Source organism: Podarcis raffonei, chromosome 13 (assembly GCF_027172205.1).
Source record: "Podarcis raffonei isolate rPodRaf1 chromosome 13, rPodRaf1.pri, whole genome shotgun sequence".
Lineage (NCBI taxonomy): Eukaryota > Metazoa > Chordata > Lepidosauria > Squamata > Lacertidae > Podarcis > Podarcis raffonei.
The window spans coordinates 9,142,120-9,213,687 of NC_070614.1; the positions used below are offsets into that span (position 1 = coordinate 9,142,120).

A 71,568-nucleotide genomic window follows, 5' to 3' on the forward strand; every position below is an offset into this window, starting at 1 on the left:
GCTTCAGGTTACAGACTCCTGTACCTCGGGTTAAGTACTTTGCTTCAGGATGAGAACAGAAATCGTGATCTGGCAGCGCGGCAGCAGCAGGAGGCCCCATTAGCTAAAGTGGTGCTTCCGGTTAAGAACAGTTTCAGGTTAAGAACGGACCTCCGGAACGAATTAAGTACTTAACCCGAGGTACCACTGTAGTTTGAAAACCGGAACACCTACTTCTGGTTTTGCAGCGTTCAGGTTCCAAGTTGTTTGTGAACTAAGCTGTTTGAAAACCAAGGCACCACTGTATTTGGGAGAAGAAAAGGCTCAGGAGTAAAGCCTACACAAATCCGGAGGGGAGTCCCTAGGACAGTTCGATGGTTCCTTATTTGCCTCCTTATGGCAACTCTTGCAGCCAAGCTGATGCCAAACATATTGCTCTGCTTTCCTCTGGACCCCATCAGTAAGGCCGAGAGGGGGATCTTGTTGTTTGGGCAGCCCAGAACCTCCACACCCACTGCCCAAGCTTGCACCCTGGGGAAGTCACTTTGGTGCTGCTAACACAGCAGTTTGACTTCACCCCTGAAGGCGCACTCCATTGTCTCTTGCGACAGACGGATGCCGACAACAAATATGCTAGCAATTAAATATGCCTTTCTGCATCTGTGTAGTCAGCCTTAGCCAATTTATTTATATACCGCATATTCCACAAATAAATCAGTGCTCAAAGGGAGTGGCTTTGATTTTGCTCTGAGGGAGAGGTGCTCTTCAATTCCTCGTCCCACCTTTGGGTGAAGCTGCTTCTGTCTGATACTTAAAGGTAAAGGGACCCCTGACCTTTAGGTCCAGTCGTGGCTGACTTTGGGGTTGCGGCGCTCATCTCGCTCTATGGGCCGAGGGAGCCGGCATTTGTCTGCAGACAGCTTCTGGGTCATGTGGCCAGCATGACTAAGCCACTTCTGGCGAACCAGAGCAGCGCACGGAAACGCCGTTTACCTTCCCGCTGGAGTGGTACCTATTTGTCTACTTGCACTTTGATGTGCTTTTGAACTGCTAGGTGGGCAGGAGCAGGGACCGAGCAACGGGAGCTCACCCCATCGCGGGGATTCGAACCGCCGACCTTCTGATTGGCAAGTCCTAGGCTCTGTGGTTTAACCCACAGCGCCACCCGCGTCCCTGATACTTATCAACATATTAAAATGTAAACCACACACAGCTGTCACTTCAAAATCATTTAATTCTTGCCTGGCCCTTTTACAGCAAAGTTGAAGAAAACTTGAATGTTGCTGGTCTCTTAACGCCCCTCAGCCCTCACTGGTTTGGCAGTGTGTCTGCTGCTCTATAACAAGTCCACTCATTCCAGGCTCCAATGGGATGGGCTGTTTTATTCTTCAGGGTATTCTAAAGCACTATGATAGCCTTTACATTGCAAATACGTCTGTCAAAAGATAAACCACTACCAGAATGTTGGTCATATATATCTGGCTCCCAGTACATTTCCAAGCACAATTCAAAGTGTTGGTGCTGACCTTTAAAGCCCTAAACAGCCTTGGTCCAGTATATTTGAAGGCGCGTATCCACCCCCATTGTTCTACCCGGACACTGAGGTCCAGCTCCAAGGGCCTTCTGGCGGTTCCCTCACTGCGGGAATCCAAGTTACAGGGAACCAGGCAGAGGGCCTTCTCGGTAGTGGCACCCGCCCTGTGGAACTCCCACCAGATGTCAAAGAGAACAACAACTACCAGACTTTATTATTATTATTATTATTATTATTATTATTATTATTATTATTGGCAAATATATCACCTAAAGTATGTTAAAAGCAGGCAAATGCTGCTTTTCGCTGAACAGCAATAATTAAAATAAGCTTTTAAAAAGTAGGAAAAGCCCAGCCTGTTTCACCGTTGCTGTTTTCAGAGCTTGTTGTTGGAGTCGCTATCTTGACCCATTCTTGTTTTTAGATTGATGGCAGTTGAACTGTAAATTCCTGAAATGCTCTGCACAGTTTGGCAGCTGTACAAACTGAAAATATCCTTACAGTGCAACCTTATGCACGTCTACTCGGAAGTAAATCTTGTCAAGTTCAATGGGCCTTACTCACTGGAAGTGAGTGTAGAATTGCAGCCTAGAATGTGCCTGGATAACTTTAACACCACCCATGCACAAAAGCAATGTATCCGTTGGCTTAAAGGTAAAGGTACCCCTGCCGGTACGGGCCATTCTTGCCAGACTCTAGGGTTGTGCGCCCATCTCACTTAAGAGGCCAGGGGCCAGCGCTGTCCGGAGACACTTCCGGGTCACGTGGCCAGCGTGACAAAGCTGCATCTGGCGAGCCAGCGCAGCACACGGAAACGCCGTTTACCTTCCCGCTGGTAAGCGGTCCCTATTTATCTACTTGCACTGGTGTGCTTTCGAACTGCAAGGTTGGCAGGCGCTGGGACCGAGCAACGGGAGCGCACCCCGCTGCGGGGATTCGAACCGCCGACCTTTCGATCGGCAAGCCCTAGGCGCTGAGGCTTTTGCCCACAGCGCCACCCGCGTCCCATCTGTTGGCTTAGGGCAGTTCAAAAGAGACAATAAAATACATTAGAAGGGGAAAAAACCCTAAGTGGGCAAAACCCTAAAACAGCCCAATGAGACATAATATGCTGCATGACCTGTGTGTGTGTGTGTGTGTGTGTGTGTGTGTGTGTGTGTGTGTGTGTGTCTTGGATTGAAGACTGGAGGTGGAGCTGGAATTCTGAACAGAAGGACTCCATATTGCAAGTCTCACTCCTAAGGCTCAATAACAGCCTCTATGGATTTGATGAAAAAAGCAGGACATAAATTTTAAAAATAAATTTCACTAAAGTATTTTTGTCAGAAGAAGGAAAATCATGCTGCTTTGCAAATATGGAGCACCAAGGGAAATAGCCCTTCTTCCTAAACCTGCAGCACCTGCCCCATGTTGAATCCAGACCCCTTTTTGCATTGGTGATGTAAGCAACAAATAGACATGGGTCAACTCATAGGATTCCTCTAAGCAACACAGTATAGCCCAGATGCTTCATAAGGTGAAACAGTTTTGCTGGTCCCAGGTGCTCTGTCCTTCTCATCCGGATCTGGGCCTGAAAGACCAAGTAAAAATATGGGTGTATAGAGGGTAGGTTATACGCAGATTGCTTTGGGCAGGTGGAGGTTGTCAGCATTACTTTTTCCAATAGCAACAGTGATTAAGTGATTAAGCTTCCTTAGCAATGGTACTGTTGTCTTTGTCCATGGAGTTTTCTTGGCAAGGATACTGGAGTGGCTTGCCGGTTCCTCCTCCAGGTGGATCACGTTTGGTCAAAACTCTCCACTATGACCTATTCATCTTGTGTGCCCTGCTCGGCGTAGTTCATAGCTTCTCTGAGTTCTTCAAGCCCCTTCGCCACGGCAAGGCAGTGATCCATGCAGATGGTGACAGCAGCCACGAAATTAAAAGACGCCTGCTTCTTGGGAGAAGGGCAATGACAGGCCTAGATAGCATCTTGAGAAGTAGAGACGTCACCTTGACAACAAAGGTCCGTATAGTTAAAGCCATGGTTTTCCCAGTAGTGATGTATGGAAGTGAGAGCTGGACCATAAAGAGGGCTGATCGCCGAAGAATTGATGCTTTTGAATTATGGTGCTGGAGGAGACTCTTGAGAGTCCCATGGACTGCAAGAAGATCAAACGCATCCATTCTTAAGGAAATCAGCCCTGGGTGCTCACTGGAGGGACAGATCGTGAAGCTGAGGCTCCAGTACTTTGGCCACCTCATGAGAAGAGAAGACTCCCTGGAGAAGACACTGATGCTGGGAAAGATGGAGGGCACAAGGAGAAGGGGGCGACAGAGGACGAGATGGTTGGATAGTGTTTTCGAGGTTACCAGCATGAGTTTGACCAAACTGCGGGAGGTAGTGGAGGACAGAGGTGCCTGGCGTGCTCTGGTCCATGGGGTCACGAAGAGTCGGACACGACTAAACGACTAAACAACAACAACAACAAAAGCAATGGTACTGCCTGTCCAGTGCTGAAGCCTTAGATTTGTCTCCACAGTTTGTTTTATAACTTTCCTTAGAAATATTTGATTGAGTTACTTAAAAAAAATAAAATTAAAGCTTAGAGTTTGGAGATATTCTGGTTTGGGGCCTCGTATATGTGTACCTCCATTGGTGATCCTGCAAAAAAAAAAGTTCCTTTTGAAGAGCTTCTTGCCCATTTGACTAGCAACTGGCACCTTCTCGCCAATTATATTGTGGGCATGTTTATCAGAGAGTCTGTAAACACTTTTTTTGGAGTGGAATGGGAGGGCTGACACTTTTTACAATCTGGGGAAGTGGCTTGGTAAAGGGACCCCAGACCATTAGGTCCAGTTGCGGATGACTCTGGGGTTTCAGTGCTCATCTCACTTTACTGGCTTAGGGAGCCGGCGTACAGCTTCCGGGTCATGTGGCCAGCATGACTAAGCCGCTTCTGGCGAACCAGAGCAGCACACAGAAATGCCGTTTACCTTCCCGCTGGAGCGGTACCTATTTATCTACTTGCACTTTGATGTGCTTCCAAAGTGCTAGGTTGACAGGAGCAGGGACTGAGCAACGGGAGCTCACCCTGTTGTGGGGATTCGAACCGCCAACCTTCTGATCAGCAAGCCTTAGGCTCTGTGGTTTAGATCCCCAGGATTGCTTGTTTGCTGCCAGACAGAACCTATCCTGTGCATTTTGGGAACTTGGTGAGAAGGACTTGCCTGTTTGGCTCAGGAGAAATGGAGGACAAGAGATGAGTGTCTTTTTTACTATAGATTGTACCCTTGCGGCATGACCCTTGTCTGAGATTGTTCCTGCTTCAAGTCAAATTCCTTTCTCCCTTCACATAGAGTCAATTAGCACTTTCCACATCTGGGAATGGGAAGCTAAGGCTCTTCTGGGGGAGGGGGACCAGGTAGAGAATCATCTCCACAATAAGGAAAGGTACTAGGCCATTTTACCAGACCATCAAGGTAATCGCCATGAGTTCCAGTGGTTTTCTTAACTCTTTGCTGCCAAAAACTATTACTACTACTACTACTACTATATTTATGGGACACGGGTGGAGCTGTGGTCTAAACCACTAAGCCTAGGGCTTGCCGATCAGAAGGTCAGCGGGTCAAATCCCCGCGACGGCTGCCCATCTGGCTGGGTTTCCCCAGCCACCCTGGGCGGCTCCCAAGAGAATATTAAAAACACAATAAAACATCAAACATTAAAAATTTCCCTAAACAGGGCTGTCTTCAGATATCTTCTGAAAGTCAGATAGTTGTTTATTTCCTTGACATCTGGTAGGAGGGCGTTCCACAGGGTGGGCGCTACTACCGAGAAGGCCCTCTGCCCTGTTCACTGTAGCTTCACTTCTTGCAGAGAGGGAACTGCCAGAAGGCCCTCGGAGCTGGACTTCAAGTGTCCGGGCTGGACGATGGGGGTGGAGACGCTTCTTCAGGTCTAGTGGGCCGAGGCCGTTTAGGGCTTTAAAGGTCAGCCCCAACACTTTGAATTGTGCTGGGAAACATGCCTTTAACAATCAGTCAATGGGTTGAAGGTGATGCAAAGAGCGTCTTCCAGCTCAAGCCCTACTAACCACTGTCATACAGAAAGGAGAACTGAATATACCACCCCTCTCCTCCGACACTAGTAATTTAATTCATGAAAGTGTGTTGTGCTGCGATTGCGCAAATCCTGAGTACGGCAACTAAAAACTGAACACCAGTCTGCTCCCAAGTGTCAGAGGGCTCATTTCTCCTTCGGTTCAGGCTGATTCTAGAGGCACCAACTCTCTTGGCTGTGCTACACACAAGTCACAATAGTCTCTCTACTCTCATTTTTAAGAGCAGGGGACCAGCTGGACTTGCCCTTAAAAGGTACTATGTTGGTGTGATATTTTTAGATACTGAATTAGCTTTCAGATAGGAGCTGCAGAGAGGGAGTGACGTGACCCAGCTAAGATTCTAAATCTATTGCCTCTGTCCCCATGGTTACAGTTTCCTCTTCTTGACTGGGATCAAGCATAACAAGACACCACAAACATAATCTTGGCAAGAATGTGGACTGCCTTGCTTAGCATAAAAGGAAGATGAGCAACAGAGAGAATAAAGTGGGAAATGATGTAATGTGAGATAAATAATTGCTAGGAAGTGCGCGTGCATGCACGTGTATGTGCATTTTAAGATGGAAGCAAACTATTTGCTATGCAAAAAATAAAAATCCAATCCCCAAGGGGTTAGTTCACAGCCTGTCATAATTAACTGTACAGTGGTACCTCGGGTTACATACGCTTCAGCTGACAGACGCTTTAGGTTACAGACTCCGCTAACCCAGAAATAGTACCTCGGGTTAAGAACTTTGCTTCAGGATGAGAACAGAAACTGTGTGGCAGCAGCAGGAGGCCCCATTAGCTAAAGTGGTGCTTCAGGTTAAGAACAGTTTCAGGTTAAGAACGGACCTCCGGAACGAATTAAGTACTTAACTCGAGGTACCACTGTACTGTAATACATATTGGTGTATATAGGAACTTACACCAATACTGCTTGCAACCACAAAGTCCTGGACCTCATCAATTTTGGAAGTATCACCTCTTAGAAGGAATATCTTTCCCCAGTTTTCTTACCCATTTACCCAATTTTGAAGGAATCTTTTTGCAGCTTTTCACAGTTCACTTGGGCTTTCGCCACCCTAGATCATTGGCTGCCAACGTTCACACTTGGTGTACTTCGCTGCTGATTTCTGATCATTTATGAAAAAGTTGAATGGCTAGGAGAGCCTTTTAGCAGCTATGTCTAGTTTGCCAGCTATGGCCGTTCCTGGAGCGGAAGAGTCTGACCACTGTAGTGCCTGCATTGGCAATATTGAGGCTGGATTGCTGCAACATGCTTGATGTGGGGCTGCGCTTGGTTCTGGTTTGGAACCTCCAGCTGGTGCAGAATGCTGCAACCAGACTAGTGATGGGGGCATATGGATGAGAACATGTGACACCATTCTAAAGACATATGCACTAGGCGCCCTTCTATTACGGAGCAAGGTTTAAGGTCCTTGTATTCATTTTGCTGTGGGTTAAACCACAGAGCCTAGGACTTGCAGATCAGAAGGTCGGCGGTTCGAATCCCCACAACGGGGTTAGCTCCCGTCGCTCGGTCCCAGCTCCTGCCAACCTAGCAGTTCGAAAGCACGTCAAAGTGCAAATAGATAAATAGGTACCGCTCTGGCGGGAAAGTGTTTCCGTGCGCTGCTCTGGTTCGCCAGAAGCGGCTTAGTCGTGCTGGCCACATGACCTGGAAGCTGTACGCCGGCTCCCTCGGCCAATAAAGTGAGATGAGCGCCACAACCCCAGAGTCAGCCATGACTGGACTTAATGGTCTGGGGTCCCTTTACCTTTACCTAGAATTAGGAAAGGGCAAGTGTCCTGCAGTTACAGTGGCGCCTCGCAAGATGAAATGAATCCGTTCCGTGAGTCTCTTCGTCTTGCGGTTTTTTCGTCTTGCGAAGCACGGCTATTAGCGGCTTAGCGGCTATTAACGGCTTAGCGGCTATTAACGGCTTAGCGGCTTTAAGGAAAAGGAAACAAACTCGCAAGAACTCGCAAGACGTTTCGTCTTGCGTAGCAAGCCCATAGGGAAATTCGTCTTGCGGAACGACTCAAAAAACAGAAAACCCTTTCATCTAGCGAGTTTTTCGTCTTGCGAGGCATTCGTCTTGCGGGGCACCACTGTACATCCGATGAACTACTTCGGGATTACTGTTGGGTGTTAAAATATTTTTCAAATGCTTGTTTTTTGATTTGTTGACGTTAACACAATGAATGCTGTTCATATCTGAACTGATTGGGTGAGAGGCGATTCATACTTTACTTAGATTAACAAAAGACCCTGAGGTTAGGTGGCAAAACACATGGTATTGATTGTGAATGGCAGAAGCACAGTTAATGGCTGGGTTCCCCTCCAGCAAGCATGGAAGCAAAAGACAGTATAGAACACTTAGTAAATGCCCAGTGCTAGTTCCCAGGTTTCCCTCTTCCTGCTTTTAGCCATGTGCTCTCTAGCTCCCCCCCCAAAACATTCCCATAGTTCCTGCGGGCAGTATTTCTTTTTGAAGAAGAAGAAGAGTTTGGATTTGATACCCCGCCTTTCACTCCCTTTAAGGAGTCTCAAAGCGGCTAACATTCTCCTTTCCCTTCCTCCCCCACAACAAACACTCTGTGAGGTGAGTGAGGCTGAGAGACTTCAGAGAAGTGTGACTGGCCCAAGGTCACCCAGCAGCTGCATGTGGAGGAGCGGGGAAGCAAACCTGGTTCACCAGATTACGAGTCCACTGCTTTTAACCACTACACCACACTGCCTCTCGAATAATTTGACTATTCTGTGACTCAGGAATGATATCCAACATCACTTATTTTACTAACCACAATGATCTGTAGACCAAGGTCAAGATTAACACTCAGGGCCATCTCTGAGCTGCTACATAGCTGGGAGGGGTGGCTAACACCCCAGAGGACAGGATCACACTTCAAAACGACCTTGACAGATTAGAGAACTGGGCCAAAACAAACAAGATGAATTTTAACAGGGAGAAATGTAAAGTATTGCAAAAAAAATGAGAGGCACAAATACAAGATGGGTGACACCTGGCTTGAGAGCACTACATGTGAAAAGGATCTAGGAGTCTTGGTTGACCACAAACTTGACATGAGCCAACAGTGTGACGCGGCAGCTAAAAAAGCCAATGCAATTCTGGGCTGCATCAATAGGAGTATAGCATCTAGATCAAGGGAAGTAATAGTACCACTGTATTCTGCTCTGGTCAGACCTCACCTGGAGTACTGTGTCCAGTTCTGGGCACCACAGTTCAAGAAGGACACTGACAAACTGGAACGTGTCCAGAGGAGGGCAACCAAAATGGTCAAAGGCCTGGAAACGATGCCTTATGAGGAACAGCTAAGGGAGCTGGGCATGTTTAGCCTGGAGAAGAGGAGGTTAAGGGGTGATATGATAGCCATGTTCAAATATATAAAAGGATGTCACATAGAGGAGGGAGAAAGGTTGTTTTCTGCTGCTCCAGAGAAGCGGACACGGAGCAATGGATCCAAACTACAAGAAAGAAGATTCCACCTAAACATTAGGAAGAACTTCCTGACAGTAAGAGCTGTTGGACAGTGGAATTTGCTGCCAAGGAGTGTGGTGGAGTCTCCTTCTTTGGAGGTCTTTAAGCAGAGGCTTGACAACCATATGTCAGGAGTGCTCTGATGGTGTTTCCTGCTTGGCAGGGGGTTGGACTCGATGGCCCTTGTGGTCTCTTCCAACTCTATGATTCTATGATTCTAAGATTCTAAGATCTAGCAGCTGTCATGGAGTGGTAAGACCAGACATCAGTGTACATATAGTATTAATACAAAACATACTCATGAGCTAAGGTGTGAAAGAGCAGGTCAGGCTGCTTAAACCCCATGCTAAGATGAGGGGGATCATGGCTAAGGTAAGCTCAGCAAGTTTGTTTAGTCTTCCCTCACATGTTACGAGAGGACATAGTTCATTACTGGGCAGCACAGAATCCAGTTCCTTCAGTCAAAGCTTTCTTTTTTACGTGCAAGGATATCTAAAGGATATTTTGAGGTTTCCCATCCCCTCCTAATTATTTTATTCAGGCTTGCTTTCTTGGATGTGCTTAAGACTGTGCCCTCCATACTCTGCGGATGATGACAGCAGCACTTGAAATTCCACAGGTGCTTTTTGCACCAGGCTACTGGCCACTTATGGGACACGGGTGGTGCTGTGGGTTAAACCGCTGAGCCTAGGGCTTGCCAATCAGAAGGTCGGTGGTTCAAATCCCCGCGACGGGGTGAGCTCCCGTTGCTCGGTCCCTGCTTTTTATTGGCCACTTGCGATCAAATGAAGATGCCAGGACGTCTTCATCATCTGGGGATCACTGGATCCTGGCTGTTTTCACACACTAACAACACATCCTTTCGAATTCTATCAGTGATATTTTATCTGCACAATCAGAATGAATTTCAGGAACCAAAAAGCCATATTGAAAATTTAGAGCCGTCTGGTCCTCAAATGGCAAACTAGACATTTGGGCGACTGTAACCCTGGTTTAAGGAGTTATATATCTGAGTTTCTAACGCTGGCATGGCATTACTCTGAAGCTTCTGTTACAGAAGAGAGCTAAAATGGGGGAGAGACCAGCTCCTAGCCCCCAAAGGCCTTGCACCTAGACGGGACCAACAGCTTTGCAAACCAAAATGGGGAAGCACTTTTTTTAAAGGTTAGTAAGAAAGCAAGGAAGGGACGCGGGTGGCACTGTGGGTAAAAGCCTCAGCGCCTAGGGCTTGCCGATCGCCAAGGCCGGTGGTTCGAATCCCCGCGGCAGAGAGCGCTCCTGTTGCTCGGTCCCAGCACCTGCCAACCTAGCAGTTCGAAAGCACCCCCAAGTGCAAGTAGATAAATAGGGACCGCTTACCGGCGGGAAGGTAACCGGTGTTTCCGTGTGCTGCGCTGGCTCGCCAGATGCAGCTTTGTCACGCTGGCCACGTGACCCGGAAGTGTCTCCGGACAGCGCTGGCCCCTGGCCTCTTGAGTGAGATGGGCGCACAACCCCAGAGTCTGGCAAGACTGGCCCGTACGGGCAGGGGTACCTTTACCTTTAAGAAAGCAAGGGACGCGGGTGGTGCTGTGGGTTAAACCACAGAGCCTAGGACTTGCCGATCAGAAGGTCGGCGGTTCGAATCCTCGCGACAGGGTGAGCTCCCGTTGCTCAGTCCCTGCTCCTGCCAGCCCAGCAGTTCGAAAGCACGTCAAAGTGAAAGTAGATAAATAGGTACCGCTCTGGCGGGAAGGTAAACGGCGTTTCCGTGCGCTGCTCTGGTTCGCCAGAAGCGGCTTAGTCATGCTGGCCACATGACCCGGAAAGCTGTACGCCGGCTCCCTCGGCCAATAAAGCGAGATGAGTGCCGCAACCCCAGAGTCAGCCACGACTGGACCTAATGGTCAGGGGTCCCTTTACCTTTAAGAAAGCAAGGCTGTGCACACAATCCCATTATTCTGCATTCAATGCGCTCCCAAACTGGTTTGGGAAGTGGCACACGGCATTGGCCACAATCCATCCTTATTCCGTTCTTTCTTTTGAAAGACTGTGTTTTGATGCATTTCCCCCCAAAACCAGCTTCAAGCCAGCCTGAGAAAAGCAATGGCCTAGCTGTGCTTCAAGCTGGCAATGTGTTCGCACCCCCATACTTTGTGCTAACTTCGGTTTAACAGGTTTACTTCTATAGAAAAAAGCATGAAAGAGAGATCTTTATTATTGTCAAAGTTTATTTGTAGTGCAAACAAGTAGCTGTTTAGCCTCTGGGAGAGGGGAATCAATTCCCCCTGCCTTACACTGTGCACTAAAGAGTTTAGCACAAGAATCTTCCTCCATCCAGCTTTTAATGCAATAAAGTTGCAGAGACAAGAGTGCTACGAAACAGAAAAACGAAAAAACAGAGAAATACAGGTGTTTTGCTGGAGGTTCATACGGTGTCTCTGCCATCCAGCACAGCAGCAACTTCTTAAATGTGCGAGAATCTTTCCCTCCTTCCTCACTTGCCCTAGCATCTAGCCACACACATGCTGCCCTATCTTTTGGGGGGTTGATATAGAAATAAAAGGAGGGTACCCCCCCAACTCTGGATAATATGTTGTTCAAACCTCATTGTGACAGCAGACTTGCTTGCAAAATCAATTCAATGTACCAATGTGACTTTGTGCCCTTAAAAATGGAAGGGAAGGAGATAAAAAAAAAAACTGGTAGACTTTGCATACTGAGAAGGCAGAAAGCAACACTGCAGTACTGAAAATGTCTTTTCTGAAATGGAATCCTTCTTTCTATAATGGAAAATACATCAAAGGATTGTGTCTAGGGTTCAGCTTAACATTAGCCACCATCGGCTGGAACTCAATAATGCAGAATGAGGTGTTTTATTTCTATTTGGCTTGAGAAGTTTTGATTCATAATGCAAATTATCCGCTGGCCTTCGCTACCTTTGCATTACAAACCTGCCTTTTCTGCTTTTTCCTAAGCTATATGCACAGAGAGGCTCAAAAGGCGAGGACCCCCTTATCTAACACACTTCTGAAAACATGTCTGAACTGACAAAGAACAAACTTGGGGTGTGGAAAAATAGCCCTTGAGAGTTTGCTTTTCCAAATGGTCCCCACAAAACAAACTTTATTGGAGACAATTCCGTGGAGAGCCTCTGTATTTGGGAAGTAACAATAACTTTACCATGAGCTGGTGGGCTCATGACTTAACACTGGGCTTCAATAAATTACCCAAAACAATTGCCCAAACTGTGAAAGGAGGCCCCAGTGAACTGGACACTATAGAAGGCTGGGCAGGGGAGAGGACACCAGACTGCCATTTGTGGCTCTAGCCCCTATTACTGTTAGCGTTACATTCTGCCTTTCTCTAGCGAAACTTCAGTGCTGAATCAGGTCGCTCCAACCTTCAGCTGAATTCTAATCAGAACACTTTCTGAAGGAGACAAGCTGGAAAAGGCAATTAAAGCAAGAATCAAGACCTGCCGTTTAATTCTGGGAGACCCCTGAGCAACTTCTACCACGAATTTCTGCTATCTGACAACTCTAAAAGGTCACATTCTTCATTGCAGGTTTCCTGTTACAACCGAGTTGCTGGGAGCCCAAACGGCCACAGCAGCACTGGTGGCGAAACTTTCCACCGACTTCGTTCCTTCTTGCAGGAATCCTAATCACTTTGGAGAACAGTAGGGTTTGGAGACAACGGCACCCGCGAGCAAGTAGCTACGGATTCCAACTCTTGCCCGATTTGTTGCTCAACGCTCCACTCTGGTTGGCTCGTTTCCGTTTGGGGCCTGCGTTGCGAAAAGGCATGGTGACAACGCATCAGCAGAAACAGCAGGAGGAGCAACAACACGGACATTGTACGCAGAAGGATTATCGGACCATGGCGCTTTTAGTGAAATAAGTGCTTCATAAATACACGAGCAGTTTTTGGCTTTGATGGATTCTCCTCCATTTAAGAGTCGTCATAGAGAGGGTTGTTGTAGTTTCCCCAGGATCCATAGTCATGGTCATCCAAGAGTCTTCCATACGAAGAATGCCTGAGGGTGAAACAGAAACAGAACCGTACTCCGGTCAGCCTATGCTTATTACAGAAATGTAAGGTTCTGGAGTAAAAATTATAACAATAACAATCCCTCTTTCACCTGCCTCCTCCCTCTGTCCTTTTGGGGATTGTACTTCCATTACTTAAAACATCCAGGCTGATCAGACATTTAAGAGTGCTTGTGAAAGGACTGCTATCTTAGAAGATCAAGTTGTGATTACAGTGGTACCTCGGGTTACAGACGCTTCAGGTTACAGACTCTGCTAACCCAGAAATAGTACCTTGGGTTAAGAACTTTGTTTCAGAACAAAAATTGTGCAGCGGTGGTGCAGCAGCAGCAGCAGGCCCCATTAGCTAAAGTGGTGCTTCAGGTTATGAATAGTTTCAGGTCAAGAACGGACCTCCAGAACAAATTAAGTTCTTAATCCGAGGTACCACTGTACAGTGGTACCTCGGTTTACGAACTTAATCTGTTTCGGAAGTCTGTTCTTAAAACAAAACCATTATTATGCAAATGCTGTTCCAAATTGTAAAATTTCCCCACCATTTCTCATGAACACATTTTGGAAAGATTGCTTTCTGTACAAGACTCAACAAGGAGCTGAGTCACATCTTATAAGGGAGTGGGTATTGAAACTAGTTGCAGAAAAACAGATATTTTATTATAAATTGACATGGATATTTGCACGCACAGAGAAAAGAGTTTTGTGTTTTCTCCAATATTCTAAAGGCCAGTTCACAATATTGCATTGTCAACAGATGTTCCCTATATGTATGTATGTATGTATGTATGGGTATCTATGAAACTTCATCTGTGGATGTTTTATCATACGAAGCTCATGGAAATGTGCCTGAATGTAACCCAAAACCCCTTCTGACCAATCATGGATTTGCATCAATGTTACATATGCACATTCACCAAGCAGCAGATACGAACAGTTAATCAAAACAAGTCAACCCAAGTTTTAAGCACATTTCAATCACATTTATTGTAATAAGAAACTTACAGACATTTGTAAGTAGATTCCAACTTACATAAAATTATTGTTGTTTGAATCGGAATAATCTTACTGCTTGATGGAAAGCATTCTAATGTATCTGGTAAAAACTTTTCTGGTGGAAGTGGATGTGGTTATGCTTTTAACAAGTAGGATCACATATTACTCTGCAATATTTAAATCTCACTGGATGGAGGTCACACAAATGCAAAATGGAGACCACTCAGGTGTGACCAATATTCAAATGCTACTATCCTTTTACTGTGGAAGTTATATTTCTTCCTATGGGCTCCAGAGATGCATTCTAGTTAGAATGTTTTATTATTCTAATTATAACTATAATTGTTATTTAAAAGTAGCACTATATTTCTTCTAATACTTGAAATACAGTGTTTGTTCCTGATGAAAAAAAAAAATTAAAGAGAGGTGCGTTTTCCCTAATGAGGCCTCCCACCGCCAGTGCCTTTCCACCGTTCAGATTCTGTTCTTAGACTGAGGTAAAGTTCTCAAACCGGGACACTACTTCTGGTTTTGCAGAGTCCGTAAACCAAATAGTTCGTAAACAGGACTGTTCTTAAACTGAGGTACCGCTATAATTTAAAAAGTAGATCTAAGGATCTTAGTAGACCTTAACATGAGTCAACGGTGTGATGCAACAGCTGTTCAAGGGTGTATCAACAGGAGTCTAGTGTCCACATCAAGGGAAGTAATAGTCCAACTCTATTCTGCTTTGGTCAGACCCCATTTGGAGCACCGTGTCCAGTTCTGGGCAGCACTACTTAAGAAGAATACAGTGGTACCTCGGTTACATACGCTTCAGGTTACATACGCTTCAGGTTACACACTCCGCTAACCCAGAAACAGTGCTTCAGCTTAAGAACTTTGCTTCAGGATAAGAACAGAAATCAGGCTCCGGCGGCGCGGCAGCAGAAGGAGGCCCCATTAGCTAAAGTGGTCTTCGGGTTAAGAACAGTTTCAGGTTAAGAACGGACCTCCGGAACAAATTAAGTACTTAACCCGAGGTACCACTGTATTGACAAACTGGAGCGTGTGCAGAGGAAGGTGACCAAGATGACCCGGGGTCTGGAAACCAAGCCAAGGAATGCTTGAGGGAGTTTATATGTTCAGCCTGAGGTAGTTAATATGTTCAGCCTGGATAAGAGGAGACCAAGTGGAGGTATGATAAAAAGGTAAAGGACCTCTGACAGTTAAGTCCAATCACGAACAACTCTGGGGTTGCGCCGCTCTTCTCGCTTTACTGGCCATGGGAGCCGACATTTGTCCGCAGACAAGTTTTCCTGGGTCGTGTGGCCAGCATGACTAAGCCGCTTCTGGCAAACCAGAGCAGCGCACGTAAACGCCGTTTACCTTCCCGCTGGAGAGGTACCTATTTATCTACTTGCACTTTGACGTGCATTCGAACTGCTAGGTGGGCAGGAGCAGGGACCGAGCAACGGGAGCTCACCCCGTCGCAGGGATTTGAACCGCCGACCTTCTGATCGGCAAGCCCAAGGCTCTGTGGTTTAACTCACAGCGCCACCTGCATCCCTTATTAAGGTATGATAGCCATCTTCAAATATCTAAAGCAAGCTTGTTTTCTCCTGCTCCAGAGGGTGGGTCTCAAACCTATGGCTTCAAGTTATAAGAAAGGAAATATTGACTAAAGATCAGGGAAGGACTTTCTGACAGTAAGAGCTGTTCAGCAATGGAGCTGATGGACTCTCCTTGCTTGGAGTTTTTAAAGCAGAGGTTGAGTGGCCATCTCTCATGGATGCTGTAGTTGAGATTCCTGCATTGTAGGAGGTTGAAGACCCTCAAGTTCCCTTCCAATTCTAGGATTCTAAGTTTCTCATCTGTGGTAGCCTGTTGTCAGTTTGCGTTTGGTTATCAGTTGACACTCCTATTATTGTTGGGTTTTGGCACAGCTTCTATATGCCTCCCTGGGAATAATTTGGGATTGGGTACTCCTCATCAGGTGTCTATATGCTATCTGGATAAGAAGTGAATTTTATAGGGGCTCTTCCCACTTTCAGCTGTGGAGGAGTGACTGTAAGAACCATAGTTAAGAAGCCAGCCTTTCCCCAAGGAATAATAATAATAATAATAATAATAATAATAATCTATTATTTATACCCCGCCCATCTGGCTGAGTTTCCCCAGCCACTCTGGGTGGCTCCCAATCGAGTGTTAAAAACAATACAGCATTAAATATTAAAAACTTCCCTAAACTATTGCCTCTCCTCTAAATAAGGGCACCAATTCTTACCTGATCTTCAGGAATGCGGCTATGCCGAACACCAACAGAACCACTGCAATCACTGCGATGGTAATAGCTGCGATGCTGCCTGCACAGCAAAAGAGATGTATCAGAGATCACAGTTTCACCTTCAACCATCCAGATTATTTTTCATCCTACGATTCAGTCCACAGACACACTGCCCTCTAATGTAGAAAATGTGGCAAACCAAGGAAGCTTGTAGCACGGAGTGCTCAAAGCATATTAAGCGCCGACTCCAAATCCTGCGATTTGAAAATCTGCACGCACGCAGACAGAGTTTGAGATTTAAACAGTGTGGCGTAATTATAATAGCCACTAGCGCCTTTCTTCTCTGAGGTCAGTCCTATCATCCTCCGATTTAAGCAGCAGAGGTGAGGGGGAGAGAAAATGGTTGCTTGCTTAAGGCCATCAAGTGACGTGATGGCTATGAGATTTAATCTCTGGGGCTTTGAACGTCTGCGTTCAAAGCTTGTGCGCTCTTATTAAGTGGCTAATTGCTATTCCAGCTTTTTTTATACTAGCTTGTAAAAGCAAGGAGACAAGAAGCTACAGTTAGAACTGGATATGGAACAACTGATTGGTTCAAAATTGGGAAAGGAGTACGACAAGGCTGTATTTTATCTCCCTGCTTATTTAATTTATATGCAGAATACATCATGTGAAAGGCTGGGCTGGATGAATCCCAAGCTGGAATTAAGATTCCCGGAAGAAATATCAACAACCTCAGATATGCAGATGACACAAGCTTGATGGCAGAAAGTGAGGAGGAATTAAAGAACCTTTTAATGAGGGTGAAAGAGGAGAGTGCAAAATATGGTCTGAAGCTCAACATCAAAAAAACGAAGATCATGGCCACTGGTCCCATCACCTCCTGGCAAATAGAAGGGGAAGAAATGGAGGCAGTGAGAGATTTTACTTTCTTGGGCTCCATGATCACTGCAGATGGTGACAGCAGCCACGAAATTAAAAGACGCCTGCTTCTTGGGAGAAGGGCAATGACAGGCCTAGATAGCATCTTGAGAAGTAGAGACGTCACCTTGACAACAAAGGTCCGTATAGTTAAAGCCATGGTTTTCCCAGTAGTGATGTATGGAAGTGAGAGCTGGACCATATAGAAGGCTGATCGCCGAAGAATTGATGCTTTTGAATTATGGTGCTGGAGAAGACTCTTGAGAGTCCCATGGACTGCAAGAAGATCAAACGCATCCATTCTTAAGGAAATCAGCCCTGAGTGCTCACTGGAAGGACAGATCGTGAAGCTGAGGCTCCAGTACTTTGGCCACCTCATGAGAAGAGAAGACTCCCTGGAAAAGACCCTGAAGTTGGGAAAGATGGAGGGCACAAGGAGAAGGGGACGACAGAGGACGAGATGGTTGGATAGTGTTTTCGAGGTTACCAGCATGAGTTTGACCAAACTGCAGGAGGTAGTGGAGGACAGAGGTGCCTGGCGTTCTCTGGTCCATGGGGTCACAAAGAGTCGGACACGACTAAACAACAACAACAACAAAAGCAAGGAGAGGGATTGGGGGGACGACATTAATCTTTGTAGTGGGGGAAAACAGCCAATGACTGCCTGAGTATTAGAGGCCCTCTATCTGCTCTTTCTCTCGTCTCATTCACTAAAGGCAGCCTAGTAGGTTCCATGTCTTCAAGGCACTTTCAAAGTCAAGACTGGAGAACCTGTGGCTCTCAAGTTGCTGGGGCTCCAATTCCCATCAACTCCAGTCAGTGGTCAAAGAGGATGGGAGTTGCAGTCCAACAATATCTGAACTGAGGGTCCTGGCTGGTAGCCAGATTCTGCGCCCAGATTTGTAGGCACAGATCATCCTGTAGAATAACATAGCTTACTAAAGGTAAAGGGACCCCTGACCATTAGGTCCAGTCGTGGCTGACTCTGGGGTTGCGGCGCTCATCTCGCTTTATTGGCCAAGAGAGCCGGGGTACAGCTTCCGGGTCATGTGGCCAGCATGACTAAGCCGCTTCTGGCGAACCAGAGCAGCGCACGGAAACACCGTTTACCTTCCCGCTGGAGCGGTACCAATTTATCTACTTGCACTTTGACGTGCTTTCGAACTGCTAGGTTGGTAGGAGCAGGGACCGAGCAACGGGAGCTCACCCCGTTGCGGGGATTCGAACCGCTGACCTTCTGATCGGCAAGTCCTAGGCTCTGTGGTTTAACCCACAGCGCCACCCGCGTCCCACATAGCTTACTAGGGAAATGCTGAAGTCGCCCTCAGGGTCAATTTTTATGGTAGCCCAAATCTCAGTTGTACAGGTGTATGTATATATCTACCCCTGAGCTATTGCTGCAATCTGCTCTGATTGTATATTTTATCTTTATGAACTCTGTTTTTATTGTGTTATGCAAACTGGTCTTTGACCGTAATAAATTATCTATCTATCTGTGAACTGAGGGTCACAGGTCCTATTCCGGTCCAATAAACATGGAAGCCCACCATCTTAAAGACCTGCTAGATTTTTTCCACCTAGAGTGAGAGGGCAGGGCCCTGACTGAGTGACAAAAACTGAAGCTGCTGAACAGATGCTTGGGCTGGGGTATTGTTCGGGTTTCTTTTTCTTGCTGTTATTGAGATTAATTTGGCGGATCTTTATTTTTCGATCTTATGGTTTATGTGGAAACTGTTCAGTTTGGTAGTGTACTTTTTGATGTGTTTTATTTATTGCTCATGACTATTTTGTTATACTTGTAATTGTGTAAATCTTTTCACGTAATAAGTTGCCTCGAGTGTGCTTTTAACTATGGAAAGGTGGCATACAAATGAAATTATAATGATATTAAGGATTTATTTACAGCTTTCAAGAATGATCTCTGCAACTTCCACGATTATGATTTAAACTCTACAGATGAATTCAGACATCACTCTAAACCATGGTTAAGTTTAATTTTGCTCTGGCCTGTTGTGTGAATTGACAAGACATGGTTTGCAATTGGGTGGCAAACCAGAATTGGGAACTACAGGGAGAAGCCGTCTCTCTCCTTAGAATCTGTTAATAATTTATATTTTATTCTTGGCTTCTTTAGAGATAAATTTTTGCAGTGACTGAGGGCCAGACAGAAGCATTATAACCCTGGTTTATTCTAATTATGATCTGGCATGATGCATCCATGGAGTGATGGGAGAAACACAATAGTTGTGGCCATCGCTCTACAAGTTGCTGCATCACATACAAAAAGTAAGGGACAGGAATGCAACTTCAAAGTTGAGGGCTGAGAGGACGGCTAAAGAAAGACGACGAAACAGCTCTAAACCACGGCTTGCCTATTATATATTGTAGTCTGGGTTCTATGCTATGGTGAATAACAAACCATGGGTTAGTACAAGGCCTGCACTGAGTCCATTTTTCAGAAGATAAGCGAGAACGGTAAAATGTATCAGGGTGGACAGAAATTTTTTAGTAGGTGTGTTCTGTTCTGTATTATTATTAATTAAATTTACTGATTGCTTTTGCTTACCAAAGGCAACTCAAAGTGACTTACAAACAAAACAAACAAACAAACAAACGAAAACCCACATAGATATATTAACAAACCCAATTAAAACAATACATTAAAAATTCCCCATCCACAGGCCTGGTTAAAGACGAAAATGGATGCATTCTTTTCTATTTTGACATTTATTTATTTTTTAGGGTGGAAATAATCTGTCTTGAGTCCTTCCAATTATTTTTTAATAATAATAATAATAATAATAATAATAATAATAATAATAATAATAATAATAATTTAAAACAATAATTTAGGGAGCCTTATGAACTCCCTAAAACAGACAACAACAAGCCGCAAGGTCGACAAAACCATTGCCGTGCAAAGCGCGGAAACAGACCAACTCACCCGAACTCAAGGCCCGTTGAACTTCTTGTATGGTTACCCCCACAGAGAACGTGGTACTGCCAGTAGGGGAGGTCGCTGGAGTAGCCTTACTTGACATAGCCGCTTGCGAAGAAATAGTAGCCCCTTGCATGGAGCCCGGGGAGGATGCTGCCACAGATGTTTCTCCAGATGTTGCCTCTCCAGTAGGGAGTTTGCTGGAGGACACAGCTGCTGGAGATGTTCCTGCACTCGGCACTTGGGTGGTGCTTAGATAGGTGGCGTTAGTAGGAAAAGGGTTGGTGGACGATCCATTTAGAGTAGGCGAAGAACTGACTGGTGTGGTTCCCGAGTGAGGAGTGGCGCCTGTGACCAGGCCGGCAACTGATGTCGCAGGGGCTGATGTGTTTTCCGTGGTTTGTAATCCAGTGTTTGGCTGCGGTGATGAATGGGTTGCTGCTGAGCTATCCGGGGCCGTTGCTCTTGACAGGGGCGTTACAGCTGAAACGGGGTTTGCAGTCAAAGCTTCCACTGTGGTGTTAGGAGCAGTGATGCTATCCTGAGTTGAAAATCTCCATGGGAGCGAAACTGTCATGGCGGCTCCCTTCTGGGTGCTCAAAGGAGTGCCAACACTGGTTGTAGCAGCGGAATCATTAAATTCTGTTGTTCCTGAGGGAACCGTGCTTGAGGGAGGAGGTGGACCAGGTGAAGAGGCACAGGAGACATTTAAGCCTGCACAGGTGAAGCATACGCACAATTATTACCTTCTGGATTTATAACCAGTTGGCCGTATTATTAGTGTGACTGGGAAACAGAATCTGGAGGAGATGGGTGGACGATGCAGGTGGATTGGAAGGGCCGTGAAGGAAGGAAGGAGGCTGGATTCTCGATGACCAAAGCAGGGATATTGCAGGTTGAGTTCCCCAACCCAACAGTGCCTCTGAATCACCCCTATATTTTCTCCCGTCTAAATGAATGGTTTACCTGAGACCCTTCACCAGGTGTTGCCAGGTATCAGAAGGTGACATATCTGAACTACCGGAGAGAAGACCTTTTCTGTGGCGGCACCTCAGTTGTGAAGTTGCTTCTCCAGGCAAATTCACTTGGCACTATCAATGCATTTTGAGTGTCAGGCAAAATTTGCCTGGTTAATAAAAACAGGATTCTTTTATTGATGTTTGTAGAGAATCCCACCGCCGTATCCCAACTGTGGCAGATCCCACCTATGTACACACTCTGTAGTAACTGTCACAGGTTATCTTTTGGGTTTTGTGTGAGGAAATACTTACTCAGACAAAAGCTGGACGAATAAGAAATATTTATTATATAGAACAAAGTGGATAAAACAAAGGATGTTATCAGGAGATAATGTCCTTTCAGGAAACAGTTAACCTATTAATAATTATACTAAATCTAACGGATGTTAAAGTAAAGGTAAAGGTAAAGGACCTCTGACAGTTAAGTCCAGTCGCGACCAATATATGTTATATTGTTTGCTAAGAAAATTATGTGTCTGTAGTTATTCCTGTGTGTTATTTGGTATTTGTGTTTTTTTCTTTTTTCTTGTTGTATCAATAAAAAAATCTTTTTTTTTTTTTTAAAAAAAGGCCAGTCGCGAATGACTCTTGGGTTGCGGCGCTCATCTTGCTTTACTGGCCAACGTTTGTTCGCAGACAGTTTTTCTGGGTCATGTGGCCAGCATGACTAAGCCGTTTCTGGCGAAACCAGAGCAGCGCATGGAAACGCCGTTTACCTTCCCGCCGCAGCTGGTACCTATTTATCTACTTGCACTTTGACGTGCTTTTGAACTGCTGGGTTGGCAGGAGCAGGGACCGAGCAACGGGAGCTCACCCCGTTGCGGGGATTCGAACCGCCAACCTTCCAATCAGCAAGCCCTAGGCTCAGTGGTTTAGACCACAGCGCCACAGGCTTCTAATCTAGCACAGCTTCTTTTAAACTTCAGTTGCTTAAGTTTAGTTATTACGCTTCAGGTAGATCTTACAGGTTTCTAGACTAGAAGGTAAATGCTCAGCTTACTCCCAGTTATTCCACTTCTGTTCCATAACTCAGTTGTTGCAACACATCTCACTACTTTGGTTCTTAAACAAGGTGGCCCAACTTTATCAACCACACTCCTGAGGTGCTTCCAGCAGTATAATGGACACAGTGGGTCACCACACCCCTCTTAACTGGTTTGGGGCTCTTCTCCATCTAGGAAGAACACTCCCCTCGTGCCTGGGTTGAGACCCAAGTAGGCTTTATCCTCACAACTTCTAGTTCTCTTGGCTCTAACTCAGCCCTCTGTGGATCAAGGATTCAGTTGTCAGGGGCTAGACGGAGCCTCCATAATTCCTAGCTTCTCCCCACGCTCCACGCCGACTTGCATTAGCAGAGTCAACTGTGAAAAAATAAGGGACACAGGCAAATCTAATCAGCCCATCCAGGCTGCAAAATCCAGCTGGTGGAAAATTTAAGACTCCCGGCTTCCTTTTTGTTTGGCAAAGCACTCACTGAACCCTGCTTGCCCAAACGTCGCATTTGTCCCGTCGAGCTGAACCTTAGCTCATTCATTCTGGAGCGAGCGGAGCCTGCGTCGCTAAATCAAGCCCAATTAACTTCCTGTTTTCAAAGGGTGAAGACAGGCGTAACATTGCAACGGGGACCACAGCGCGTTTTCCGCCCACAGGGCAAGAACAGAGCTTAGTATGACTTTGCAATTTGTGCCCCCCCCCCGCAGTTGCACGCCAGCAAGGTGAATGCCGCCTCCTCCCTCGATCTTGGCCTCTCCCTTCAGGCCTCAAGGCAGGCTATCTTTAAATAAAACTAAAGCGAAAGCAGCCCACCCATTCTGGCTTTATTTGCTCGCCCTTCGTTAGATGAAAAAGTGAAAACTTTCCGAACCGGCCAAACTACTCCAGCGATTGACAGGGAAGTTGTGCCAGCCAACTGGTGTCAGCCACAGCTGTGGTTTCCCTCAGTTGAGTGGAGCAGATTCTAAAAAGCCGCAGGACGCTTTTATCGTTCATCTTGAAAAAATTATAGCGAATGCAATTCCAGCTCCCCTTTGCCTATTGCTCTACGAATGGGAAATCTGCTTTCATCCAAGATTTTCATTTTCCCAGCAAGCAGGGGCAGCACAAGACATTTTGGCACCTGAGGTAAAATGGTACTTCTCTCTCCCACCCCCCAGTGTACCCCTAGCCAGGAAAGAAAAAGTGAAGATCTACATCAGGACGCGGGTGGCACTATGGGTTAAACCAGAGAGCCTGGGACTTGCCGATCAGAAGGTCAGCGGTTCGAATCCCTGCGACGGGGTGAGCTCCCGTTGCTCGGTCCCTGCTCCTGCCAACCTAGCAGTTCGAAAGCAGGTCAAAGTGCAAGTAGATAAATAGGTACCACTCCAGCGGGAAGGTAAATGGTGTTTCCGTGCGATGCTCTGGTTCGCCAGAAGCGGCTTAGTCATGCTGGCCACATGACCCAGAAGCTGTATGCCAGCTCCCTCGGCCTGTAAAGTGAGATGAGCACCGCAACCCCAGAGTCGGTCACGACTGGACCTAATGGTCAGGGGTCCCTTTACCTTTACATCAGGAACAAGGGGAGAAAAGGATGTACATCAGCAGTGCTCAGTGTTAGAAACTCAGATATAGAGGCTAGGTGCCAAACGGAACCTTAAACCAGGGTTGCAGTCTCCAAAACGGAACGTCTAGTTCCTGTTTGGGGGCAAGACGGCTCTAGACTCTTATTTTTCAAATGAAGGACTGATTGTATTGATTATTAGTTAAGCATACGGCTAATTTAAAAGACAACCTTGAACTAGGTTGAGAACTGTGAGAACTTAAGGAAGAAGTCACTTGATTCAGGGACATATATTACCCCTACCTCTTTTTCTTAACGGTCCATTCATAACGTAAGAATATTATTCACAACTGTGGGGAGGGCACTGGGGGGGTAAAAATAAGCTACAACAACTGTTTGCCGCTCCTGCTCAGGCTGCACAGAGGCAGCATTTTGCTTCATGAAATTCACTCCGATTGTGCAGATAAAACACAACTGCTAGAATTTTACAGGGTGGGGTATTAGTGTGTGGAAGCAGTGCCGATCCGATGATCCATCTTCACTTGGTCGCAAGTGGCTGATAGCCTGGTCCAAAATGTGCCAGGCGCCTGGCTAATATCAAACACTGGCAGTGACACCTATTTGCCAAGAGATGGCTGTACAGGTGGCACTGTGGGGTCAGCCGAGAAGCTGACCGATTCAGCAGCAAGAGGCGATGCGTTCCTTGAAGGCCAGCTGCCTCTGTGGATCCTGAGGCCTGAGGATCCCCTCACTTTTCCTCATGGGTGCACCAGAAAGCCTCTCTCCTCACCCACTGTTACACCGATTTCCATCGTGGAAAATGAAACCCAACGTAACAGTATGGTTAAAGGTAAAGGGACCCCTGACCGTTAGGTCCAGTCGTGACCGACTCTGGGGTTGCGGCGCTCATCTCGCTTTATTGGCCAAGAGAGCCGGCGTACAGCTTCTGGGTCATGCGGCTAACATGACTAAGCCGCTTCTGGCAAACCAGAGCAGCGCACAGAAACGCCGTTTACCTTCCCGCCGGAGTGGTACCTATTTATCTACTTGCACTTATGTGCTTTCAAACTGCTAGGTTGACAGGAGCAGGGACCGAGCAACGGGAGCTCACCCCGTCGTGGGGATTCGAACCACCAACCTTCTGATCAGCAAGTCCTAGGCTCTGTGGTTTAACCCACAGCGCCATCTGCGTCCCAACAGTACAGTTAGGCAATAATAATAATAATAATAATAATAATAATAATAATAATAATTTATTATTTATACCCTGCCCAGGGCTTCCCCAGCCACTCTGGGCGGCTTCCAACAAAATATTAAAATACCATAATACATCAAACATTAAAAGCTTCCCTAAACAGGGCTGCCTTCAGATGTCTTCTAAAAGTCTGGTAGTTATTTTTCTCTTTGACAGCTGGTGGGAGGGTGTTCCACAGGGCGGGCGCCACTACCGAGAAGGCCCTCTGCCTGGTTCCCTGTAGCTTTGCTTCTTGCAGTGAGGGAACTGCCAGAAGGCCATCAGAGCTGGACCTCAGTGTCCGGGCAGAACGATGGGGGTGGAGACGCTCCTTCAGGTATACTGGACCGAGGCAGTTTAGGGCTTTAAAGGTCAGCACCAACACTTTCAATTGTGCTCGGAAACGTACTGGGGGCCAATGTAGGTCTTTCAAGACTGGTGTTGTGTGGTCCTGGCGGCCACTCCCAGTCACCAGTCTAGCTGCCGCATTCTGGATTAGTTGTAGTTTCCGGGTCTCCTTCAAAGGTAGCCCCACGTAGAACGTATTGCACTAGTCCAAGCGGGAGATAACCAGAGCAACCCACTCATAACATCAAACAACGTAATTATTATTTATTTGGACCTGGGTGGTATTCAAGCATGTCACATGTGCCTGTCTTTGGACAGAACTAGATCCTGAAATTATGCCAATTGTTTCTTTGTCCACTTGCTTGACAGGAATTGTACTGTCAAGAACTGTCGCTGAAAAATGCAGAACTGCCTTGTGGGGTTAATAATATACGCACTCAAGAACAATTTCTTTTGTCCCTGTGGAAGTGTATCTATTAAAAGTCATTATCGCTTTTGTGCTAGGAGGACTACATGTTCATGAATGAAATTCCTGAACCTTCTGTACTTCTCTTTGGTGGCAGTGAAAAATAGCTAGTATCAAAACTTTCCCGTCCTTCTGAGATGGTTAATACGTCTGTTTGCTCCCTCACACTTAACCATTCGGGGACCAGAAGATACTGATCTGAGCATTTCAGATAATCCACAAATTTCTCCCACCCCCAAGATTTCAAAGAAGTTATTTTTAAGCTTCAAGTGAATTGGTCACGGCAGGTGTTTTCCATTTAAGAGTGAATATAGATGCAATATTTAACAAGGGAGCACAGCAGCTTCATCATCCATGGTGTTAATTCTGGCTTTGCAACTTGCAGAAAGTCAAACACAGGCTCAGCTGCCACTCACTGCCTCCCCCATCAGTCATGTATTAGATAGCCAGTCCTGCTTCTATTCCAAAGTGCCATATTTACCAATAACTGTATAAATACATCCACACCCAATCTTACTTTAAAAGGTCCACAGATACGGTTGCAAAATTCCTGTGAGAATTGAGGTGGCTTCCTCTTGAGTCAGCCATACTGCAAAAACCACCCCTCAAAAACATGATCCCAAGGCAGAGGAACATACGATTGCACTGATAGTGACGAGGGTATTTTGACAAGCAAGACTTCCCTCACTTTTGTTTGAGCAAGGTGTCATTACAGTGGTACCTTGGGTTAAGAACTTAATTTGTTCTGGAGGTCCGTTCTTAACCTGAAACTGTTCTTAACCTGAAGCACCACTTTAGCTAATGGGGCCTCCTGCTGCTGCCGCGCCGCCGGAGCACGATTTCTGTTCTCATCCTGAAGCAAAGTTCTTAACCCGAGGTACTATTTCTGGGTTAGCGGAGCCTGTAACCTGAAGCGTATGTAACCTGAAGCGTATGTAGCCTGAGGTATCACTGTATTTTGATACCAGTAAAAAGGTAAAGGTAAAGGGACCCCTGACAGTTAAGTCCAGCCATGAACGACTCTAGGGTTGCGGCACTCATCTCCCTTTACAGGCCAAGGGAGCTGGGGTTTGTCCTCTCCACAGACAGTTTTTCTGGGTCATGTGGCCAGCATGACTAAGCCGCTTCTGGCGAAACGAGAGCAGCGCATGGAAACGCCGTTTACCTTCCCGCCAGAGCGGTACCTATTTATCTACTTGCACTGGCGTGCTTTCGAACTGCTAGGTTGGCAGGAGCAAGGACCGAGCAACGGGAGCTCACTCCGTTGCAGGGATTCGAACCGCCGACCTTTTGATTGGCAAGTCCCGGGCTCAGTGGTTTAGACTACAACACCCCTCGTGTCCCTTTGATACCAGTACAGTATATTAAAAATGTTTGGGGACGTGGCTGGAGTATAGTGGTAAGACATCTCCGGGTAGCGCTGAGACCAATTGCAGCGCTTGCTTGCCAGTCCAAGTAGGGAAAACTGGGTCCAGCGTCCAACTCTGTAGAAAGTACCTTCCTATGTTCCTACAGCATAAAACCTAGACAGCATCTTAAAAAGCAGAGACACCTTGCCAACAAAGGTCCGTATAGTTAAAGCCATGGTTTTCCCAGTAGTGATGGATGGAAGTGAGAGCTGGACCATAAAGAAGGCTGATCGCCGAAGAATTGATGCTTTTGAATTATGGTGCTGGAGGAGACTCTTGAGAGTCCCATGGACTGCAAGAAGATCAAACCTCTCGATTCTGAAGGAAATCAGCCCTGAGTGCTCACTGGAAGGATAGATTGTGAAGCTGAGGCTCCAAGACTTTGGCCACCTCATGAGAAGAGAAGACTCCCTGGAAAAGACCCTGATGTTGGGAAAGATGGAGGGCACAAGGAGAAGGGGATGGCAGAGGACGAGATGGTGGGACAGTGTTCTCGAAGCTACCAGCATGAGTTTGACTAAACTGCGGGAGGCCGTGGAAGACAGGAGTGCCTGGTGTGCTCTGGTCCAGGGGGTCACGAAGAGTTGGACACAACTAAACAACAACAACAATGTTCCTACAGTCTGATTAATGCATTGCCTTGGTTTAATTATTTTCAAATGCAAACACAATAATTAAAAAAAAGGCCCTGGCTAACTCCAGCCAGTGACCAGCATCCAACAACGAAATAAGTAGCCGATGGAAAATAACCCAGCCTGACTTTTTAAAAAGCATGTGTAATGGTCTATATATAAACAGACAGCATGTGCAATTAACCTGTCTTCTAGGTTGCCTCCAGCAGATAAACAGCTTGGCTTAAAAAATTCTACAACAGGATACATTTGCCCTGAGAACTGGGAAGTCTAAGGTTTAGCCTTTTGGTTTTAGCATTTACTATAATCTTCAGGTCAAGTTACTGAAACTGCATTTGGGAGTTGGGTGTGGGATAACTTTTGACACACTATAGTGGCGTCTGAAGCCTGTCAGCTTTCTTACTCCCAACCTGCAGAAGGCTGACTAGTTGTTTTAATTGAAACATCAGCTGCTTTTTAATGTTTGTTACTGCCGATCAAAATTTAACTAGGTTTTGGGGCTACTTGTTATTACATTTCTTATCACTGGTTTAGGTTTTTGGGCTGTCTGGTGGACAGGAATATGGCAAAGAAGTAGAACGGAGTAATTTTCTTTTCTTTTCAAACTGCCCTTCAAGAAATAATAAATTTCGGATCTCTCTGGCTGGTGAAAGGCCTGTTTGCTCCATCTGTCTCCCAGCATTAGCTGGTTGGCACTTGATAAGGGTTTGGGGTTGCCAAAGATTCTCTGGAAAAGCAGCAACAGCAACAGAGGAGGAGTTTTGAGGGCCACTCCAAACTGTGACAATGAACAGATAAAAGACGTTGACTTCTCCACCCTACCGGTCCTTATCCGGTCCCCTTCAGAGAAATAAAGAAGCAGCCCTAGTAGCTTTAGCAATGCAAGAGTCTGGTAGCAAATTGCTTTGTATAATCATATTCATTATCTGGTCGCCAGATTCTGTGTGCAAATCTGTAGGCGCAGACCATCGCCCAACTCAAAATAGTCCGGCATGAAAATCCCCAAACTCGGTTCCATGGGTGACTCTGAGTCAACTCCCTGGGATAGTTTATTGTTGTACATTGTTTCTAAGTTTATTGTTGCACATTGTTTTAATTGTCTGTTTTAACCATATTTGCACATCAGTTTCTAATGTTGTGAGTGTCCTCTATTTCAGAGGCTTCTAGTCTGCAGCCTCTTATACTTGTTTTAACTGCAAGTCTTTTAGTTCTTAGGCCCTTACAGTTGATTTAACTGCGCGCTTTTATTTGTTTTTAGCTCTTATCTGTTTTAATTATCAGTTTTTATCCATCCATTATCCGTGTTTAATCTTGTATTTTCCCCCAACGTTTTATCCTATGCTTGTTTCTTTGTCCTTATTTGCTCTAACAATTATTGGTTAAAAAAATAAATCCTAACTGCTATTTTATTTATATTTTGTTTGTTTGTTTGTTTTATTTGTTTTTTATCCTGGTCTGTGACCGTAATAAAGTTCATTCATATTCATTTTATATTGGTCATTCCGTTTGCTGTAATTCCACCAGGGTGCTACTGATGGGAGGGTCAAAACACATGTTTTGCATGCAAAATGTCCTCTCCCCAGTCCCCAGTGGCTGCATGCAGGGCTGGAAAAGATGCCAGTCTGACTGGCAATATGGAGCTGGATGAGGCAATGGTCTCACTTGGTACAAGGCCCTATGATGGCGGGATTATACTATTCCTCATGTCTGCAATGGAATTTTTTCTCCAGTGAAAAATCTCTCCTTTCCCCGCTCTGCAGAGCTAGCAGGTGAGTTTAGGGCAGGCGTAGGCAAACTTGGCCCTCCAGATGTTTTGGGACTACAACTCCCATCATCCCTCGCTAACAGGACCAGTGGTCAGGGATGATGGGAACTGTAGTCTCAAGACATCTGGAGGGCCGAGTTTGCCTAGGCCTGGTTTAGGGGTTTGGTGGGATGAATCACAGAAGGAAGAGAGTCAAAACCATATCCCAGACCTTCACCTCTCTGATCTGCAGGGCAGAGCATCCCTACAGGGTTGCGAATGAGCAAAAAAACCCAAATAGCCAGATATCCTTATCAAGCCTATAATGTTTCTGTCTGGAACTCAGCCTAAGTGGGACTGAATTCAGAAACAGAATGCTGGTAGAGCCATTATACTCTGAATGATTTCCTGAAGCAATTAAGGTTTGATGTAGGGACAAAATGGGGGGGGGGAGGAGAGAGAGAGGGAGGGAAGCACATTGTTGTGCTTCAAGCCACAGAAATACAGTAGCCGCTGTAATTTTCTGTGAAGTCTGTAACTTGAGACGTTGCCTTGCTGCTGCGACGAGCTGCGATAGCAGATCCACAGGGATGTCTGAACTGGTTTTCAAACCTAGGCATTGCCAAAATACAATCAAGATTTGCTTGATGACAAGCCTGTAACATTCTGTAATTGGCAGAACGCATGCAAAGGGCAAGAAAACAGAGTCAAGGCAGATATGTCTGCTTCGAGGGTGGAAAGACCTTGGAAGAAGCTGTCACGAACTGGCCGTTACTAAAACGCGCTGTAGCTTATTGTTATCGGGACACTTAATTTCACATCTTCATTTCTGTACAGTAAAATGTCAAGATGACTTTCCTTTCCTCTTACTTACTTTCCGTACCCCACCCCCCAAAAACCACTTTCTTTTAACTCTCTGCTTAATAAGGTCTTTGCTGGGAAATTTAACCTGTGCTGACGTCGCACGGTTGAGTGTTGTGTTTGCTGAAGGCAGGGTGAAACTGTGTGTGACACAGCTATTTCTCTGATTTAAATCTGCCCTCCCAAACCTGCTATTTGAGCCTGACATTGCACCTTCCTATTTTCACCCTGTGAAGATAATAAGGGGTTTTCTGTTATGTTTTGCAAGGGGTGGGGGGGATTATATCAGGGAAATACCATGGGAGAAAAGGATCAGACCCCCCCTCTCCCCCCAGTGCCAATTCCTTAATCAAAGCTTACAGTCTCCTACAGCTGCTTTGAAGTTAAGACAAATAAACAAGCTGAATGCATGTGGAAAATTCTGATCATAACTTGTCTGCCCCTTCCATTCCAGAGATACGGCATTTAGTCGCACAATGGCGGCAGTAGATGCTATTATTTAAAAATTCTTCTATTTTCCCTTTTATTTTATCTGCTCTGTGGATCCCATCCCCTAGCTTGGGGGTATCTCAAATTGAGGGTTTTACGTAAATGTAAAACTGGTTCAAGCATTTGAGCACATTGAGAAATGACGGAAGATGTTTCCAATGGAATGACACCTTGCGCAAATGGAAGAGGCCACTGGAACAAATTTTAGCATACATGTGTGCTTATGTAACAGTTACAGTGATACCTGGGGTTACATAAACTTCAGGATACATACGCTTCAGTTTACAGACTCCGCTAACCCAGAAATATTACCTCAGGTTAAGAACTTTGCTTCAGGATGAGAACAGAAATCGTGCTCCGGCGGCACGGCAGCAGCGGGAGGCCCCATTAGCTAAAGTGGTGCTTCAGGTTAAGAACAATTTCAGGTTAAGAACGGACCTCCAGAACAAATTAATCCGAGGTACCACTGTATATAGAATCTTGGTCCTCCGGATGAAACTTGTAGTACAGCCGTACCTTGGTTCTTGAACAGAATGCGTTCCAGAAATCCCTTCCACTCCCAGAACTGTTAAAAAACCAAGATGTGGCTTCCAATTGGCTGCAGGAACATCCTGCAGCCAATCGGAAGCCATGCCGGACGTTCAGCTTCCTAAAATCACCCGAAAACTGGAATACTCATTTCTGGTTTTTGATCGTTCAGGAGCTGAAATGTACTTGTTTCAAGGCGTTCGGCATCCAAGGTACGACTGTATTTCCAAAGTGACTTCAATATTAATGTCCAACCTTCTACCAGCAGGTGCCACCCCAATCGATGGTTTGGGAAGGTGGGTCAGGGTGAAGAGTGTTGGACAAAACACCTGTGGTCAACTCACTTGCTGGCAGAGGGATCTAGGAGGTGAGAAGGAGTGCTGCTTATCCCTTCGCCTTGCCCTTTCTTTACCAGGTCTTGGTGAACAAGCCGGTCTGGCAGGTAAAGGTAAAGGGACCCCTGACCATTAGGTCCAGTCGTGGCCGACTCTGGGGTTGCGGCACTCATCTCGCTTTACTGGCCGAGGGAGCTGGCGTTTGTCCACAGACAGCTTCCGGGTCATGTGGCCAGCATGACTAAACGGCTTCTGGCGAACCGGAGCAGCACACGGAAATGCCGTTTACCTTCCCACCGGAGCGGTACCTTTTTATCTACTTGCACTTTGACGTGCTTTTGAACTGCTAGGTTGGCAGGAGCAGGGACCAAGCAATGAGAGCTCACCCCATCGCGAGGATTCGAACCGCCGACCTTCTGATCGGCAAGTCCTAGGCTCTTTGGTTTAACCCACAGCACCACCCGCATCCCAGGTCTGGCAGGTAAGGAAGGGCAAAGGGGAAGAGGGAGACTTTGCAAGACAGAGGGAGGCAGGAGCAAAGGGTCAGCACAGAGGGAGGGAACCTCATTCCCTCCCCACACCCTGATGACCTGTGAGCCCCAATGCATTCTCCTATTTTTAAATCAAACTTTAAGTTTTTGCTTTAACCGCTGAGCAAATTCTCTCACGCCAAGTCTTTAAAAATGGACAAAGGTGGTGTGAATTGCCCTTGTGATAATCTCTATCCATATGACGGGCATATACTAAAATCAGAGAGCAGCAGGAACCAGGAGTTTTTATTATTTTGTTGAGAGAACACACTATCGCCTTTCTGCAGCTAATAATCACTTTTGCAATGCAGTGTTAAAACATGGGTTGCTTATTATTTTTCACTCGTCGTTTCCTTTGCTGGAACTGTCCATCTGCCAATAACCACCTGTTTCTAGGCCTACTCTCCAGCTCAGTGATGGCCAAACTCGCCCCTCCAGATGTTTTGGGACTACAACTCCCATCATCCCTAGCTAACAGGACCAGTGGTCAGGGATGATGGGAATTGTAGTCCCAAAACAGCTGGAGGGCCAATTCTATGATTCTAAGCACTTACTACATTCAGGTTTTCTCTTGCTGTGTTTGAGGCAGGCATAAATGTCATAAAGCACATTTCGTGACATAATTTCTATCCAGCCAAAGTTAAGTGCTGAGGGGTAGTTGAGGGGAACGACAAAGTGAGTTCATTTTCTGCTGCTTTTACATTGACTGAGATTAATGCGACTGAACTCTCTGCTGCGTTATGTTGCAGAATTGGCACCAGCATAGATATATTAAGACTTTCCTTTGGAGAATGGCATTATGGGAGATGGAAGACGTGAGAGGCTATATGCTAAACTGCAATTAATCTGATGCAACAGCCCTATAGCATGTGGGAAACAACAGCCAGTCTCTAAATTCACACATCATGGGTTAGGCCAAGGGTCAGCAAACTTACCGCGCCTCGGGCCGGTGTCTTCAACGCCAATCGCACGGCGGGCCGGAGGGCGTGTGCCCACACACTATTTCCAGCGCACTTCTGGGTCAGAGGAGCACCGTAAATAGCTTGTGCGCATGTGCACGGGCCTCCTCCGACCCGGATGTGCACCAGAAATAACGTGTGTGCATGCGCAAATAACGCATGCGCATGTGCACAAGCTATTTCCGGTGCTCCTCTGACACGAAAGTGGGCAGTGGCGCAGCGCAGCGCTGGTAAGAGCGGGCGGTGGAGGTCGCCACGGGCCAGATAAACGAGTCCGTCAGGCCTTATCCAGCCCGCAGGCCTTAGTTTGGGGACCCCTGGGTTAGGCAGCAAGGCACTCAAAAGCACTTGCCACCGTAACAACAGCAACCAGTTCTGAACTTGAACGGATGACATCCACCGGTACACGCTGCCTGAGAGGACTAAATTCTCGCTGAGATGCTAAACCTATGCCTTGGTTCTAGGATGTACCACATCAGACCAGAATTTGCAGGACTAAATGCCCTGCCACACATTTCCGCCCTCCGAATCCCTGGACCTGGAAAACCAGCTGCCGGGGAGGAGAATTCCAGCAGAATATTCTCCTTGATATACCAGTTTTCTATCTGCAGGTGACTTTTAAACATGCCCCCACCTGAACCCTGAAGTGGTTCAATCCAGAGGTGCACCAGCTCAGTAGAAAACAGGTCAGCGTCTCCAACCACTCTGTGCCTTTTTGGCTGCCACGCAAAGTTTTCTGAAAATGCTAGGATTTGGCATGAGGATATTTTTTGCAGGGACAGCAATACTGAACTATAATCTTTTCCCCCAGCATACTCTGTTATACTGGGAGTTGAAGAAGGGAAGGTTTATTCTAAGTTTCCCGTAAGAAAGGCTTATCTGTTTACGATTGAGAGCAGCCTGCATTCTCTCCCAGTAATTAGATTGCATATTCTTGGAGTCACGCATCCCTGTCGGTCTTGCGTAAATCACTCTCTATAGCTCTATAGTTCTGGGCAGCTGCTGCTTAGGAGATGACATCCCATCACCACATTAATAAGCTTCACTGCCAGGCCTATTTTATTGAGTTTACTGGTCTCTGCTTTCTGTCACCAAAGCACTGTGCAAGCCAGCCGATAACTCCACTGACAGGCTTGGCCTCGACTGCGACAGCACATAGCCTGTTTTTGTACGGTGTTTCCACTATGAATATGCATTTAAAAGTGGACTGTGTAGCAAAAGCTATGGGGAAAGGCATGGGGAAATGCACTCTATAAGTGTGGGATAACAACTCCTTGGCGCAATATTGGGCAAGAGATGTTGGACACAATATAATGTTTGAAGACTGGGAAAGGTTGTGGAGGAAAGGGGTTAAGTTCACTGCATGCACGGTGTTAAAGGTGTTATGAAATGAAAATGATGTATAGATGGTACTTAACCCCTGTAAAATTAGCAAAGATTACCTGATAACCTATGTTGGAAACGTAAATAAAAAGAAGGTACTTTTTATCATATGTGGTGGACCTGCCCCAAGGTGAAAGACTTCTGGGGAAAGATATATAATGAATTGGAAAAAATATTGAAATATCCATTTATTAAGAAACCAGAAGCCTTTCTACATGGAATAATAGGTTTGGAATTGCCCCCAAAAAGATGTTAGATTGTTTTTGTATGCCACAACTTCAGCTAGAATTTTGCTGGCCAAAAATTGGAAATTACAAAAAGTACCAACAGTGGAGAAATGGAGGATGAAGATGATGGAATTTTTGAAGCTAGCCGACCTTGACTGGAAGTGTCCATGACCAGAGGGAAGAGGAGCACCAAGAGGAGTGGAAGAAAATCAAAGACTATTTAGCTAAATATCTTAAGATAATATAAACAGAATTACTTGTGAGTACCAAATAGGCCTGGGATTTGAAAATGTGGTATGTAAAATATTATGTTAAAGTTAAAAATGAAAAGAAAGTAAGATGTTAATTGACCAAGTAAATTTTATGTGAAAATAGTTTTGGAAAACTGTTACAATGATTTATATGGAAACTCAGCTGGGGGATTCGAGGAAGTCACTTAACAATGTTAACAAAAGTGGAATTACTATAATAAGGATAAATGTTTGTTTGTTTGTTTTCTTTTTCCTATCTGTTTGTTATAAATTTGGAAAATTAATAAAAAAAATTGAAAACACACACACAAAAAACAACAACTCCTTGGCGCAGAATCGTCTAACCTCCCCACAAGCAAATCAGAATGAATGATCAATATATAGTTGATGCTGTCTAACTTTCTTGCAAACTTTGCGCCAACAAATCAGGATGTAGGCTCAATTGAACAGATTACCTGAAGCACCTGTTGTCCTTGGCGGCTGCCATTTAAATTTTTTGGGGACAGTGGTTGGACTGACTGGAAATGAAGTACAGGCCAACCAACAGCCACCTTCTTTCTTGTCATTCTCGGCTGGAATCCCTGTTGTGTTGGGGGTGGTCTGTGTGTGGGTGTTTTTTTGGGGAATGGTGTATATTGCTTTCCTTGTTATTTATTATTATTTTGGTCTGAGCCCCCCCCGCCCAAATATGGTGGTGGGGTATTGTCTGTTTGTTTTCCCCTGTGTTTTGGTAGTTCGGGACATTGTGTGCGTTTTGCCAGTTTGAGCATGTCCTATCCTTCTTCTTGGGAGAAAAGCACTGACAAACCTAGACAGCATCTTAAAAAGCAGAGACATCACCTTGCCAACAAAGGTCCGGATAGTTCAAGCTATGGTTTTCCCAGTGGTGATGTATGGAAGTGAGAGCTGGACCATAAAGAAGGCTGATCGCCGAAGAATTGATGCTTTTGAATTATGGTGCTGGAGGAGACTCTTGAGAGTCCCATGGACTGCAAGAAGATCCAACCTATCCATTCTGAAGGAAATCAGCCCTGAGTGCTCCCTGGAAGGACAGATCCTGAAGCTGAGGCTCCAATACTTTGGCCACCTCATGAGAAGAGAAGACTCTCTGGAAAAGACCCTGATGTTGGGGAAGATGGGGGGCCCAAGGAGAAGGGGACGACAGAGGACGAGATGGTGGGACAGTGTTCTCAAAGCTACCAGCATGAGTTTGGCCAAACTGCGGGAGGCAGTGGAAGACAGGAGTGCCTGGCGTGCTCTGGTCCATGGGGTCACGAAGAGTCGGACACGACTAAACAACAACCACATCCTTCTTCTGTGAAATGGGTACATTTTTTGGTGCCTGTGACGGTTCCATATATTTCCGGAATGTGCCGCCCCTGAGCCTGAAAAGATTGTGGAGCCCTGTCTTAGTCTGAGGGACGTACTGACCTGAGAGACAGCGCCGTCCTTCCACACAGTTCCCATTCTGTCCAAAGCGGTTTTAAAGGGATGGCTTCTCAACGGTTGCCAAACAAAGGAGATGGAATTGCACCTCAACTGACCCCAAGAACTCAAGCTATCAGCTCTATAGCGGGGGCGACTCCAAAAAGAACTGTAAAAGCAAACATTTTGGGTTCTCGAGTGGGCTCAAAAGCCATGCTGCTAAATGTTGAACTTATTATTGAATGATTATTCTTTTCATGTCACCACAGTGCCCTCAGGTCCCAGAAGCCAGGCTTCCGATTCTTGAAATTGTTTAGTTTGCTGTCACCCGCCAGTACATTAAAGCAGCAACAGGGCACTAGTTCAGAATTTAAACCCATAATGAGGCAACTGGCTCGTTTTGTAGCTTTTCATCTCAGCATGAGCTTTGATCTCATTAAGACAACAGTTCATAGCATCAAATCCTTCTAAATTATTCTTCGCCACCCTGCTTTTCAAAATGGAGTGTTTGTTTCTTAAGGCAAGCCGGTCTTGTGTTTAACAAGCTTCTTTCGAGTCCATGAGAAAAAGAAAACGCCTTAACAGTTAAATCTCAGTTGCAGTCCACAGGGATTTGAAGAACCATTATCCAGAAAAGGGGCAGGACCCACAACTAGTCATCTAAGGTTTTTAAAAGAATAGCAATGGATTTCTTACAGGGGTCAAAGCAAAGTGCCACATTTTTTTCTGGTGGGAACCAGAATAGATCCAGAATTATTAAGTACAGTGGTACCTCGGTTTACGAACTTAATCCGTTCCAGAAGTCCGTCCTTAAACCGGGGTGCGCTTTCCCTAATGAGGCCTCTCGCCACCGGTGCCCTTCCGCCATTTGGCTTCCGTTCTTAGACCAAGGTAAAGTTTGCAAACCGGGACGCTACTTCCGGTTTTGTGGAGTTCATAAACCGAATCGTTCGTAAACAGGACTGTTCTTAAACGAAAGTACCACTGTATTGCTGAGTGTTGAGAGTTCGTTTCTAGAGACACGGCGCTGGTATCTCATTTATGTACAGGGCATGTGAACACATGCACGGTTTTTGCAGGAAACAGCTGTCCCTATGTAAAACTGGGGGGACAGACGGACAGACTGCTTGTCCTATGGTGGCTGAGTGGCTAAGAGTGTGCATATATAGCAGGGAATCTATTTTCTCTGTGTATAGAGGAATGCGTCTCTGTGTCCAGCAGGGACAGGTGAGGAGGCCAACACCACAAATATAGCATTTTGCTTTGGCCCATAGGAGTTAGGTTTTGTTGTTTAGTCGTTTAGTCGTGTCCGACTCTTCGTGACCCCATGGACCAGAGCATGCCAGGCACTTCTGTCTTCCACTGCCTCCCGCAGTTTGGTCAAACTCATGATGGTAGCTTCGAGAACACTATTCAACCATCTCGTCCTCTGTCGTCCCCTTCTCCTTGTGCCCTCCATCTTTCCCAACATCAGGGTCTTTTCCAGGGAGTCTTCTCTTCTCATGAGGTGGCCAAAGTCTTGGAGCCTCAGCTTCACGATCTGTCCTTCCAGTGAGCACTCAGGGCTGATTTCCTTCAGAATGGAGAGGTTTGATCTTCTTGCAGTCCATGGGACTCTCAAGAGTCTCCTCCAGCACCATAATTCAAAAGCATCAATTCTTCGGCGATCAGCCTTCTTTATGGTCCAGCTCTCACTTCCATACATCACTACTGGGAAAACCATAGCTTTTACTATACGGACCTTTGTTGGCAAGGTGATGTCTCTACTTTTTAGATAGATAGATAGATAGATAGATAGATTCTTTATTGTCATTACACACGTGCAACATTGCACAAGTGCAACGAAATTGGATGCCATCCCTTAAAAACAACAAAAGCAAAACAACAACAACAACCATCAAACCACATTCCAGCCACACCCACACCCATCAATCTCCCAGGTCACACTATCGAGTTACAGCATTCAAAAGGGCCACAGCTCTCGGGTAAAAACTGTTTTTCAGTCTATTTGTCCTTGACTTGATGTTTCTATATCTCCTGCCAGAAGGCAGTAGTGCAAACAGACTGTATCCCGGGTGAGATGAATCCTGCAGGATGTTGTTTGCTTTCCTAAGACAACGGGAACCGTACAATTCTTCCAAAGATGGGAGAGGTTGACCAATAATCCTTTGTGCTGTGGTTATGACCTTCTGGAGCACCTTCCTCTCCCTAGCTGTACAACTGGAGAACCAAGCACAAATACAGTATGTAAGAATGCTCTCTATGGAGCCTCGGTAGAAGGACACCAGCAGTCTCTCACTCAGATTGTTCTTCTTTAAAAGTCTGAGGAAATAAATTCTCTGCTGGGCCTTCTTCACCAGAGCAGTGGTATTTGCGCTCCAAGTCATGCCCTGATCGATAGTTACTCCCAAAAACCTGAATTCCGCCACCCTCTCCACCCGTTCCCCATTGATATGCAAGGGCTGAATGTCCGCCTTTTTTTTCCTGTAATCCACCACTAATTCCTTGGTCTTAGCCGTATTAAGAGCCAGATTGTTCTCTCCACACCAAACACAGAGCCGCTCCACCTCGTCCCGATAGGCGGACTCATCCCCTCCTGAAATGAGCCCTACCACCGTAGTGTCATCAGCAAACTTGATGATTTTGTTGCTGGAATAGGTGGCTGTACAGTCATACGTATAGAGAGCATAGAGCAGGGGACTCAACACACAACCCTGTGGTGAGCCGGTGTTAAGGCTAAGGGCTGTGGACATATGTGACCCTACTCTAACCCTCTGAGAACGTTCTGACAAAAAATCCAAAACCCAGAGACAGGTGGAGTTGGAGAGTCCAATCGCCTCTAGCTTGGACACCAGTCTATGGGGGAGGATAGTGTTAAAAGCTGAGCTAAAGTCCACAAACAGCAGCCTCACATAACTCCCCGGCTGCTCCAGATGGAACAGAGCAGCATGGAGAGTAGTGGTGATAGCGTCCTCTGTGGATCTATTTGCCCTGTATGCAAACTGGTAGTTGTCAAAAGTTGATGGAAGACAGGAAATAATATGACGGCGCATCAGTTTCTCAAAACACTTCATGATGATTGGAGTCAGTGCAACTGGTCTGTAGTCGTTCAAACTACTGATTGTGGATTTTTTAGGCAGAGGGACAATAGTTGACGACTTCAGGCAGGGTGGGACAATAGACTGGTGTAAGGACTTGTTGAAGATCTTAGTAAAGACCCTCGCCAGCTGATCCGCACAGCCCTTCAACACCTTTCCAGTGATGCCATCAGGTCCAGCCGCCTTCCTCGGATTCACCATCCTCAATACCTTTCTCACCTCATGCTCCTCTACCGTGAATGAGGGGCCCCTATGGGCTGGTGGCTGTAATACCGGCGTCTCAGGTGGCTCCTTCTCGAAGCGAGCAAAGAAGAGGTTAAGCTCCTCCGCCAGCAAAGGGTCACCGTCGACAGCACCAAGGTTAGGTTTGTAGTTGGTAATGTGCTGAATCCCCTGCCACATCTGTCTTGTGTTGTTGCTCCTTAAATTGTCCTCAATCCTCAGCCTATAATCCCGTTTTGCCTGTCGAATACCCCTCTTCAAGTTTGCTCTTGCCACACTGTAAAGCTGCACCTCGCCTGACCTGAAAGCCCTGTTCCTTTCCCGCAACAGGCCCTGGACCTCTCTATTCATCCAGGGTTTCTGATTGGGATAAAACCGGATGGATTTGTTTACTGTGACAGTGTCTGTGCAGTGATTGATATAGCACAGAACTGCCGCCGTGTGCTCCTCCAGGTCTGAACGATCGAAAATATCCCAATTAGTTCTCTCAAAACAGTCCTGCAGCTGGTGAATAGCACCTTCAGGCCAGATTTTAACAGATTTTAATATTGTGGGAGCCCGTTTCCTGAGTGGGATATATGCTGGTACCAGGAACAAAGATGCTGTCTAGGTTTGTCATTGCTTTTCTCCCAGGAAGCAGGCATCTTTTAATTTCGTGGCTGCTGTCACCATCTGCAGTGAATCATGGAGCCCAAGAAAGTAAAATCTCTCACTGCCCCCAGGAGTTAGGTTACCTGTTTAATATTTTTATGCCTCTCCCTCTAGCATCAAGACATACTCACAGAAGTCTACAGAAGCCGTGCCAAAGCCCAGCGACAACAGGAGTGTGTCAACAGATAACCAAACACAACAGTATGTTTCCAAACACAATTCAAAGTGTTGGTGCTGACCTTTAAAGCCCTAAACGGCCTCGGTCCTGCGTACCTGAAGGAGCGTCTCCACCCCCATCGTTCAGCCCGGACACTGCAATCCAGCGCTGAGCACCTTCTGGCGGTTCCCTCATTGTGAGAAGTGAGGTTACTGGGAACCAGACAGAGGGCCTTCTCAGTAGTGGCGCCCGCCCTGTGGAACGCCCTCCCAACAGATGTGAAGGAAATAAGCAGCTATCTTATCTTTAAAAGACATCTGAAGGCAGCCCCGTTTAGGGAAGTTTTTAATATTTAACGCTGTATTGTTTTAACAGTCGATTGGAAGCCGCCCAGAGTGGCTGGAGAAACTCAGCCAGATGGGCGGGGTATAAATAATAAATTATTATTATTATTATTTTATTATAACTGTAAAACTGACAACAGGCTACAAGCACCCATTGCAAATTCTACCACAGAGGAGAAACTTAGCATCAAGGGATCATAGAATAATAGAACTGGGTCGCCTAGTCCCATGGTTCCTAACATGGGGCACACACCCTATAGGGGAGCAATCTGATTTTTAAGGGGGGGGCAATTAAAGAATGAGTTATTAACAGTGAATGGCCTTTTAGGCTTCCCTTACGTGAACAGGAGTTCACTTTTTGAATAATCAGAATTATATGTCACGGGGGGGTGGGGGGGTGGCAGCAAGGTTTCAGAGATGCTTAGGTGGGGCATAGCCAAAAAAATGGTTGGGAACCGCTGGCCTAGTGCCATCCTCTGCAATGCAGGAAAATTGTAATGCTGAAACACCTGTAAAATTAAAACATATTCTGCCAGGGGCTGAAAAGATGTCAAGAGGTGATGGCTAGTGACTCCCCCCCCCCCCGAAAAAAAACCTGAGAAATTGCTACCCATCTCGCCTAAAACATAGAAGGATATAATCTTGGGTAGACTTGGGATTCCAGTCTGTCTATCTATCTATCTATCTATCTATCTATCTATCTATCTATCTATGCTTGTTTGTTTGTATGTATGTTTAATGTATATATAATATACATATACATTACAACATAGTAGTGGGGGTGGGTGGGATGGAACAGGATATCATTATGGAAATATAGTGATTTATTTATTTTACTGAACCTGGACGTCATCGATCAGAAGTGGATCCCCAGTTTTGTACCCCAGCTCTACAGGAGTCAGAAGGATCATACCTGCGCAGATGGAAATAAGATTCTGTACCAACCAAGGAGGAGTGGCAGATTAAACTACAGTGGTACCTCGGGTTAAGTACTCAATTCGTTCCAGAGATCCGTTCTTAACCTGAAACTGTTATTAACCTGAAGCACCACTTTAGCTAATGGGGCCTCTCGCTGCTGCCACACAATTTCTGTTCTCATCCTGAAGCAAAGTTCTTAACCCGAGGTACTATTTCTGGGTTAGCGGAGTCTGTAACCTGAAGCGTATGTAACCTGAAGCATCTGTAACCCGAGGTACCACTGTAATGGGAGCAATAAGGAACTAAGAGGAGAGAAACTTTATGAGAGACACGGGAAAATTTGTAGATTATTTGAAATGCCATTGTAGGCACCAAAGTTCATTAGCAGGATTAACCAAACAGTTAAAATGAAACTTAAAAGGAAACCAAGGAGTAGTTAATAATCGGAGTAATGAAGAACCTGCAAAAGGGGAGGGGGAGGGAGTCAAAACATTTTTGTTTATTGTAATATTGGATTTGTATTGTTGTCAAAATGTTTTTTTAAGAAAAACAGAGAAATAAAATAAATATAATTTAAAAAACCACATGCACACACCCATTCCTTAGGAGCAGTCATGTGCAATGCCAGCTGAGTTATTCTGCACACCACTCCTATCTTCTAAACTCTCCGCCCCGGCGAGGCTCGGTCCCAGCCAGACACCCTGTCATTCTCTTGGGCTTTTATAAAGGCTTGTGTTGTTTTCTGATTGTGCTTTTATTTATTATGTTTATCCAAAGGTTTGTAAATCTGCCCTGAAAGATGGTACCTTGGGTTACATACGCTTCAGGTTACAGACTCCGCTAACCCAGAAATAGTACCTCAGGTTAAGAACTTTGCTTCAGGATGAGAACAGAAATTGCGTGGCGGCACAGCAGCAGCAGCAGCCCCCATTAGCTAAAGTGGTGCTTCAGATTAAGAACAGTTTCAGGTCAAGACCGGACCTCTGGAATGAATTAAGTACAGTGGTACCTCGGGTTAAGTACTTAATTCATTCCGGAGGTCCGTTCTTAACCTGAAACTGTTCTTAACCTGAAGCACCACTTTAGCTAATGGGGCCTCTCGCTGCTGCCACACAATTTCTGTTCTCATCCTGAAGCAAAGTTCTTAACCCGAGGTACTATTTCTGGGTTAGCAGAGTCTGTAACCTGAAGCGTATGTAACCTGAAGTGTATGTAACCCGAGGTACCACTGTACTTAACCCGAGGTACCACTGTATAAGAAGCGGTTTTTGTTCTGTTTTTAAAAAGAAAAAATCGAAACGAAGAAGTACCATTGTTACGTTTCATTTCTCCTACTTCAGGCAAGTCACAACGGACTAGATGCGGTCAGAGCCGGGCTTCCTAGTTCAAGAAGGAAAGAGGTATCTATTTGCCCTCCACAAAATTATGGTAAAATAAAAATCTTAAGATCCAAGTGTCACGGTGAAAAGAGAAATTACGCAAAGCCTTGGGTTTCCCTGCTGATCTCATAAACGCTCACTAAAAGGTAGGACTTACAGCCAACAAACTGTTTTCACTGTCCAGGTAAGTAAGGGCCAAGGAGGAAAGTTTGCACTCCTTTTCACGCAAGCAAGGTTCACAAAAGGCTAAGGTGTCCTTAAAGCGGCCTGCAATTTCCTTGGTGAATTTTGGACCTAGAAAGTTACAGGATAACTAAGCAAGAATTGCATGGTACCAAAAGTCATTCAGCATGTAGAGGATGCCATAAAGTCAGGTGGTAAGTGATAAACGGCTGTTGCTTCTTACAAGTAACTGAGTTGAAGCTAAACCCCAGAATGGGATCCAGGCTACCACTTTTAAACTATTCAAAATTCCAGGGGAGAAAGATTAAAATGCTATTTTGGATTGCAAGGAGATGGCTCTTTGCAAAATAACTTGATTATTTAGAAAACCGAAAACAATCACAGAACTGAAGTAGGGAGGGATCCGGAAGAACATCTAGTCCAACCCCTATGGGACCGCCTCTCCTGGTATGCCCCGCGGAGGACCTTGAGATTCACAAATAACAACACTTTGGAAGTCCCAAGCCTCAAAGAGGTTAGATTGGTTTCAACTAGGGCAGGGCCTTTTCAGCACTGGCCCCGACTTGGTGGAACGCTCTGTCACAAGAGACTAGGGCCCTGCGGGACTTGACATCTTTCCGCAGGGCCTGCAAGACGGAGCTGTTCCGCCTGGCCTTTGGTTTGGACTCCGTCTGACCCTTATGTTTCCCTCCCCTTATGGTCTTGATTTATCAGCTACTTTAAAATGAGGCTGCATTTTAAATTGCATTTTAACCTGTATTTTAAATTTCCCCCCCCTCTTTTCCCCCTATTATGTTTTTACTGTGATTTTATTAGTGTTAGCCACCCTGAGCCCGGCTCTGGCCGGGGAGGGTGGGGTATAAATAAATTATTATTATTATTATTAATCCAGGAATATGTAGGGATCGAACCTGCAACCTTGGCATTATCAGCACCACGCTCTAACCAAATGAGCTATCCAGGCTGACGTAGCTGAGTTCACCCAGGCTGAATCACACTGAAGGTGCAACCGTTTTACTGCACACTTTGTCAGGTGCGTGAAAAGTTATCAAATGGATGGGGGGCTGTGTGTCGAGATTCCTGCATTGCGGGCGGGTTGGACTAGATGACCCTCGGGGGGCGAGTCCCTTCCAACCCTACAATTTTGTCCTTCATCAGCAGGTGTCTATACATACATCATGGTAACAAGAAAAAAAGGAACCGGATCTCTGACAAAGCCTGAATGCAATACAGTGGATGCTCGGGTTGCGAATGTTCACAACCCGCAGCGCTGCATCTGTGCACGCGCCGGTTGCGATTCAGCGCTTCTGCGCATGCGGAATGCACGAGTTAGTGCTTCTGTGTATGTGCCGAAACCCGGAAGTAACCTGTTCCGAAACTGGAGGGCACGAAAATCGAACAAGTACATAAATTTAAATATTTAGGAATTTATTTTCAATATAATTTAGGGTGGAAAGCGCACGTTGAATATCTTCAAAACAAGACAAAAGCCCTATCACACTCCCTCCTCCGTTTTTTCTACTCTGAGGGGGCCTTATTCATCCCTGCAGCCTTGAAAGTGTATAGCATCAAAGTGATGGCCACAATGGCCTATGCTGCACCTTTATGGGCTGCCTTTGCAAACCTCTCTCCTTTAGAGTCACTTCAAAGCCAATTCTTACGCCGACTTCTAAAATTACCAACATGCGTAAGTAATGCGGCTATTCGCTTAGAAATGAAGATCCCCTCAGTGGAGCTAGTTATATGGAGGAGAGTTTTGATTTATTGGATATCCCTATGGCCCGAACCACTATCTCATTCAATGCATGTGGCGAGATGACTTCACAAATTTGTGGTCAGGAAAAATCCATGCCAAATTGCTGTCCTATGAGATTTCACCCACTGAATTGCTCAAACTGGATCTAAATGTGGCAAAAAGGTGTATAAATCAAAGGCTGGATGATGTGGAGCTATACCAAAACTTCGTAGCTGGTGGTGGAGCCTGCTCGCCGTTAAATTTCGGCATAACCCCTATCTACCGCGCTCCGTTCTACTTAACTTCGCTTATGGCCGCGTCTCACCAATATGCCTTCATTAGAGCTAGGTTCAATGTCTTTCCAACAAACGTGCTGAGACATAGATTCACTAAGGGCCAAGTCCCTTTTATGTGTGCTTGTGAAATGAAAACATCTGAATCTCTACATCATGTCATGTTTATCTGCCCTTTGTACAGTTCAGCCCGTGCTAGTATATTAAACTCCATAATCCAGCCTATGGCTGACAAACCAGTAGACCTACAGCTTGCCTGGGTTCTTCAAGATGTGGATTCTTATATTACCCTACAGGTTGCTAAATTCCTAACAGCCGTCCTCTCGTACAAGAGACGGAATGGAATGTTAGCTGATTATTGATAGTTATAAGAATTTTCTATAATGACATCAGATATTGATTTTAGTGTAGTGCCTAAAATTTTTAATCTTAATCTTAAACTTTTTTTGAACGGCTAATATCTGTCCTTGTGAGTTGTGAACTGTATTATACTACTTGTGGTTTGTACGAGTCCGCTGTTTTATTTGATTTGTTTTGTTGTGTTTTGTTTCATGATGGGCGTAAAGCCAAATAAACATTTTGATTGATTGATTGAACCTGTTCTGATACTTCCTGGTTCGGTGCGTTGCGCAACTCGAAAACGTGCAACCCGAAGCATCTGTAACCCGAAGTATGACTTTATAAGGACAGAGTGATCCACTCACAGCAGCTGATTATCTGAGAGGAAGATTTGACAAAGTGCCATATGGGTTTTGCTGTCAGGAACTGTGCTCTGAAGCAAGGCACGAGGTTCAAGCGAGCTTGCAAAATACTTTGTGACGGTGGAAGCTGCTGGATACCTTTCATCAAGCTGGGCTTGTCCCAAGACTCGCTTAAAAGTCCTGGGTCCCCAGGTTGTTTTGTGCAACAATAAATACTGCAGGAACAAAGGAAAGGGCAAATTATTGCAAATTATGTCAACAAGCAGAAAAGCCTTTCTGTTTCCAGGCAACCACAAAACCATGCAACAACAAGCATTAGAATTGGGAGACGCCGCCTGCCACCGCTGTCGAAAAGATCCAGAAAGCGGGCACTGGGAAAACGAAAAGCACAGCTTTGATGGTGCTGCCTTGGAGACAGCTTGCAGCCCCAAACAAGTTCAGCGACTTGTTTTGAGCGAGCTGTTTGCGACTGTGTTTAGCTAAATTGTAGAGTGTGAGGAAGACTGTACAGTGCAAGTACGGCCCTCTTGACAGCAGGAACATGGTTAACCTGAGGGAACGTAGCAGGAAAACCAATGAAGTGGAATATTGTGGGGATAAAAGGTAAAGGGACCCCTTACCATTAGGTCCAGTCGTGGCGGACTCTGGGATTGCGGCGTTCATTGGCTGAGGGAGCCGGTGTACAGCTTCCGGGTCTTTTGGCCAGCATGACTAAGCCGCTTCTGGCAAACCAGAGCAGTGCACGGAAACACCGTTTACCTTCCTGCCGGAGAGGTACCTATTTATCTACTTGCACTTGACATGCTTTCGAACTGTTAGGTTGGCAGGAGCAGGGACCGAGCAATGGGAGCTCATCCCATCGAGGGTATTCGAACCGCCGACCTTCTGATCGGCAAGTCCTAGGCTCTGTGGTTTAACCCACAGCGCCACCCGCGTCCTATTGTGGGGGTGGTCCAGTATAAATCCACTTCCTGGTATCTCAGGAGACAATGGAGTATGCGTCTGAGGGTGAAGCCAAACTGCTGCACTAGCAGCACTGAAATGACCTCCCCAGGGCGCTGGTCTGGTCAGTGTGTCTGGAGGTCCTGGACTGCCTTAATGACAAGACCCACCCCCTCTCGTCCTTTCTGATGTGGTTCAAAGGAAAGCAGAGCAAGACATTTGGCACCAGCTTGGCTGCAGGAGTTGCCAAAATTCCTTCTTTTACACATCTGTTAAAGATCCCAGCCGTGCCTCTCTCTGACGCTGTGGCAGTTCTGCCAACCAGCAAGCAAGGCGCCATCCCTCTCCCAAGCTCCCTTCAAGAACAAAATCTTGTACTGAGTTACTCTGTAAAGGTAATTCTCCGAATCGTATGTTGAACATTTTGACCTTCTGCTGTAACACTGGCTGCTTTCAATTATTTACTGGATGTTGTAGGTAGGATAAGACATCTATCCACTGTTTCTTAAGGGGAAAAAACATCTCATGGTTACGTACTTTGCACCTTTGGTGAGCAATGGAATTTTACTATTTTTGGACCCTGAAGGCAAATTGCTTTGGTGACGGCAACTGACCTGATAAACTGCGTGGAACTTCCAATACAAAGTGAACCATTCTTTTAGTACTGCTTGGGAGAAACTCCGTTTCTGGGGCTGGCTGGCCTGAACCATTCCAATACAGTGGCACCTTGGTTGTCGAACGGCTTGGCTCCTGAACAAATCGGATCCCAAACGCTGCAAACCCGGAAGTGAGTGTTCCAGTTTGCAAACGTCTTTCGGAAGCCAACATCCAACTGAGTGCAGGAAGCTTCTGCAGCCAATCAGAAGTCACACCTTGGTTTTCGAATGGTTCCGGGAGTCGAACGGACTCCTGGAATGCATTAGGTTTGATAAGCAAGGTACCATTGTACTTCAGACCAAATAAATTTTGCTCCCTCTTGAGTTTTCCTGTGACTTGAAGAACCCAGCCTGTGGCAGCCAGCCTGCTTCCCTCTAAAGTTGCATGCTTCAAAGAAGCACATAAAAGCCCAATAATATGGTACTGAGAGCTTGAAGTCAGCTTTGTTGACTCAAAAGCTAGTTCCACTGAATTCAGTGTAATGTATCCTCAGGTAAGTGTGTATAGGGCTGCAGTCTTCACCCCACCTTTTAAAGCAAATCTCTAACCCTTATGGAGCAGTGTGCTTGAAAGTATGCAGGCAACACCTATTAAAATCTCAGAAGTCCAAGGAGTTGCTGGAAAGGTTTTCCTGGTATCTGGGGGAGGCACTCCAGTGTTCGGGGGTTTAGTTTTCCATCCTTCATCAAGGTTTGCATGAGGCAAAAAAATTATGAAAAAGAAGAAGAAATGGTGCGGGAAAGCAGGAACAGATTTAGGCACATTTATCCAATAGGCATAATCTATAGGTTATGGGATGCAGGTGGCAGTAGGATGTGGGTGGTACTGTGGTCTAAACCACTGAGCCTAGGGCTTGCCAATTGGAAGGTTGGCGGTTCGAATCACCGCGACGGGGTGAGCTCCCGGTGCTCAGTCCCAGCTCCTGCCCACCTAGCAGTTCGAAAGCACGTCAGAGTGCAAGTAGATAAATAGGTAAGGTATAGGCGGGAAGGTAAACGGCGTTTCTGTGCGCTGTTCTGGTTTCGCCAGAAGTGGCTTAGACATGCTGGGCGCATGACCCAGAAAAACTGTCTGAGGACAACCGCCGGCTCCCTCGGCCTGTAAAGCGAGATGAGTGCTGCAACCCCAGAGTCATCCGCGACCGGACTTAACTGTCAGGGGTCCTTTACCTTTACCTATAGGTTACAATTCAGCTTTCCCAGCATGGAATCTCTACGAAACAAAAAAAGTGGTGGCGGAGACAGGATGCCAAAGGGAATGGTGAGCCCATGTGTACAAAAAAGGATTACCAAAGAAACTTGAAGAGAAATGGGACAACATGGGTACAAACTTATTTTCTTAGCTCATGGAATACAGTCTTCACAGCTCTGTTTGTGCTGCTGTACTATGCCTGCCCTACGTGATGAAGAGCTGAATGTTGTTTGCCTACTATTTCTGGGTGATGTTGTGACTACTACTGTTAACCAATTACGGAAATCATGCAGTGCAATGCTAATATTTTATGTTAGGATTTACTCATGTTTTCTCAGAAGTACACTAAATAGGGAGCTACAGATTCATAGAATGGTAGTCGTCTAGTCCAACCGTCTGCAATGATCTCCAAACTCTAAAATATCATGATTCCAAAAGGGATTTATTTACAGTTATATGGTTTGCATAGGTATCTGGTATGTTGCTATGTTTAAGTATAGCATTTAAAATAGCCTAATGAATATTTTGAAAACTGATCTGGGTTTAAGAAGGATAGGATATTTGTAGCAACACAAGGAAAGAAGCTAACTGTGGCACTGATCCATGTATAAATGGAATAAACAGCGGCTAAGTGAGAGTTTGCCACCCAATTAATACTTGACGTGCAGCCAATCCTGGCTTTTCAACTAACACGCCAAAACAATAGGTGCATTTGCAAATATATGTTGGACGCAGTCACTTTAGATGTAGGCTTTTACAAAAGTTATGAAATAGCCCTCTGCTATTAACGACTGCGCCCCCCAGCTCAACTTTTCACAGGTATACAACTCTTGACACTTCATAGAAGGGAAAATTAGGGACTTTTTTTTAACCCTTTGCTTCTTAGTTGCTATCCCATGACAAGGAGGCAGCCAACTTAGCCATACCTACCTAACAGAGACGAAATAAACCCCAGTGTCCATTGCAATTTGCTGAGTACTCTGGGCACGGTACAGTACCCTTTGCTTCATATTCCTGCTCTCACCAGCAAGAGAGCCACCTTTGCAACGCTTAAGTTTCGATTTTCCACACCACCTCTCCTCTTTCTCCGCCAAATATTTGACGATAAGTGCCCCACCCCCGTCCACGAGGACACGCGCGCACCCTCCTTCGAGGAACCCGGAGAGATGATGGGCCTGGCCACATTCACTCCAAACCATCCCTTCAAATGCAAACCATCGGCTTCTAAATATTGCTCTGTTCACTGGCACCCCCTGGCCCTCCTTACTCGCAAGTAAGCGCCCCTGGTTTCAGCGTCCCATACTTTCAAGCGCAAGTGCTTAGGGACTGCAGCCCGATCGAGCCCAAAACGTTGCGCTTGGAAATCTGGTCCTCGCGCTCTTTGGGGGAAGGAAAGGCGCGCGTAAAGAAATCTACATTTCCCCCAGGGACCTCCAGACGCCTCCTTCCACCCAGTTTATTTCTGGTCTCTGCCGCCCACCTCGTGCGCTTCCAAGCGCACCAACGCCTCCAAAGAGCGCAGCGCTCCCCCTGACTACCCAAGAAAGCAAGTCGCGTCGCCTTCTGCGCGCCTCTCTCCCTCCTAAGGAAAAGCGGGGTTAAGGACGGCAAGCCTGGTTTTTTGAAAAAGAGAGGGAAGGCTCGGAGCGCGCTGCTGACTTTCCAGCCCCCGCCGCGCTTACCTGCCGCCGTGACAGCGAGGAGGAAGGCGGCGAGCGCCCAGCCACCCCGGTGCGCCATGACGCGCGCCCTGTTGCGCACGGGGGGACCGCGGCGCCGGGAGGGTGGGGAGCTTTGGCGCCCCGCTTGGAGACGGCCTTGGCGGGCAGAGGAGCTGCTGCGATCCGGAGCCGGCGGCACTTCCTCCGGCTGCTCCGAGGAGCGCGCGTCTTTCTCTCTCCTTTCCTTCCTCTCTGGTCCGGAGCTGCTGGTGCTGCAGTGCAACGCCTCCTTCTCCTCCTGCTCCTCCTCCCTTCACCGGGACTCGCCCGCTGACTTCTCGCCTCCCCTTTCGCCGCCGCTGCTGCAGCCGGCCCTCGCTCGGCCTCAGGGCGGCCCCTGCTGGGCGCGCAGGCTTAAGCCCCCTGGGAACCTGGAGAGGGGAAAGGAGACGGCGGGCCGAGAGGATCGGAAGAACCATCTTCCCAAGGGCAAGCGGGCTTCTCTTTGCCCCCCACTGCCCCGGGACCTGACCACTGGATTGATTGATTGATTGATTGATTGATTGAGTTTCTGTGCCGCTTTTCATTCAAATAAATGCCAAAGCGGCTTACAAACAATAGAATCCTAGAAATGTAGATTTGGAAGGGACGCTGAGGATCATCTAGTCCAACCCCCTGCAAGGCAGGAATTTGCGGCTGTTGCTTCTGCTGATAATAATTTAGTAATTATTTAAAATAATGTTTGAGGGTGATTTCTCTTTAATTATTATTTGCCGGTATTTTGAGAATTTATTTTATTGTGTATTATTATATTATAATGAATTGTTGAATATTGTTGTTTATTTTAAGTCATATTTTTTATTATTGACTTGTTTGTATTGGGACAGACTGTTGTAAGATGTGTTTTATTTATTTTGTTGGTTCTTCATCTTGTAAACCGCCTTGTGCATAAAGGTAAAGGACCCCTGACACTTAAGTCCAGTTGTGAACGACTCTGGGGTTGCGGCGCTCATCTCGCTTTACAGGCCAAGGGAGCCGGCGTTTGTCCGCTCTGCAGACAGTTTTTCCGGGTCATGACTAAGCCACTTCTGGTGAACCAGAGCAGCGCACGGAAACGCCGTTTACCTTCCCACCGGAGCGGTACCTATTTAGCTACTTGCACTTTGACGTGCTTTTGAACTGCTAGGTTGGAAGGAGCTGGGACTGAGCAACGGGAGTTCACCCCGTCGTGGGGATTCGAACCGCCGACCTTCTGATCGGCAAGTCGTAGGCTCTGTGGTTTAACCCACAGCGCCATCCGCGTCCCTTTTAGGGACATCTTATTCCATAATAATAATAGTAATTTATGCCCTGCCCATCTGACTGGGTTTCCCCATCCACTCTGGGTGGCTTCTAACATAATTAAACATTTAAAAACTTCCCTGTACAGGGCTGCCTTCAGATGTCTTCCAAAGGTTGTATAGTTACTCATCTCCTTGGCTCGGGGGTTGTATAACTTCCTCCCAGCTCTACAATTTCACGTTACAAGAAAGGAGATGCCAACTAAACATTCGGGGGGTAAACTTTCTGACAGTAAGAGCTGTTTGACAGTGGAACAGTCTCACTCCGGAAGTTGTGGACTCTTCTTCCTTGGAGGTTTGTAAGCAGAGGTTGGATGGTCATCTGTCATGGATGCTTTAACCTGAGATTTCTGCATGGCAAGGGATTGAACTAGATGACTGGGGTCCCTTCTAACTCTTAAGATTCTTTGATTCTATGAAAGCTAATGCACTAAAATACATACATTAAATAGGTAAAGGTAAAGGGACCCCTGACCATTAGGTCCAGTCGCGGCCGACTCTGGGGTTGCGGTGCTCATCTCGCTTTATTGGCCGAGTACAGCTTCCGGGTCATGTGGCCAGCATGACTAAGCCGCTTCTGGCGAACCAGAGCAGTGCATGGAAACACCGTTTACCTTCCCGCCGGAGTGGTACCTATTTATCTACTTGCACTTCATGTGCTTTTGAACTGCTAGGTGGGCAGGAGCAGGGACCCAGCAATGGGAGCTCACCCCGTTGTGGGGATTCGAACCGCCGACCTTCTGATCGGCAAGCCCTAGGCTCTGTGGTTTAACCCACAGCGCCACCCGCGTCCCTCATACATTAAATACATCTAGTCAAAATAGCAGAAATGCCAACGTTTTAAACAAAGATGTCCGTTTGCAAGATTCAGGACACACCAGACACTCGCTCACCCTAAAAAAATAATGATCAGAACTGTAGTTTGATAAAGGTGCTAGTATTGTAGGTCCACGAATGGAAAATTACAGTTCACAGCAGGGGTCAGCAACCTTTTTCAGCCATGGGCCAGTCCACCATCCCTCAGACCATGTGGGGGGCTGGACTACATTTTGGGGGGGGAAATAGGAACGAATTCCTATGCCCCACAAATAACCCAGAGATGCATTTTAAATAAAAGGACACATTCTACTCATGTAAAAACACCAGGCAGGCCCCACAAATAACCCAGAGGTGCATTTTAAATAAAAAGACACATTACAGTGGTACCTCGGGTTAAGTACTTAATTCGTTCCAGAGGTCCGTACTTAACCTGAAACTGTTCTTAACCTGAAGCACCACTTTAGCTAATGGGGCCTCCTGCTGCCGCCGCACCACCGGAGCACGATTTCTGTTCTCATCCTGAAGCAAAGTTCTTAACCTGAAGCACTATTTCTGGGTTACTCGAGACTGTAACCTGAAGTGTATGTAACCTGAAGCGTATATAACCCGAGGTACCACTGTATACTCATGTAAAAATACGCTGATTCCCAGACTGTCTACAGGCTGGATTTAGAAGGTGATTGGGCTGCTTCCGGCCCCTGGGCCTTAGGTTCACAGGATTATTGGGAGGGGTAGTATGTTTTAAATTTATGGTGTGTGTGCAGATTCATCTCGTTCACCAAAATACTATGATCTGCTCCTGGTGTTGCTATGAATCGCAGCCTTGCCTGCTCCCAAAACACTGGGCACTTTTAAAATACGCAATTAGCCGAACAAAAGCAACAGTGATCACAAGCGAATGTGGAATGTGGTTTCGTTTTGCAGTTTACAAAATCGTGACCGCAGTCCTGATTTGTGGAAACAAACGCCTTGGGTTTCCAGAGGGGTGGCCCTATATTTATCTGTTGAAGGAAAAACAACAAAACCCTCCCGTTCACCTTTAAGACAGGCCACTTTATTATGGCATAAACTTTAATGGACCAAAGTGGGTAGACTGGGAAGTGGGGAGGTTTGTCAGCAGAGAGACCTAAAGGTCATGGAATGAAAGGCGCATATCGCTAAGCAGAGTTGAAATGAAGACAACAAGATTAGAACAGGATATAGAAACCTTACCGTGAGGTTATCGGTTGCTCTGCTTGTTTGTTTGGTGTATAGACCCACCACACAAACAAGATTATATATTTAGTTTTGCTTTTTGAAAGCTGCTGCATTCAAAAATTTTCTGTTTCGGAAAGCAAAGAACCCAAAAGACCAGCTGCCGCTGTATCTAAAGTTAAGGCAGATAGGTTAAACAACCTTCTGTCTAAGTCTAGCAGTGCAATTCTCAGCCTGGTTCCTCAGAAACAAGATTTGCTCACTTCCATGGGGAAAGTTAGCTTAAATAAATGCAGACCCTCCGAGTTTCCCCATTTTCCAGGGTCGGTCCTGGATTTCCAGAAGCCGTCCCAGTTTCTGATTTGATTCTGGAATGACCCGCTTTTCCTTAGGACGCCCCTATTTTCATCGGACAAATGTTTGAAGCTATGGAGTTATCCGACCCCTGAGCCATCGGAAGGCAGCCCTGCATATAGGAAAGTTTTTTAATGTTTAATTATGGCTTTATATATGTTGCAAGCTGCCCCACTGTTTCAATAGGAAAAGCAAAGCCTGCAGGCCTTATTTGCCTCTTCCTCAACGGAAGCCTGCAAGAAAGATGGCTGCCCCCAGAGTCAAGTCTGCAGTGTCTGTAGCTAATAATAATAATAAATAAGAATAGGAATACTGACAGTGGCAGCGGGGTGAGGCAAAAGGGAGGGCGAACTGAGCAAAAACTGGAGAATACTTTAAAATGTGAGGAGGGAAGTTAAATTCTGCTCCCTTCCCTAAGATATTTCATCTACATGAGCTTCCTCTCCAAAAAAAAACAAAAAAACCCAAGGAAATTGCAAAATAAAGTACTTAGCCTTAAGTTCTACACCATGCCTTGAGCATCCTGAGGTACTTCACATAGATTCAGCACCCAGTCATGTCATTGCTGATTTAAGCTGCAAGCGGAATAGCAATGGTGCCTCCAGATTTCTGGAACCCAAATAACATTCTGTAGCCAGGAGGGAAGTCCTGTGTGTGTGTGTGTGTGTGTGTGTTGAATGATGGTTTTCATTTGAACCACAGTGTGTGTGAAAGGGTTAAGCACACCTAGCTTTTGCTAAGCTCCTGATCATAGAATCATAGAGTTGGAAGAGACCACAAGGGCCATCGAGTCCAACCCCCTGCCAAGCAGGAAACACCATCAGAGCACTCCTGACATATGGTTGTCAAGCCTCTGCTTAAAGACCTCCAAGGAAGGAGACTCCACCACACTCCTTGGCAGCAAATTCCACTGTCGAACAGCTCTTACTGTCAGGAAGTTCTTCCTAATGTTTAGGTGGAATCTTCTTTCTTGTAGTTTGGATCCATTGCTCCATGTCCGCTTCTCTGGAGCAGCAGAAAACAACCTTTCTCCCTCCTCTATGTGACATCCTTTTATATATTTGAACATGGCTATCATATCACCCCTTAGCCTCCTCTTCTCCAGGCTAAACATGCCCAGCTCCCTTAGCCGTTCCTCATAAGGCATCGTTTCCAGGCCTTTGACCATTTTGGTTGCCCTCCTCTGGACACGTTCCAGTTTGTCAGTGTCCTTCTTGAACTGTGGTGCCCAGAACTGGACACAGTACTCCAGGTGAGGTCTGACCAGAGCAGAATACAGTGGCACTATTACTTCCCTTGATCTAGATGCTATACTCCTATTGATGCAGCCCAGAATTGCATTGGCTTTTTTAGCTGCCGCGTCACACTGTTGGCTCATGTCAAGTTTGTGGTCAACCAAGACTCCTAGATCCTTTTCACACGTACTGCTCTCAAGCCAGGTGTCACCCATCTTGTATTTGTGCCTCTCATTTTTTTTTGCCCAAGTGCAAATTTCCCTTCTTCACCACAAACTGTGTTTTAGGCAAGGAAGAAAAGAAATGTATATAGAGGCAATGGTGTTTTGAAAGTGAAGTGTTAAAGTGCTGGGACTGATTCCTAGAGAGGTGAGATGGACCTTAAAGAAGGGAAGGTCTGGAGCAGGGGTAGGCACCTAAGGCTCGGGGGCCGGATGCAGCCCAATTGCCTTCTCAATCCGACCCTTGGACGGTCCGGGAATCAGCGTGTTTTTACATGAGCAGAATGTGTCCTTTTATTTAAAATGCATCTCTGGGTTATTTGGAGGGCCTGCCTGGTGTTTTTACATGAGTAGAATGTGTGCTTTTATTTAAAATGCATCTCTGGGTTATTTGTGGGGCATAGGAATTTCCCTCCCCCTGAAATACAGTCTGGCCCCCCACAAGGTCTGAGGGACAGTGGACTGGCCCCCTGCTGAAAAAGTCTGCTGGCCCCCTGGTCTGGAGCAATTTCTGCAGACAATAACCAGCCCAACAGTGCGCTGAACAAGCTGCATGATGGGTTCTTACACAACTGTTCTGTTGTGTTTTTAAAAAGGATCTTTTTTCTGAGCAAAAGCAGAGGTTGAACAAGAAAAGGAAGCACGATGTTTTGCTCCTGATGTCATGCAGGTTGCTATTAAATTAAAAGTGAAAAAGCTCGCCTGTTCCACAGTAAATGCTTTACTGCAGAAGCAGCCCATAGAGCAGGGGTCAGCAACCTTTTTCAGCCATGGGCCGGTCCACCGTCCCTCAAGGGGACTCTACATCTGGCTGGTAAGAAGATGATTGAAGTTTGGAGCACAGCCAGGATCCTGGCATTGCCGGGGGTTGGACTAGATGACCCTTGGCATCCCTTCCAACTCTACCATCAAGCAGCCAAAGAGAGGGGCGGGGGAGCAAGATGCAGAACAAGGGAAGGAAGAACCACACACCCCAACAGCACCCTCCGGCCTGGCCCACGGTGGCCTCATCCCAGCACACTTTGACCCCCCTGATTTTATTTTTCTTTATTCATCTGCCTGACAACCCAGCATCCTGGCCCCTGTTTGCCAGCTGATGTCACAAAGTGCTGCTTTGCAAGCAAGCCTTATAGTGCCCTGCAAGAGGGATGCCTGTCAGATGACAGTGAGAGACTTGAGAGAAATGGATTCTGAAGGTAGGAGGCTCAGAGAAGATGAGTGGCATTATTATTATTATTATTATTATTATTATTAGCCACTATTGCCTGCATTGCTGACACACATCTAAAGAAGCAGGAAAGTTTTGGCACTTTTAAGTCAGTGGTTTTTATTCACACGACATTCCCAGTTGCGCCTCAGCTGTGTCCTATCTACGGGAAACTGCCCAGAATAGACCCACATCCCATGTCATTCTGGCCTCCCTCGGGAGAAAGGGTGCAATATAAATTCAACAAATAAAATAATTATAAGTGAGTGTCCGGCTTTGGAAGCTGAACGTCCGACATGGCTTCCTTCTAAGTGCAGGGAGCTCCTGCAGCCAGTCGGAAGCCGTCCCTTGCCCCCCCCCTTCTAGAACCCACCACTCTCAACCAACTCTCAACTGCCTCCCCCCCCCCAACATTCAGACTTAGTTTAATAGCCTGAAAGGACCCTGAATCTTTCTACAGCTAGTATCCACTATGGCTGAGTTTCGCAAAGGTGAGAGCCTGGAAGCTACAATGCCCAGGATCATTTGGGGGACATCATGTGCTTTAAATGCTCATTAGATGCACTTTAAATCATAGGATTATACAATTGTAGAGAAAAATGAATGCTGATGGTAGACGGCCCAGAGGAGATGAGTGGCATGTTGTTGTTAATGTTGTTGTTGTTATTGGCACAACCCACCACTGATGCATGTGGCTTGGCTCCCTGGTTTGCCTTGTCCACAGATGTTGATAGCATGGCAGATCCTCAGCTGTGGACCCCAGATGATATTTTCTGTTGTGAATTACTGGTTGGTAACTTCCTCTGTTTTTATTTTCCTTTCTGTCTCACAGGTTCTCAGGCAGGAAGGGCACAGCAGTTGCTCTGGCGCCGTGGGAAACTAGAAGTCGTGGTATGTTAATTCCATTTCCCACATATTTATTTATTTATTTATATTTCTATACCGCTTTATATTTTTAATAAAAATCTCCAAGCGGTTTACAGCATAATAAATCAATAAAACATAGCTGGGCGATGTTCCTCTGGCCTCAGGAGGAGCCACTTCAGTAGGGCTGGCTGGTGGGGCTGGTCCTCGCCCCTCAGGCCAGGTGGAAAGGGCCTTGCAGGGAGCGGCCTTCACCCTCCCACCTGCCCCCCTAGGTCCCTCCGCTGGCTGGCCGTCCCCTGATGTGGCTGGGGGGAGAGACAATATGGAGGGCGAACTGCCCCAGAAGAAAATGTGCCCCGGAAGAAAATAATTGGGAAAGCTTGCAAATACCAGATAGCCTTAGTATTTAAATACATAATGTGATGAATTAATATGTTTAATGCTGAATTGTAAAGAAAGAAAGGTGTTAAGTGATTAAGTTAAGTTTTTAAGAATATAGGTTTTGGAAAACTGTTAAAATGATATACACGGAAATTCAACCAGGGGGATACGAGGAAGTCACTTAACAATGTTACTAAGTTTGGTTTAAATACGGTTGAGATTTATGTTTGTTTAATTTTTGGGGGGAAATTAATAAAACATTTTTTTTGGGGGGGGGAAAGAAAATCTTTGGGGAGGGCCCACGGGACCCCTGTCCCGTCGAGTGGATGCCTATGGCAGGAGAGTAAAATGTCCTCTTCCTTTGCAGGGCTGTGGTTTAGAAGCGCCGGTCAGGGCTCCGGCCAAGCAGCAGCCCAGCGGTGCCACGTCCCGTTTCCATTCTATACCCACGGCCTTCTTGCAGGGGATTTACTTTAAGACCCCCATTACTCAGCGTCTATGTCCATGCACAATGAATGAAGTAGAGGACTTCATACACTTCTTTTTCTACTGCCCTATTTATGAGCTAATAAGAACTAAGCTCCTCCTCTTGATCCCGCCCACCATCACATCTAAGGAAGACTGTTTGAAATTCCTTCTGGTGGACGCAAATCCCCAAATTTCACGTGGGGTGGCAATCTTTATAGTGCAGGCTTTGAAACTTAGGGCTACACTGACTGGGTAGTGTGTCCCAGAGCTGGACCTGTTTTAATTCTTTGTATTACCTTTTTAACCTAATGTGCCGAGCCTATTTTGGGGCCATTATATGTTTTATATACATCTGCATTTTAGATTCCCGGCGCTGGCAACTAAATTTTTACATTATTGTTTTAGGGTAATTTAAATGTCACAATGCCAGTAATATCGTTTGAATTCTGTTTTATCAGGTTGCTTCTCTCTAGCATTTTTGTCTTATCCTGCTATGGCTGTATGCTAATGCAATAAAGGTTTGTTTGATTTGCCACGTCCCAAACCAACATCTGCAGGTATGCTGTGCCCTTCTGTGGCAGGGGTGGGGCAGTCTGAGGATGACACGGCCGGTGTGCTCACACTGGGCCCCACACGGCAGAGGGGGCCCAAGGAATGCGGAAGAACAAGAGGGAAGGGTGCCAAGCTGTAGGGTTGTACAGGCAGGGCCGTAGCTAGTGGGTGGTGAGGTGGGCCCCTGCAGGTGAGTGCAAAATCGGCTAGAAATATGTCCATAATTTGTCTATAAATAAAAATATTGATTATTGCCTCATAAGAAAAGGTTTTTAATAGAGGGTGAATTGAATGGGTGGAGGGTTGGAGGAGAGGCAGAAAGAAGAGCTCATTTGTCTGTGGCTAGGGCGCGTGACAGGGACGCGGGTGGCGCTGTGAGTTAAACCACAGAGCCTAGGACTTGCCGATCAGAAGGTCGGCAGTTCGAATCCCCGCGACAGGGTGAACTCCCTTTGTTCGGTCCCAGCTCCTGCCAACCTAGCAATCTGAAAGCACGTCAAAGTGCAAGTAGATAAATATGTATGGGCATGGTGGCAAGGTAAACGGCGTTTCCGTGCGCTGCTCTGGTTCGCCAGAAGTGGCTTAGTCATGCTGGCCACATGACCCGGAAGCTGTACGCCGGCTCCCTCGGCCAGTAAAGCGAGATGAGCCAGCCAACCCCAGAGTCGGTCACGACTGGACCTAATGGTCAGGGGTCCCTTTACCTTTAGGGGGTGCGATTTGGACGGTTCTCCAGGGGTGCAAGATCACCCAGCTACGGCTCTGCGTACAGGAGGCCCTTGACATATGAGAGCCCAAAGTTGGCCCTTGATTGGGCACAGTTCCAGGTTGAAACCTGTGGAGGCCCCTAGGCAGTCAAAATAGCCCTGGGCTCCTCGCAAACCATATCCTGATACATTTTTTATTTTACCAACCAACAATAATTAATAGCTAAAACAAACAGTGGGACACGGGTGGCGCTGTGGGTAAAAGCCTCAGCACCTAGGGCTTGCCGATCGAAAGGTCGGTGGTTCGAATCCCCGCGGCGGGGTGCGCTCCCGTTGCTCGATCCCAGCGCCTGCCAACCTAGCAGTTTGAAAGCACCCCCGGGTGCAAGTAGATAAATAGGGACCCCTTACTAGCGGGAAGGTAAACGGCGTTCCGTGTGCTGCGCTGGCTCGCCAGAGCAGCTTTGTCACGCTGGCCACGTGACCCGGAAGTGTCTCCGGACAGCGCTGGCCCCCGGCCTCTTGAGTGAGATGGGCGCACAACCCCAGAGTCTGTCAAGACTGGCCCGTACGGGCAGGGGTACCTTTACCTTTTATAAAACAAACAGTATTTATTCTGATCCGTTGTTGCCTGGCCCATAGGCTGGTGCCTGCTCTGTCCATTGGGTAATCTGGCTCTGGTGGAGATCAATCCCAGAATTCCCCACCCCCCAGTCATTCCTTCCTTCAGTCAGAAGCAGACATGGTGTGTGGAACTGGACCAGGGGAAGAAGTGGCTCTCTTGCCTTCTTAGCCCATCTTATTCTCTAATTTCTGTATCCCATGCAAATGTCCTTCCTGAGGTTCTAGCCAACCTCAGCTGGTGGTCTCAGTTACCATAACGAACCTTAGAATAAAAGAGATACCTGTTATTACCTATATATTTATTTGGAACTCCTCCAACCAATCAGACTAACTGAGCTTGTTTCTTCCTTAGGCGAGAGGCCGGCCAGAACAAAGGGGGAAAGGCTCCCAGCTCAGGTAAGTGGAAATGCCAACCGAGTGCCCCATATTTTAGGAATGCTTTCTTCCCTTGTCCCCCACCCTTATGCCCCAGACTGGGGCTAGCATGGCAGGGAGCCAGGCGCCTGCTCATGTTTCTTTTTTCTTTGCAGTGTGGGAGCCTTTCCCCAACACCTATTTTGTTTTGGCCAAATCCCTGGAGAGACGTGGCGAACATCAGGTACGAGGGCAGAGGGAATGAAGGGATCTTTGTGGAACATGTTTTGGGAGTCCTAGAAACACACTCCCCACCTGTGGCTTCCATTCTCATGTGGTGTCCTTCTTCCTCCACAGGGCCACGCCTCCAGGGATGAGGCTCCAGCGCCAGCTCCTGGAATGAAGAACCGAACAACATCCCGGCGGTTCCCGGCTGTCGTCCCTCGCGGCGCATCCCCACTGCCCCTTCTCCGTATGGGCATGGCTCCATCCCGGCCCGGTTTGGCACAGAAGCAGCAGCCAAAGTTTCCTCCCATTAAAATAGCTTCTCAGGTGATTTCTGAGAGGGAGGAGACTTTGGCTGTTGCTTCTGTGCTACGGTGGAGAAGTGGGGAGCCCTGATAAGATCAGGTAGGAGGAAATGCCCCTTCCCAGGTCCCCCACCCTCCTGCCCCAGACTGGGACTAGCGTGGCTGGGAGACAGGCGCCTGATGATGTCTCCGTTTGTTTTGCAGCGAGGGAGAAGTTCAGCCGTGGAACCCCCGCATTCCTGGAGGGACTGGAGCCCAGACTACGGCCTCTCGCCCCTGAGGTAATGGGACAGGGGGGAGGAGGGGGGCCTTAGGAAACACACTAGAAGGGCCTGCGGGATCAGGCCAAGGGGCCATCTGGTCCAGCCTCCTCTTCTCCCAGGGGCCACCCAGATGCCACTGCGAAAGCAGCCAACAGGATTCGAGCCCAAGAAGCAGTGCTTCAAAGATCCCTTCTTTCTTGCAGGATCTCGATCGTGCACCGCTGTGGCTGCTGCCCAAGCCTCCCCCCAAAAGACCAGGTAAGAGGAAGGGTGCCTTTGCATGGGGCGGGGAGAAGGCTGGGGGGCCTTTCTACAGGGGTTGCTTCACTACATCTCCCATTGTCTTTGACCACTGTCCTTTCCCCCCTTCTTTTTTTATAAAAAAACCACAGCTTGAGGATTCCACAGCTTGACGAATTCCAGAGCGGATGGATCTCAGCTGAAGGACTGTATTCCGGTTTCTGATTTTTCAGCTGCTGAAGCATTTGAAAGCTGTGATGTGATAGAGGCTTTACAAATAGAGGCTTTACAAATGTGAAGAGCGAACTTTTCCCTGTTCATCCTCTGGACACACCGGATAATTTTGTTGTTGTTGTTGTTGCTAAATCAAGATAAGATGAATTTTTCTACTCTGAGAAACATTCCGGGGCTGCATGCACCGCTGAAGCTGCAGATGGGATTCCAAGCAGTGAAGCTGCTCCAGCGTCTTCCTTTCCTTCCTAGTGCGAACTTGTCCCTGGATATCTGGAAAGGCAACTGTGACTGCATTGGTTTTGAGGATATTCTGAACGACCCGGCACAGAGTGAAGGAATGGGAGATCCTCATCTTTTGGTAGAACACAAACTTGGTTTCTTATAATGCGCACATCCTCCATCCTTCTGTTCATGAAAATATTTCTTACCTGTGTCCCTGTGGGTTCAAGTAAACCATATAAACAGTAGTTGTACAGCACTAGTTTTGATACACACAATGTCTCACTTACCCTGATGAAAACAAGGCACATTAAATGCTTAAATATATTACTTTTGTTCTGTGTTTACTGTCAGTACAAATGTCTTGTAAGTGGGTATTTTTTTAAAAAAATTGGGAAATATCTCTATTCAGGGCAATTACTGTTTCACATCTGCAGCTGTGGAACTGTAAACATTAAAAAGTCTATAGAAAGGGGACGTTTTAGATTGAATGTTCTTGTTCTTTGCCATATATAACCCAGGTATTTGCTGTTTAATCTTTCTTTCCTTGTGCTGGATGACATGCCATCTTCTAAAAACAATGAGTAAAATTTTCTATAAATGCAACAAACAAAACAAAACAAAACTGAAGAGTTTAGGCTGTCTCAATTTGGGAAACGGGCCGTGGCAGCAGGGGGAGAGATCAGCTCATCAGCACACAGCCTCTAAGACTGTCCCCGGAGTGAGAAAACTTCCCAAATTAAATCCCAATAAGGAGAGAGAATTCAAAGAATTAGTGGAACAACTTTTGAAAAGTGTCTGGGAGTGAAAGAAGGGAGTCCACTCTTGCGCTGGTCAGAACCACGTGGGGAAAATCGGACTGGAAAGAACCAGGTACAACTAAACCTTTAGTCTCCGAGTATATGGGCATAGAAGGGATCCAAGAATTGTAGAGCTGGAAGAGACCCCAAGGATCATCTAGTCCAACCCCTGCAATGCACAAGCCCCACGTTGGGCAAAAGATTCCTGCAGTGCAGGGGGTTGGACTTGATGACCTCCAGTGTCCCCTCCAATTTTACAGTTCTTTGATTTTCATACAAATGCTGTGAATGGCATGTATCTGAGGGGCTGCGATGACCTCCTAAGTTGCATCCTGCAGGGATAAATGCCTCACCCTGAAGAGAGACGGCTTCCCATCACTCATTTAGAGCTGTAAGGGTTGGACCACCAGGAGCAGGAAGAAAGTAAAGAAAAATCTGTCCCAGGATCTGTTTCCTTCTTCCTGCTCTGCATGGGGACCAGGGCACACTAGCCATCAGCAACAGGACGGCATCTTCTTCACATATATTTTCCAAATACATTCTAGGTGGTTAGTTCTGCCCCACTGAAGCCAGCTTGTACCTTCCCCTAGTATTGTGACTCACAATTGCTACTGTGATAGGAATTTTATGGTCTTAGATATATGGTAATGTTCATAAGTGTACCAACCAAGCACGTACATAGATCAGCACAGGAAGGCCGACCTGGAACCATTTTGATTCCTAAACTGACCAAATCTTTTCTCTGCAAGGTCAAAATGGAAAAGCCTCCCCATTGTCTTTTCCTTCACAAATCCAGTCTTAAGGGTATGTCTGTGTTTGAATAGGGTGTGAGCCTGTGACATGGCCAAGGAACTAAGTATTTATCACTACAAAAGATTGGCCAGGCTCCCCAGGAAATCCAATCAAGTAACCTGCCAGATAGGAGATAAACAACAACAGAAGAAAAACAACATTCAAATTTCTGTTTTAGACCGCCTTTTCTGTGATGTAGGTATGATGTATCTGAGGGGTGGTCTTAGGTTACACCCCTTCTGTGATGTATGTATGATGTTTCTGGGGGTGGTCTTGATCTGCAGGGTGGCAGTTTCAAAAGTCTTTATAAGGCCTTGCACACCATTTTTCTGGGTCCCTCCTCTCTCCTGCAAGTGAGGGGAGCACCCTGTTGCAAGAGTTCAATAAAGGCCAAGCCTACAGGCTGCTGTTTTGCTCCAAGTAATCCTGGTTGGTGTCTTTGTTTTTGTCCAAGGGAGCCCTCGGATTTTCCCGTTAACACTACCTTCACACACTAAAAGCATTTACTGTATTTTTCGCTCTATAGGACGCACCTCTTGTGAGATCTTGCAGAGCTGTGTGTGTTCCTGTGAGATCTCACGCGACCATCCCCAGGCTCCTAGCACGTCAAGGCCTTGCTCAGTGAGCAACGCGGAAATACTGAAAGCTCTTTCAATGCCAGGAAAATCTTCTGTGCGTTTAATGTGAGCATTTTTGACCAGGCAGCCTGCAACCGTGCAAAGTTGAAATTGCACAAGTTAAATGCACATAAAACTGTATGTGCATCGTACTGTAGTGGATTATGTTTTTATGCTTTTCAGGCGATAAAATTGGGCATTCTTTTTTTATAATGCTACCTACAAAAGAAATCAACAAATTTGCAAATAACATCAGTGTTCTTGCAGATCTCAGAATCATTTTGCACTGTGAAACTTATTATTATTTAATTAAAATGCATCATGTTTTGCTTAACTGGGGTTGTAGAATAAATTACCTAATAGGCTTCTATGTGCCCCATTATAAACTGCTGCCGCCATCTATTGGCCACAAATGAAAACAACCACCCAGTTTAGGCAGCTGTGCTTATTCACCAGAAATAAAAAGTTTTATTCGTTTTACAACTTAATATTCCACACACTTATCATATAAAAAATAATAATAAAAGAATCCAAATATCGCCCCCACTCTATGACTTCCCCTTCCGGTTCTTTAAATATTTGCTACTTCTGCTTAATTTATTTTTCCTTATTTTTGTTAAATTTTTAGTTAAATGCTCCTATGTTCTTATATATTTTTATACCATATTATCTTTCCAATTATGTCTTACATTTAATTAATTTCCAAATTGTTATTTCTTAATCTTTACATTTGTTTTCTTACTTGTAAGTGTTTACTCAAACCCTGCGAATGAGTCCATTTCTTTACAATGTTTCTGTAAATACAGCATAAACGGTTCCCAATCTTTTTTTAAAGTCTCTATTGCCATTGTCTCTAAGTCTTCCCCGTAAGTTTCGCCATTTCTGCGTACTCCGTAAGTTTGGCTTGCCATTCTTCTTTCGTGAGTAATATATTTCTAAAGACCAACAGAAAGCCATAATCATCACAATTATAACAAATAAAGGCTTGACCTATCTCGCTTTGCATGTCATGAGTCTATCTCATATATTAGTTTCACCTTTTAATTACTGAAATAAATGAACTTTTCCACAATATTCTAATTTTTCAAGTTTCACCTGTAGTAATTGCCGTAATAATAAAATACTGTGGTTTATGTACTGGGGGAAACATGATAGCGCCACAAAAGATGTCTGCACCATGTGAGTTTAACAACACAGTTATTATGTTTAAATAAAACATTGTCTACTGCAGCCATTTCCATGTGTAAAATTCTCAGATTTAGTGGGAAAAGATAGTGGAAGAAACCTTCCATTAGGGTCACAGTGTATCTGATCAATCTCAGGGCTCTTCAGCACTGATCTCACAAATCCACATTTCTCTTTTGAATGATTGGTTCCTGCAACGAGGAAGGCATTTACAGCTTTGAAATTCCAGGCCAGGGGTCAGCAACCTTTTTCAGCCGTGGGCCGGTCCACCGTCCCTCAGACCATTTTGGGGGGAAAAATGAACGAATTCCTATGCCCCACAAATAACCCAGAGATGCATTTTAAATAAAAGGACACATTCTACTCATGTAAAAACATGCTGATTCCTGGACTGTCTGCGGGCTGGATTTAGAAGACGATTGGGCCACATCCGGCCCCCAGGCCTTAGTTTGCCTACCCCTGTTCCAGGCTATGCCTGCTGTTAAGTTGTGGGTGAACGTATCAGACGACACAGTGATTCTTCGAACAGCTCTTGTTTATTCACAGGCCAGAACAGAACTGAAGGGTTCAGCCAGCCTGCTTATATAGAGCTCCAGTACAACGCAACTGTAACCACTTTCTGTAACTAGCCAATCACTGAACGTCACTTTCAATCACTTATTTGCATATGTGGACCTGAGTGAAAACTACAGTATCCCCCTGCTGGCCCAGGGTCAGAACTTCAGTACATAACACCCGCAACATATTTAGATGGGAGATATGCCAGAATATCTGTAAATTGTTATTCATGTACAGCATCTGGAGCCAGAGAGAAGTGGGAAACACAGTGTGACATGATTGTGGGCACAGATGAGGTAGGTGCTGAATTTTGGGAAACCTGATGTAACCCTAAAACCGTGGTATGCAAAACTCGTATTGCATGGCACGAGGCAATGTGATCCTTTTAGGAAAACTTTCTGCACTACAGTCAGTTGAAAAACAGGTTTGGGCTCCAGGAGGACCAAGGTGTCAACAGGACAGTGGAAATGCCATGTGGTTCATTACCACAAAAATGCAGGAAAACGCAAGTTGCAAGGTGGTTTTTGAGATGGTGCGGATAAGCAGTCATTCGCCGCTCTTCACTCATCCTTCCCCGCTGGTGTCAATGCCCCGAATTAACAAGGGTTGTCCATAGAGGGTGCTTTCAGATGGTGACTATTTTCAAGTGGCATTCAATCACATACCAGCAAAATGAGGGTGTGCAATTATAGATGACTATAGTATTGTGTGACAAACCCACTTCCTCCAGAGTCCGGATTTCGTACACCATGGGAAGCGCAGAGGAAAGTGTGGAGATAACATTTGCTTTGATGCAACAACATCTAACCTCCCCGCAAACAGATGCTGAGTTGGTGGCCAACGTAGTCTAATCTCCTTGCCAACAAATCAGGATGGAAATGCAATAAACAGGTCATCTGGAAGCGCCCAGAAATGCTTGCTAGGAGCTGAAAAAAACAGAACAGTGCAAAACATCTTACTTCTGAATAAACAAACATAGGACGCGACTTGATAAACTGCACTAACCACTGATGGTTCATTGAGATAATGGTTCATTACGATAATTTTCAGTTCTTTTAAATGTCTGGAATGTAAGTTACACCTACCCAAGTGTGTGAGGGCCACGAGGAGGCAAAAAGAGGCAATTAGAGAAACAGATTGAGTTTTCAAGCTTACAAGAAGCTGGCAGGAAATAGCTTGAGGTTGTTGCAAGGGTTTGTTGTTTTTTAGGGGGAGACTGAGGCTGTCTACTCACTGTTAGAATTCCTGCTCCGTGATTGCAGTCATGGGATTTTTGTCTATCACATGACGGTGTATGTTTTGACTCCACAGAGTGGGAAGTGACGGAGACAGGATGTTTGTGTTACTGTGTTCCGTGAAGTGGGACTATTGTCCTTTGTTCTTTTTCTCTTTGCTGTCTGATGCTAGAGAGAGAGGGAGCCATGTTGCAGTGCTCTGTGTGTGTTTATGTGTAAATAAAGTAGATTAGCCAAAATGCTGAGTTGCTGAGGTCTGTCACGCAAAATGCGCAGACTCTGCAGATCCCTAAGTGTGCCAGTGTCGGCTGGCATCAGTCGCTGTGATGTTCGGGCTGAAGAAAGCTTTTGAAGCCCCCAAACGATCGACCAGGAGAGAGAGAACATGCCAGTCGGGCATGTGTCTCTGCCAGGGTCCTACTCAAGTGTAGGCTGAACTCCTGACACTCACCCTATACCTTTAAAAGCACTTTGAAGCATGTTCTTTCCCTCAAAGAATTCTGGGAACTGTAGTTTATTCAGTTGCTGGGAAATTGAAACTCTGTGAAGGGTAAACTACAGTGCCCAAAATTCTCTGGGAAATAAGAATGCGTTTCAAATGAGCTTTAAAGCTATAGCGTGCATATCGCCGAGGCTGCTTTCAAACTAGCACAACCTGTTTGCCATCTGCTTTACCTATATACTTATAAATAAATAGCTGTTGCTGAAAAGAAAACCTGAATGAATCACCACCAGTACATTTCTCCTCACCAAGAAATTGACGCTCTAAACCTGCCCCGGAAATTCAGGGAAATGGGAAACCTAAAACAAGACCATGGCCTTGGTCTGCTCCCAAGGGGTTATTTGGGAACGTATTTCAGGTTTCCAGCTCATCACCCTTTTGCATAGTGCAGTTAATTATGAAAAAAAAACTGGTTCGAAGGATGAATAATGTGGTTGGCTGATAAGCACTCAATTCTAAATCCTCTAGGGCATTCTGGTTGCTGTTTTTAAAAATGCCAGTTTGCAGCGCCTAGTTCGTGCCAGCGGTGTGGCCCTGCCTCTCATAATTATTAGTACAGATTTTGCCTCGAATCCACGGGATGTAATAATTCTGACAGCTGTGGCACATTTTTTCGGGTAGCGTGTTTTCACAGAGTCAGCTGCATTTACTTTAGGGTGCCACACCTCATGACGTGATTGCAAGTGTAGTGGAAAACGGCAGTAGGCGTGTGGGGTGGGGCTTTCTCACACTTCAAGTTCTTAATGGTGCTGCTTCAAGCACCCAAACGTCACACACACCCCATTCACAACAAAGCTGAAGTCCAGAAAAGCAGGCATCTTCTGGCTATCCGAATTAATTAAAAGTGGCGAGGCGGGGGAACTCATTTCAATGAAATAGCTGTCATTCTCACACCTGAACCACCACCCCTGCACTTTTTGGGGAAGAAAATAATTAACTGGGCAAGGCTTTCCTGTGAAATAGCATTTTTGCTTTTTTTAAAAAAGTCTCCCTCTTTTCTTCCGTATCGCTTTTTTGGAACGTGAGTGGTGCTGTGGTGTAAACCACTGAGCCTTGGGCTTGCCAATCGGAAGGTTGGCGATTCGAATCCCCACGACGGGGTGAGCTCCCGTTGCTTGGTCCCAGCTCCTGCCAACCTAGCAGTTCGAAAGCACGTCGAAGTCCAAGTAGATAAATAGGTACCGCTCCGGTGGGAAGGTAAACGATGTTTCTGTGCACTGCTCTGGTTCACCAGAAGCGGCTTAGTCATGCTGGCCACATGACCTGGAAAAACTGTCTGCGGACAAACGCCGGATCCCTCGGCCTGTAAAGCGAGATGAGCTCCGCAACCCCAGAGTCGTTCACGACTGGACGTAACTGTCAGGGGTCCTTTACCCCCCCCCCCGAAATAGCATTTTTGCTTTTTTAAAAAAGTCTCCCTCTTTCCTTCCATATAGCTTTAGTCTGATCACATGAAGTGTTGTTGGAGGGTATGGAGATAAGTAACTATACAACCTTTAGAAGACATCTGAAGGCAGCCCTGTATAGGGAGTTTTATAATGTTTAATGTTTTCTTATGTTTTTATATATGTTGGAAGTTGCCCAGAGTGGAAGTTTCCCAGGCAGATGGGCAGGGTATAAATAAGAAATGTTGGAAGGTGTGCTTTTACACCCTTCTTGGATATTAATTGCTATGGATGCTAGCCTCAACGCTAATGAAACGGATTCAGCCTAGCTTGTGTGTTGACACCAAGCAATTTGAAAAAGTGACTATGATTCACACATTGTTTTTGCTGTAAACCTGGGTATTTTAAAGTGTGCACTTGAAACTGTGTAATGTATGAAAAACGCATGAGAACTAATTTGTGTGTTTTTCAATGTATACTGTACAGTAGTACCTCGGGTTACATACGCTTCAGGTTACATACGCTTCAGGTTACAGACTCCGCTAACCCAGAAATAGTGCTTCAGGTTAAGAACTTTGCTTCAGGATGAGAACAGAAATCGTGCTCCGGTGGTGGCGCAGCAGCAGGAGGCCCCATTAGCTAAAGTGGTGCTCCACGATAAGTACAGTTTCAGGTTACCGTATTTTTCGCACCATAGGACGCACTTTTTCCCTCCTAAAAAGCAAGGGAAAATGTGTGTGCGTCCTATGGAGCGAATGCAGGCTTTCGCTGAAGCCTGGAAAGTGAGAGGGGTGGGTGCGCACCGACCCCTCTCGCTCTCCAGGCTTCAGGAAGCTATCCGCTAGCCGTGGGAGACCCAGCTCTCCCACGGCTAGCGGAGCTGCATTAATCCCGAAGCTTGGGGCGTGCGGAGCTCAGCGCTCCCCAAGCTTCTGGGTGCCGGCAAGGTCTCCGCTAGCCGTCTAGACCTTGCCGGCACCCAGAAGCTTGGGGCGCGCTGAGCTCCGCAGCCCCAAGCTTCGGGATTAGCGCTCTGCTAGCTGTGTCTAGGCTGCGGATAGCAGCCTGCTTCCCGGAGCGTCGGGCGCCCTGAAAGCAGAGCGCCCGGCGCTTCGGGAACTCATCCGCAGCCTAGGCAACCCTGCGGGAGGTCCCGCAGGGATGTCTAGGCTGCGGATAGCAGCCTGCTTCCCGGAGCGTCGGGCGCCCTGAAAGCAGAGCGCCCGGCGCTTCGGGAACACATCCGCAGGGTGGGGAGCCCTGCAGGAGTTCCCTGCAAGGCTCCCCAAGCTGCGGATAGCAGCCTGCCGCCCGGCGGATGGGGCGCCCTGAATCAGAGCGCCCCTCGCGCCGGGCAGACATCCGCAGGGTGGGGAGCCCTGCAGGAGTTCCCTGCAAGGCTCCCCAAGCTGCGGATAGCAGCCTGCCTCCCGGCGGGCGGGGCGCCCTGAATCAGAGCGCCCCTCGCGCCGGGCAGACATCCGCAGGGTGGGGAGCCCTGCAGGAGTTCCCCGCAAGGCTCTCCAAGCTGCGGATAGCAGCCTGCCGCCCGGCGGGTGGGGCGCCCTGAATCAGAGCGCCCCTCGCGCTGGGCAGACATCCGCAGGGTGGGGAGCCCTGCAGGAGTTCCCCGCAAGGCTCCCCAAGCTGCGGATAGCAGCCTGCCGCCCGGCGGGTGGGGCGCTCTGAAGCAGAGCGCCCCTCGCGCCAGGCAGACATCAGCCAGCCCCACAAGCTCGGGGGACAGCAGGGAGGCGCAGCGCCACTATCCCGCTGTTCCTCGACCTGGTTCGGTTTCCCTGACCTGCTTTTGGGCGGGGAAATAAAGGGAAATTTTTTTTCCTTTATTTCCCCCCCAAAAAACTAGGTGCGCCCTATGGTCCGGTGCGTCCAATCGTGCGAAAAATACGGTAAGTACGGACCTCCG

The 71,568-nt window shown here is 46.4% G+C and overlaps 1 protein-coding gene, 1 long non-coding RNA gene and 1 pseudogene across 2 annotated transcripts; 2 read left to right on the plus strand and 1 right to left on the minus strand.

The window, feature by feature from the left end:
* Window positions 1-12,551: 12,551 nt before the first annotated feature.
* On the minus strand, window positions 12,552-51,120 carry PARM1 (prostate androgen-regulated mucin-like protein 1). Its single transcript, XM_053363075.1, has 4 exons — window positions 50,780-51,120; window positions 20,254-20,961; window positions 16,389-16,467; window positions 12,552-13,119 (listed from the first exon to the last, which is right to left on the minus strand). Exons 1-4 carry the CDS (start codon window positions 50,835-50,837, stop codon window positions 13,035-13,037), a joined length of 930 nt encoding a protein of 309 aa, XP_053219050.1. The 5' UTR covers window positions 50,838-51,120; the 3' UTR covers window positions 12,552-13,034.
* Window positions 51,121-60,768: 9,648 nt separating this feature from the next.
* LOC128400675 (uncharacterized) lies at window positions 60,769-61,648 on the plus strand. The gene is made up of 3 exons (XR_008327356.1): window positions 60,769-61,123; window positions 61,258-61,325; window positions 61,439-61,648. It is a non-coding gene; the product is annotated as an uncharacterized LOC128400675 (long non-coding RNA).
* A 623-nt stretch (window positions 61,649-62,271) lies between these two features.
* Window positions 62,272-62,894, plus strand: LOC128400286 (proteasome maturation protein-like; annotated as a pseudogene).
* Window positions 62,895-71,568: the final 8,674 nt, after the last annotated feature.

Bases quoted from the DNA above. Each gene is read 5' to 3' on its own strand.
- PARM1 (XM_053363075.1), bottom strand. From the start codon at position 50,837: ATGGCGCACCGGGGTGGCTGGGCGCTCGCCGCCTTCCTCCTCGCTGTC. The intron at 20,962-50,779 runs GTAAGCGCGGCG...TCACCTGTGCAG, and splicing joins CCTCGCTGTCACGGCGGCAG to GCTTAAATGTCTCCTGTGCC. The intron at 16,468-20,253 runs GTGAGTTGGTCT...TTTGCTGTGCAG, and splicing joins TCAACGGGCCTTGAGTTCGG to GCAGCATCGCAGCTATTACC.